General features: G+C 40.5%; 1 long non-coding RNA gene and 1 pseudogene across 1 annotated transcript; both read right to left on the bottom strand.

Annotated features, from left to right (window-relative positions):
- Positions 1-15,134: 15,134 nt before the first annotated feature.
- Positions 15,135-18,854, bottom strand: LOC148015055 (uncharacterized). The gene is made up of 3 exons (XR_015688427.1): positions 17,335-18,854; positions 16,696-16,941; positions 15,135-16,598 (listed from the first exon to the last, which is right to left on the bottom strand). It is a non-coding gene; the product is annotated as an uncharacterized LOC148015055 (long non-coding RNA).
- Positions 18,855-39,224: 20,370 nt separating this feature from the next.
- On the bottom strand, positions 39,225-41,401 carry LOC148015056 (uncharacterized; annotated as a pseudogene).
- Between the last annotated feature and the right edge of the window lie 30,688 nt (positions 41,402-72,089).

The following is a 72,089-nucleotide window of genomic DNA, read 5'->3' on the forward strand; positions in this document are numbered from 1 at the left end:
GGCGTGTATATGTGCGTCTAAGTTTACGTAAACGCGCATATAGACGCGAACTTAGACGTGCAAATAGACGCTAATTTAGACGAGTACGTAAACGCAGATATAAACGCACATTTAGGTTTTATCATAATTTTTTGTTTTTAAGATAAGTTTTGATAGTGAATTCTTATCATAAGTTTTAATATATTTATGATGAGTTCTGTGTATTTAAAATTGAGATCTTAGAATAATTAATACGCCAGCTTGAAGTTTTTATGTAAACATATGAATGACAAATATTTTGATATTGTCATGAATTAGGTTTAATCATGTCATCGTCATCACCTAGTGCGGTGCATGCTGATGAGTCAATGAGCATATCCTCAAGTGACGATGAAACATTACGTCTTCATAATTGAGATGCATGGCTACGACAAAAAATTAAATACATGTATGATCGTTGCCGAGGGTGTATTTTTCGAGCACGTCGAGTTGCAATGTCACACCTTAGCTTGTATGGAGAATGGGACCGAGAAAAATCACCGGTATTCATTGTTTTTTTTAACACTAAGATTGCTAGTCTATGTTACTCAATATATATCAACGTACATGAAACTCCCTTTTGTGGTTGAGCAGGATGCAGTGCCACATCCTCAAATGCTCCCTCCCGGGCGTCGAGAGGCTGTAAAACGTCGACGTGAGGAGATAGAGTCTTTAAGAAGAGTGGAGACTGACGATCATGATAGTAGCCCTCATGAAATGCCCCATCAAGTCGTAGAGGGTGAGATTTTGAACAACATGGTACACCATCTATTTTCGCAACCAGTTCAAGGAGAAGGTCACTCTAAGAAGCCAGATGATCCACTATACGTAGCGTCATCTACTCCGTTGTATGAAGGTTGTACGTACTCCGTTCTTCGTACATCCCTCGAGATACTTAACTTGCAAACAATTTATGGATGGAGTAATGTCAGTTTGGATGAGTTATTGAAGTAGGTATCAATTCAGTTTGGCTTATGAATCATAATATTAATTGTTCTATTTTGAAATCAGACAGAAATATATGTTGGTGGTTTTTTAACTCACTTTTAAAAATATATATAGGTTATTATCACAAATGCTTCCAAAAGGAAACAAATCGCCAACTAAGAGAGAGAAAGCAAGACATTACTTGACTTTAAAGTATTTAGCATGATGAATTGTTTACATAATATATTATAAATATTTCTCTCGATTGACTTTAAAGTATTTAGCATGATGAATTGTTTACATAATATATTATTTGTTTGTTAGGTTCTCTATATTTTTTCGTCTTTGTGGGGCAGTTTGATTGATGAGATCGCACTTTGTGGGGTAGTTCATGCAAGGTGGATGTTTTTTCTTGAGCGCTTCATGAAAACCTTGAAAGATTTTGTGACGCAAAAAGCATGGCATGAGGGAAGCATGGCTGAGGGTTGGTTAGTGCAATCATCCCTTGTTTATATCTCTGAATATCTTGCTGAAGTGGACCCCTCTCAACCACGACTATGGAAAGATGATGAAGACTTGAGGATGACCTCTATAATACCTCAAGGAAAAGGAATGAGTAAAGTGCTAACAAAAGAAGAACTTCATAAGCTAAATAGTTTTTGTGTGCTCAATAGTGATGTAATGAGCAAATGGGTGACACTATATAATGAAGCAAGGGCAAGAAGAAAAAGCGAAAGACAAGCATTTCGCACCAGATATGGACGTAATGTCTCATTTTCAGATCATCTAAATGCGCTCCCACTGATATATCCAACGAACCTTCTCGGTGTGCTTTGAAGAGGTTATTACATGTGAGATAACTAGGGAGATCACTGCTAGAGGTAGCAGGAATGAGCACTGAAGGAAGAACTGAAGGAGCTTTATCCGCTACCCGCTTCAAGCGTTTGTGCTATATGACCATGGGAGGCGGAGAATCCAAATCCTCTATATCAATTGGTTCTGACTCATCTGAAGGTAGAGGAGGAGGTACTAGATCAGAGGGAGGAGGTGGAGGCACACTCTTCTGTAAACCTGAGTAGGTTAATCATATTGATATAGATTGGTTACGTGAGGAAATGGAGAGAATGGAAAAAAAGGAGGAAATTAATATATCTCAAGAAGAGTGGGAATATGCACGAGGTTGCTTATCAAAGGTGAGACATACTATCAATTAATTTGTTTCTATAAGTTATATTTTATATAAATAATTGAAATGTTTGATCTTAATCTTTTACTACTAGTGCACATTATTCAATGCTATTTGGTGTGAGGGTAAACATCTTCGAACTCAACGTATAGATGAAAAGAGAAATACCCAAGATTGTGGTGTCCTTGCTCACTTCAAGGATGCCAATGGTACCATGGAAAGTTATTGTGGCTTGATCCAAGATATTCTGAAGCTTGACTTTAGACGATTCTTTATATATGTACTGGATGTGTAGTGGTTTAAAGAAGTGGTAACAAATGATGAGCATTGCACAATCAGACGTCATCCAGGTGGTTTTGTAATCATTGACTCTACAAAATTTCCCCAAAACAAGAATGACACATTAGTACTACCTCAACAATGCGAGTAGGTATATATGCAAAAGCTAAATTTTTTATATGTATACATGTGATACATATACACAATATAATAAGTATTTAAGTTTCTTGCTTTTTTTTTTCAAATACAGGTTGTGTATCATCCAACGGTAAACAATAACCGATGGTGGTATGTCATCCCTATATCTAATCGTTCAAAACCAATATATGGTAATATTACCGACATAGAGATAGCAGATGACAATCCAACAATTAATGATGATGTACATGATGACACCATAATGGATGATATGCATGATATAGTACAAGATGAACCTCGCGAGGATGTTCAAGGAAATGCAGAAGAGGACAATAATGTGATTGATGATATTGATGAAGTTATTGAGCAATATAGCAACACATCTGATAGTGGGAAAGACATATTTGTTTCGTTACCTCTTGGTAACATAGACCTAGAAGTAGATAATTTAGCAAGGGCTGATCTCATTGAAGATGAGATGGATCATTCACTGTAACATACTTAATTTGCTTAATGATTCAATGTGTATTCTTAATTCTATGGTTTTTATCACGCACACACGTGCATACTCAAGAATCAATAGTCAAGTTTAAAGCTAAATTGAATTTTCCATAATAAAAAGGAAGTATTTTTTATCATCTTCAGTAGAGAAATTACGAGATACATATTGCAATGCTTGCTACTAATTGTATAATAAGGTTTCTGTCGCTTGCCGCTAATTACTTATATCAGGCTTGTCAACTGGAGAAACTGCCATTCATTAGAGAGCAATGCAAAAATAATTATTAACTCTGGTTTTTTAATTCAATGATTCAATGTGTATTCTTAATTCTATGGTTTTTATCATGCGCACGCATGTATACTCAAGAATCAATTTCAAGTGGTTAAATAATTATTAACTCTGGTTTTTTTATTATATTAAGTCCAATTTCAGGTGATTAAATAATTGCCCATCTGAAGGCACATCTATATTGGTCTCTATTTACGCGGATATAAGATACAAAATTCGCATCTATTTACACGCTCTTTTACACACACATATAGATGCAATGATAGACGCGCCCAACTTTGCGCATCTAACATGTGCGTCTATGCCTCGTTTCTGTTGTAGTGTCTCTCCCACTTCTTGTCTTCTCTCTCCCTCTTCCTTCTTCTCCTTCTCCTCCCTTCTCTCCCTTCTCTCTTCTTCCTTCTCTTCCACTCCTTCCTTCTCTCTTCTTCTCTCTCCCACTTCTTCTCTTCTCTCTCCCTCTTCTCTCACGATGGCAGCCCTATACCAAACGGCCCAAGAGGCTCGCCTATGAAGACGCTGGCATGAAGAAGACTCACAGGGTGCAATCGGGGGGGAGGCGCTTGTACATTAGAAGGGGGGCGCAACATCCGTCGAAGGGGCCAGGGGGATGCCTGTAGCAAACGGGGGGGGCTTCTGCAGCAACCCAGGGGGGGGGGGGGGGGCAGCCCTACCGATGATGAGAAGGGTGGCCTTTTAAAGAGGGGGCACAGCTGTATGTGGCCAACTGGGCGGCATGCACCCCTCTTTCCCTACTTCACTCCCTCTCTCTCTCTCTCCCCGACGTACTATCGGGGGGGGGAGGGAGAGGGAAAAATTTTTGAAAAAAAAAAGAAAAGAAAAGGGGGGGGGGGTTCCTACGGGCAGGGGACATGATACTAAGTAATAAGCATCTTGCAACCACACTATTACATAGTAATCAAAATAGATATATAGACAAAATTGCATAGTATAAAATAGGCTAGTAATGGAGCCTTAAGTGGGTAGCACATTACTAGGCATGTATAGTCACAGGCTTTCTCATTGAAGCATGACAAATCAAAGGATGGACATATATAATCACTGTGGCTTTTTCATAGAACCACAAGAGATCTTTGATCGATTTGCTAGTTTGATATGTTGTGGCATGATCTATAATAATAAAGTCATATGGTGGGAAATATGAGGGACATAGTGCTATGAAATGTTTCAAGGAGATGCCAAAAGCAAGGCGTGAAGACTGACACTCCCATTTGTCTTATGGTTATAGGTACCCATGCTAGCCTCTAGTCTTGGAGGGTTAGATGCATTTCTATGTTATGACAAAAGGATATTAAATCAAACTAGCTTTGGATCATTATGTGTGCATGGTTAATCTCTTTCCAAGAAGATCAAACTTTCATGACGCAGTTAGATTTATTACAACAATCCATGATCCTCCATATAGTGATAATTTCAAATTATTTCTTTGTTCTTGTAAGAAACCAAGATATGCCTAAACATGCTCCTCAATTTCAAGACATAGTTTTGCATGCTCTTTTTCTCTTGCTCCTTAAGTTTCATCATTCAAACTATGAGGTGCTCACCATAACTAGCCTCTATGAAGCATTTGATGAAAAGGTCCTAGAGTACTATCAATAAGGATTTCTCAGTGACATCAGGCCTGGTGAATGAGAAATTCTCAGTGACATCAAGCGTGGTGAACCAAGTTTGCCCCTTTTCTCTAAGGTGCAATCCAAATGCTTGCACTTGCTTAATGCCATTTGTAAAGTTATTCACCTTGCAAACTTGTTCAATATATTCCATGAAGATGTAAGGTTTGTTTGTAGCCTCAATTGCTTGGCTCCTAATGGGATTTTCTCTTGATCTTTGTTTCCAAGTTTATTCTCCATTTTTATTAAGACAAAGTGGGTGACAATGTGCATATGTTAGGCACCTATAGGTGAAGCAATGATATATATCACTTGTTTTCCATTGAAAAAGTGGGTGACAATGTCCCAGTTGCTAGTTTACCATTGTCGGATTGTAATTGGGGACCAAGGCAAGGGCAAGTGGGGCGTATGTTTGTGGAATTCTATGTGCAAAGATAGGGGTGGTGGGAGCCCACCTTAACCATCTAAGGTGCCTATTTTAGAGGCCCTAGCATTCAGCTAGGGGGATATTTCCATGTGTATGATATAGTGACATAGTTATTAATATAGGGTGATCCATCATGGATTCCAGGGCAGCGTATTCACTTGAAGCACCACAAAATGTACTCTCATTATATCTTCCTTGCATACACACACACACACGCACACACACACACACACACACACACATATATACACACACACAGAGAGAGACACTACAACACAATGCCGCCATACACGCGTCCATTACACGCGAAAAGTTACGGGCGCGTGTATGGTCGTTTATACTTACAGCAATATCGGGCGCGTGTATACATGCATGTAACAGCGCGTGTATAATTGCATGTGTGGGCGCGTGTATTTGCGCGTTAAGTCTGTCATAATACACGCTCTGTTACACGCGACACAGAGCCTAACTACAAAAATCCATTTCTTTTCAAAACAGAAAACCATTAAGTTTTAAAAATGTCATTGTGCATTGCAGTGTTGTACAAGCCATTACAAAATCCCACTACATGCACTTACAACAACGTAATATATTGAAAAATATATCTTCATATGGTTATTGAAAGACAAAGTATACAATAGAAATGTCATGAATTTGGAACAATACAGTGATGGATTGGTTAGGGTTCGATCTCATCTTCAATAAGATCCATCCTTGCCAAACGATCAACATCAATATCCATTTGATCAATTTGTAAGGCTACGATTAAATTTATTCTACTATCGCTATTTTTCCCATTGATAATGGTACCGATGCCTTGATCATTCTCATCATCATCACCATCATCCTCAATGGAAGGGTCATCCTCATGATCATGAGAAATGGCACGCTCATCCTCATTATCATGATCATCTACATTGGCATGTTCGACATCATCTTCTTTGCGGCTTGCCACATCCTCCATATGCTCCATATCAGTGAATGTATTATACATTACTTTGGAACGTGGTGCAATAGGGATGACATACCACCATTTACTGTCATGCACCATTGGCAGATAGATAACCTACTCAAATACACATAATTCATTAATTAATTAGCATATCAAAAGTCAAGGGGTGCGCGAGCTTAGATATATATGTACATGAAACACATTTGTAAAAAAATGCATACCTGCTCACATTGTTGTGGCAATACGAGCCTATCTTTCTTTGTTTGCCAAAACTTTGTAGAGTCAATAGTTACATAGCCACTTGCATGGCGTTTTATCGTTGCGTTAGGCCCTTTTTCCACCACGTTCATTTGCCATTTGACATCCAAAACATACACAAAGAAGCGGCGAAAGTCAAGTCTGTATATGTCTTGGATTGTGCCACAATAATCATCAATTTTTCCATTGGCTCCCTCAAAGCTACTAATGACACCGCAATCTTGTGTATTCCTCTTTTCATCTATTCTTTGTGTTCGAAAATGCTTGCCTTCACACCATATAGCATTGAACATAGTGCACTGGACCAAAATATAAGCAATATCTATGTAAGCAATTAATGTGAATAAATATGAAAAGCCAATCACTTACAAAGAATGCAAATTTACATTTGTTCTATGTACCTTTAACATGCATCCTCGTGCATACTCCCATTCTTCCGCCGTGATATGCAGCCCCTCATCTCTCTCTGCTCTCTCCATTTCCTCATGCAACCAATCAACATGAATATCATTCGGAAGTGTTGCTAGATGCTTAGGGTACGCCTTACGAGAGCCATGTTGCCTCCGAAAGAGAGCTCTGTCTGCTTGCCTTTTTGTCTTTGCATCCTCGTATCTTGTAACCCATCTGCTCATCACATCACTATTAAGGATGCAAGTGAAATTAAGATCATCAATCAATGTTCTCTCAATTACTTTGCTCTGTCCTTTTCCTTGAGGCACAATAGACGTCATCCTCAAGTCCTCTTCATTGCTCCATAGTCGCGGCAAAGAGCTATCCACCTGATCAAGAAATTCTGATATATATACAAGAGACTCTTGTATCAACCAACCCTCAGCCATGCTTCCTTCGGGCCTTGCACTTTGCCTCACAAAGTCTTTTAAGGTCTTCATGAAGCGCTCTAGGAAGAACATCCAACGGGCATGCACAGTGCCACATAAAGCAATTTCTTCCACTAAATGCACAATGAGATGTAGTTGACTTGTGAGAATGGTTCGCGGAAAAGTCTCCTCTACCATACAAACCACCTCCACTGCCATAACATGCGCATCATCCAATGTGGCTGGATCAATTGCTTTGGAACTAACATATCTGAAAAATAAATGCACAGTACGTTATACCTCATGCACATTCATTTTGCAAGGTATAATGAAGGGTGATCTTACATGGGATTTACATACCTCACAAGCTCGCCCATCTTATAAATACATCTTTTCAAACTCCTGTCTGCACAATGGTTGATGCTAGTAGGTAGTATGAACTGCGCACATAAGAGCACATGTATATTTGGGTTAGGGCATTACAAAATTTAATTTCAACCTACAATAATTGGAAAACACTTACTTGGAGCATCTTGTGCCAATCGTGGGACTTCAACCCATGTAGTTGCTCAACCCCTCTTTTCTTAGTGGTTGTAAACGCTCCCTTCAACGATCTCATGCATCCAGTGGGAGTACGCAAAGTGGTGATGGCTTGCTTTACCTGCTTCTCCTCCTTCTTTGATATAATCCAGGGAGCAGGCGGAAGACGAACGTGCCCACCCTCCTCTCGTGGCCAAGCTTGACGCATACGTCCTGCGACCTGCAAGTCCTCCCGTACGCTAACATTGTCTCTTTTACCAATAACATGTTCCCAAATACTAGATCCCACATTCTTGAAGATGTGCATGGGATCAAGAAGATGGTTGATCTTGAGATGGGTCCAATATGGTAGCCGGAAAAAAATGGAGTACCTACACAAGGGATTGCAGACTGTCATCTTTATTCCAACTTTAGAGACTACACAAAACAAGATTGAAAACAATGGAGATGTACCTGTTCATGCCATCTGGAGGAAGAACATTTGAAGACTCCCAAATACGCTTCCAATCTTTTGCACGAAGTGTCTGTGGATGAATGTTCCTCTTACTAGGAGCATATTTAGGGTGATCTGATGGGAGAAATCGATGATGATTATCGAATATGGTCTTACACAAACCATCAGCATACTCATGTACCAATGAAGGGCCACATATAGGACATGCATGTTTACCCGATGTCCTCAAACCTGTTAAAATTAAAAAAAAGTTAGAATAATAAAGTCAATAGTTATAATTGATATAGCTAGTAGTATTAGAGTCGGGAGGTAGTTAGAATTCTTACCAGAACAATCGCTGTATCCTGGAAAGTCATGCATTGTCCACATCAACACTGCTTTTAAGTCGAAGTGTCGAGAGGAGGGAGGCCTACTAATGTCCACTACCGCAACACCTCTCCATAGTTCCTCCAACTCATCAATCAACGGTTCAAGATAAACATCCATATGCTTGACTTTATGTTTCCCTGGAATCAGAAGGGATAACATAAGATGTCCCTTCTTGATCGCCATTGATGGTGGAAGGTTGTAATTCACCAACACAACCGGCCACACGCTGTATGCGGTGCTCTTGAAACCAAACGGATTCACTCCATCCATACCTAGGCCAAGTCTCAAGTTTCTGGGCTCTGTTTTAAAGCTGGGCCATTCATCTTCAATATGCTTCCAAGCAGGAGTGTCTGCAGGAATTCTCCACATGCCATCATCCGATCGATGCGAGGAATGCCATGACATGAGCTCTGCTATGGATTTGCACTTGAACATGTGTTTGATGCGAGGAATTATAGGAAAGTGTCGCAAGACTTTACGAGGTACATCAAAACTCTTCACATCTGTTCTATACCTTGCTTCACCACAAGTGGGACACTGTCGAGCCTCCTTATGCGTCCCACGAAAGAGAATGCAATCATTGACGCATGCATGTATGCGATCATAATCCAATCCTCCAAGAGATGTCACATAGCGCCTCGCTTTGTCTCTTGAGGTGGGTAGTCTATTCCCCTTTGGAAGCATGTTTGATAATAGCCTGCATCCAATATCATCAATTAGCCCATAACCCTAAACCCTATACTGTAAACCAAAAACCACTAACTGAAATTTGCAAGTTACAATGCTTACTTCAATAATGCGTCAAGACTTGCATTGCTCCATCCATAAACTGTTTGTATATTGAGCAGTTCAAGTGAAGCACGTAAAATAGAGAATGTGCACCCTTCAAAAACCGGTGTCGATGAAGCGTTGTAGAGATGCTCTTGTTCCATATCATTGTCGTCCACACCTTTGCGATCATCCCTAAAAAGATTCCGCACCATGTCATCAAACACTTCCTCTTCCACAACTAAGTGGGGTGCAGGGCTATTGTCATCCCTTTCCCACTCATCTCCGACAACAGATCCCGAAGCTCCAGCATCATCTCGTCGACGCTTTGCATGCTCTCGCCGTGCGTATGGCACCATGTTAGGGTGTGGTACTGCATCCTGCTTCAATCACAGTATATATATTACAACGCGCTCCATTAATTTGCACACCATGAGTTATTTTAATACTTTCAATTCACATCTTCTCACCTCTAAACCTGTTTGAATCCATTCTCCATACATCGAGATGTGATTCAATGTAATTCGACGCGCTCGTACAATGCACCCTTGACATCGATTACACGTACACTTGATCCTTTGTGCCAGCCACACGTCGCGATCACGATGACGCATTGTCTCATCCTCACCAGAACTGCTTGAAGAGGATGATGACATGCTATGTCCAAAATAACCAATACAGAAGTAGGATCAGTTTTTAGTGAAATCATACACATCCTATGCACAAAACAATGGATACACAAGAACAATCAGTTTTTAAAAAAAGTATAAACAGGCTCTGTGTCGCGTGTACAGGCGCGTCTAAAATGTATTCTGCTGCGCTTTTACACGCGCTTTTACACGCGTGCTTTTCGCGTTTACCTACCGCGCGCGCCGCTTTCTTTCTTTCAAAAGCCCTCTTTCAAAACACTTCTTCTTCTTCTTTCTGCGTCGCTTTCTTTCTTTCAAAAGCCCTCTTTCTCCCTCTTGGACTTCCCAAAAGAAGCAAAGGGTGCAGACAACACAGAAAGGGAGAGAGAAGCAAGAATCAACGAACTCACTTTTCAAAGACTTTTCAAAGAGGTTGGTTGTCGTTTGTTTGTTTTGGCAAATCTGTCGCTTTCTTTCTTTCCACCCGTGCTATGTGTACTTGAAAGCGACAGAGGATAGAATTCACACACATTGTATATGTGCTTAACTATTTATTTCTTGACAAACGACATCCGTCAAGATAGAGGAAAGAGAGAAGAAGGAACCCTTGTGTATGTGTTTAGTCATTTCTCCCTTGATGGACAATGTCCGTCAAGATAGAGGAAAGAGTTTTTGTTTTTCATGAATTTCGTCACTAATTCGAAATGAACTTCTTCTTTTGGCTTATGATCTTCTACTAATTCGATGTTTGGTATTGTAAGAGATATGTTTATTTTCTAGAATGGTAGATATATGTTGTAGGTTATATATTGTAGGAGATATATTGAGGAGATATATTGTAGGAGATATGTTTATTTTTTATATGCATGTTTTGCTTGGTTCATTGAGGCGGAATTTCGACGCTTTGCAGATTCTTCATGGATCCAGGCTCTTCCTCCGATCCGTGGGCATACGCCACTTGGATGATGGAGATGATAAACCATTTTGGGCGCCATCCTAATCTAGTGGAGCTGACAGAGTATATGTATGCCCATCCTCCTCCTAGACTCCCAGGTCACACCACGCCCCCAAGTACACAAGCCTCTCCACTGCCGTCTACGCCTGCGAGTCCGACGAGACGTACCCCTGCGCATACACGCTCACCGAGGAGACACACCCCTGCACGGACACACTCACGCACACCCTCCTCTGTACCGTCACGTGAGGGCTCACGGCCACCATCACGTGCTCCCTCACAGCTACAGTCACGTACACAGTCACGTGCAGCCACCCCTAGTCATGGCTACTCCCGCAGTACAGATGAGAGCCGACGCCGCAGTAGGGAGAGCGGGAGTGGAGGATTATGCGGCGGGTGCTTTGGTGGGGGTGGTAGTAGGGCACGCGGTGAGAGAGGGCATGGAGGGAGGCATGTACGAGGAGACAGTGAGGAGTCGGAGGAGGCGAGAGAGGTGGAGGGAGAGATTTTCTACGATGTTACGGATAGGGGCGGGGTAGTCATGGATGCGAGAGGGAAAGAGGTGATGGAGTATATGCGGGGGGTAGTTTCAAACATGTATAGAAACTGTTTTGTAAAATTTAAAGATCAGGATAGCCGGTTAGTTAGGGAGGTCCTAGATAGTGTACATAGTCGGTACCCCAATCCCCCACGAGCGACATTCTCGGATGTATGGGGAAGGACGCGAATAAGGGAGATCTTAAGTAATAAAAGATCTCACCTTAAGAAACTCGCGTACGATGATGGGGTGAATGTAGCTGCGGGTGGCTATCCTTGTGAGAAACCTGCCACTGCCCACAAACGCGAGTGGAAGGAGGCAAAGAAGCGCGCAGAGGGAGGCGTGAAGAGCAGGCAGCATGTGGAGGCACGACGAATCCAGATGGAGACCATTGGATCGTCGCATTTCGGATCTGGCGGCGTCGAGTCGTGGGAGGCAGAGTTCGTAAGTAACTTGCCTCTTTATTTGATTGTTTGCCAAATTCATTGATTCTATGATTGTTTTGATCTTACAAACTATCTTGATTATGTTACAGCGACGGGTTATGGGGAGAGGGCCCACAGCCCACGAGACTGGGTATGCTCGCCGCAATAGCAGACGTGACACGTGGGCCATCTTCAGAAACGAGGGACGTATTACGGATGCGCAGTTTGACACGGCCATGAGACCATACGGTCGACAGGTACTTGAAAACTCTAAATGAATGATTTCGGTTTATTTAATTGCATATATATGTATACTTACATACGGTATATTTCTTGAACAGGCACAAGCTGCTGATGCTCCTGCCCCTGATGATCCAGCCGCCACTGCTGATGTTCGTGCCACTGCTCCTGGTGGAGGCGAGCACCACTCATCGGAACATACCGATGCGAGCTCCTCTGATCATGGAGAGAGCACAGGGTCCTCATCATCCTCTGATTAGCTTTCAGAATACTGTAGGATCTGGTTGTACAAAAAAATTTTGTAACTGAAGCCATGGGCTTTTTTGCACCCAGCTCCCTGTTTGACTTTGTATATATTTGTTTCTAATTAAAGCCATGGGCTATTTTGACATATGGACTCCCTTGTACACAAATGTATCATGTATTGACAATGTATTGAATCGTGAGTCTTGAGTCGTGTATTAAGTTTTAGATAGTAATATTGAATCGTGTATTCATAGAGAGTGAGTCTTGAAATCTAAATCGCTCTTTTTTTATGGTACAATGCACCAAAAAAAAAATCCAGAGAGTGCCTTTGGGTGGCTGGATGCTGGAACAGCATCCAGGCACCCAAAAGCACTCTCTGGATTTTTTTTTTCCCTCTACGATCGCGTGTATAAGCGCGTGTCATCTGTCAAAATCGCGTATATTTGCGCGGATAGTCTGGTTAGATTCGCGTGTAAATTTGCAGCAAAACTGCGCAGAACGCGTGTATGGGGTCGTGTATTCGCGCGACTGGCTGTCACTGTACACGCGCTTTTACACGCATGTCTCTGGCCGCGATGATACACGCGCTATTACACGGGCCCGACACTTTTTTTCCCAAGTCATTTTGTGCGGCCAGGAGCGCGGGTATGAGCCCGATCCCTTGTAGTGAGAGAGAGAGAGAGAGAGAGAGAGAGAGAGAGAGAGAGAGAGAGAGAGAGAGAGAGAGATGGTTAAAAATAAAAGATGTGTGAGTATGACGTTGAGGTTGTAAGATCCTATTGTGCATATTGAGAAATCTAGTTCCAGCTAAGTCTTACTTGGTATGGCGGATCCTATTGTGCACACAGAGCATATTATACACCAATAGCCAAGTTCACTACTAGTGAGTAGTGTTGATACTAGTGCTTGCCAGGAGGTTGCAAGCCCATCTCATGCAATCGATACAAAGTGGTAGCCAACACAAAATGTCATGACAAATTACTTGGCAAAGATTTGGAGATTAATATTTTGCAAGATGAAGTTGACACCATCATCAGGAGGGGATTAGAGCCTTCATTGGTCCCCTTACGTAGATTGGTCCTTAGTGAGGCGATAAGGATTGTGAGTGCACATGTTGAGAAGTTCAAAGATGTCTTTGATAGATGTGTCTAAAGAACCACTAGCACCCCTCTCACATCATGGAGGTAATAGGTCTTGAATTACAAGAGTGGGGACCAATTTGGGCAATCAAGAATGAGGAGTTCGAAAACAAGCTTTCTAGAATTGATTAAGAGGAACTCACCAATAAGAAATTCATTATCACTAGGATGGGAACCAAATGACTATGAGAGAGGGAGCCTCTCTTATAGTACTCTTCACCTAGCCTCATCTTTCCCAATGATTACGTAGGAAACTTCATCATGGCATAGAGATGCAAATGGCATGAACCCTACAACATTGAGTCTCATAGACATTTAAAGAGAGATGCAAATGGCATTAACCCTACACCACCTTTGATTCACACAAACATAGTAGAAGATCAAAGAGATGTGCTACAGAAAACAACATACCTTCTGGCTCGTAGTTCGATTAGGAGAGACAATGATGAGTAGAGTCGACACTTAACAATGAGCACTTGGGTAGGAGAAGATGTAGTTTTGGAATGCACTAAAACCTTTTGAAATAGAAGTAATCCATTGCCTTTCACCATTTTAAAACACAATTCTTATCTGTTTACTATTGATATTTGGAGGGCAATATAGTTGTTAATATCTTCATTGGTATAAGAACAAACGCCATCAATAATTTGTAGTGAAGATACATTCATCCGTAGAAATAAATCCTCCAAATATATGACCTAAAAGCCTCTTCAAATAATTGTAATAGGGTTGAAATATACAGTAGAATGTAGAGAGTATACGACACAATGTAGTTAGAGTAGAATAGTCTAATATAGAATAGATTGATTTTCAATGTCATTTTCTCTATAATGTTCTCTGCTTTCTGAATTGCAAAGACCCGACGTTGCAACAGTATGGGAAAAGTCTAGGAAGTCTATTATCCGTGGTAACAGACCAACATGATTTGTGCACAGTGCTGAGTGGATTGACGGAGAAGTAAATTATTAGACGGGTTGATTTACCGTAGACGTTTTGGCGGATGAATAACGAATGAATGTGCGGAGATAGGAGTCGGAGGACTGGCGTTTGGGGATGTCGAGGGTTATCCGGAGGGCGTCCTGGAGGTCAGTTCTCGGGAGACCGGGGTAGCCTTCGCGGCTAATGCTGCCGAGGCGACTAATGAACAGGACAGAGCGGCAGTGACAGGAGCGGAAGGGAGGAGCTTGTAGAGCTGGTAGGCGAAGGACAGGAAGGTGGCGGCGCACACGACGCCGCCGCTAGAGATGGTGCCCAAGATGGAGGTGTGGTAGGTGGGGTACTTCTCGTGCGGGATGTGGACAGTTTAAAATAAAACAATTAAATCCTTAAATAAAATAATAAAACTAAAATAAGCCAAACAGTCAGGAAAAGAGGGTCGCATCTTTTTAGTGCGACCCACCCTAAATACGCAATCTTCATCAATAATCTTGTTACTGTGTATCAATAATCTCTCTCTCTTCCTCCTGTCTGTATTCTACATTATGTTCTTGATTAATAGCAGAAAATTAACGCCCACATGGTATCAGTAGTGGCATATTAAAATCTGTTGTTCTCTCTGTGACAACCTGCATCATTGAAGCCTCTACTGTAGCCATTCCTTGTTGATTGATTCGAACTTTCTTCAGGAGTTATGGCCACTACAGCATCAACAAGTTCATCTCTGTCCAAATTCTACCACATTGAAAAACTGACTAGACCGAACTATCTGCCCTGGAGTCTACGCCTGAAGATGGTTTTTGAAAAAGTAGGGTATTGGGGTGTTGTTGACGGCATCGACCCTGACCCATCTTCTGTTCCACTTGCAGTGGGACAAGCTGCCCCTATAGTCGATGAATTAGCCATATGGCAGAAGAAAGATTTGGAGGCACGAACTAAGAATTTTCTCCATCTTGGTGATCGTCAGTTACAGTTGGTTCGCCAACTCACCACGGCCAAATCAATGTGGGAATTTCTGCAGCAACAGTACCAGCGTACCAATGTTGTTTCTCGCATCCTTCTGCACAAACAACTCAAAGAAGTTGTTATGAAAAACTATTCAACAACAGAAGCATTCCTGGAAGCTCGGCAGCAAGCCAATGATAATGTCTCCTTTGTAGGATTAATTCTCCCTCCCGAAATTCAAGTGACTACCCTTCTTGCTGCCTTGCCCGACACCTGGCAACGACACCTGGCAATCTTTCATAAGTACTCATTCTACCAACTCTACACTGACAATCAACAAACTCTTTGCATTGATTCATCAAGAAGACCAACTAAGGGGTAAGACATCGAATCCAGGACATGCTATGCTTGCAGGAGAACCTCGATTTCCTCCTCGGGGTAGGCGGTCCTCTTCCTTCCGCCCATCCCCAAACTCAAGGTATTCCCCTAATTCGGTTAATCAGTGGCATAAATCACCTATGAATGGTAATCAATCCCAGACCTATCAGCCTTCTTCGCGCTTTGGGAATGCAGGGCCTAATCCTCGGCCCTCGTCCTTTTGCACCTGCTGTAAACGATGTGGCCATGTCATACGGGACTGTCGTACTCATCGCCGTGCATTTGGGGGTTCTTTTCGATCTCGCAATCTAGCGAATATTGCAGCCACTGAAGCATCTCAACAAGAATTTGGTGAAGAGGAGGAACAAACTCTTCAGATGTTTACAGCTTCGGCTTTAACCACTGAAGACTCTACCGTATGGTACCTTGACACAGGTGCTACCCATAATATGACAGGGACACTTGATTGGTTGCTGAATTATGAGCCTTTACAATCACGGATGATTGTTCGCCTTGGTGATAATGGACTTTATCACGCTGAAGGAGTTGGGGAGGTTCATTTGAAACTTGCAACATGCCAAATAACCCCTATTCGCCAAGTTTATTACATCCCTGGTCTTGCAAAGAATTTGCTATCTGTTAGCGAGCTCACACAAAATGGCTCTTCAATTGAATTCTTCTCGCATCATTGCATAATTAAAATACTTACCAAGCAGGGTCAACCGATTCGGGTCATTTGTCAACAGCGAGGTCGTTTGTATCCACTTGGTGCTGGCACTCTCAAAGCCTCACCTTCAATGCATGCTTGCCTTGCGGCCGAGGACCCAGCAGCATCCACATTACGATGGCATTATAGACTTGGGCACCCGCATGTTCAGGCCATGCGGACTCTTCAGAGGTATAGCATGGTGGATGGGTTTAATCCCTCTTTGATGACCATTGACTTGTGTGAGGCCTGCATCAATGGGAAATTAACGCACATGAAGTTTCCAAGATCAAAGACCAAAACCACACAACTATTGTAGTTGGTGCACTCTGACTTGTGTGGTCCAATGCCGACGCAGTCCCTAACCAATCATCTCTATTTCCTCACATTTCTTGATGATTATTCAAAGTACGTTATCTACTTTCTTAAGCACAAGTCGGAGGTTTTTACTCATTTCAAACACTATTTAACAATGGTGGAACGAAAAACTTCACAGAAAATTAAAGCCATTCATACTGATAATGGAGGGGAGTACGTCTCTCATGAATTTTCCACTTATTGTCTTGATCTGGGTATCATTCATCAATTTACAACTTCATACACTCCTCAACAAAACGGTGTTGCTGAATGAAAGAACCATACCTTGCTTAACACTGCTCGTGCCATGCTCCAAGTCACTGGTGTTTCCTTGGCTTATTGGGAAGAAGCCATTACTACAACAAATTATGTGCAGAATCGGCTTCCTAGCCGTACCCTCCCAAATATCACCCCATATGAGTGGTGGTATAAGTTGAAACCTGCATTTTCTGAATTACGGATCTTGGATCGTCCTACTATGCCTTGGTACCTGACGAGAAAAGAAACAAATTGTCAACCAGAGTGGAGAAATGCTTATTTGTAGGGTATGGTGAGCGTTTTGGGGTGAAGGCATACAGACTTTATAATCCTCAAAATCGACTTTTCATTTTCAGGAGAGATGTGATTTTCCATGAAGAGTCCATCTTGAATCTCCCTGCAACGATGGCCTCTACATCACATACCCTAGAGACCATGCCTTTGGTTTCCGAACCTCTGCAGCAACGGATGCTGATACACCCTCTTTCGGACCTCTTCGCTATCGAACCATGTCAGATATTCTTGCGAAGGGTAACCTTACCCAAGCCAGTAATGAGTCGTCTTCTTCTATCGATTCCTTGTCTCCTGATGGGTCCATCCCTGTTCATGAGGCATTGGCATCTCTAGAGTCTAACTCCTGGTGGGCAGCTATGCATGCGAAAATGTCCTCTTTGCGAGCCAACAGTACTTGGGTTCTTCAAACCCTTCCTTCTGGTCGGCGACATGTGACCTGTAAGTGGGTTCTCAAAAAGAAATATAACTCTGATGGTATGGTGGTGCGCTTCAAGGTGCGTTTGGTGGCTGGAGGTTTTTCCCAGGAGTATGGTGTTGATTACATTGAGACCTTCTCTTCGACATTACGGCTAGCAACCTTTTGATCTCTACTTGCTTATGGTGCATCACTTGATATGGAGATTCATCAAATGGATGTTCAGACTGCCTTTCTTAACGGCTTCCTTGATGAGGAGATATATATGGAACAGCCTCCGTACTTTGAACAAAAGACTTCCACACCTCATGTCTGTCTTCTTAAGCGCTCCATTTATGGTCTGAAACAGTCACCTCGATTGTGGAATGCCCGATTTAATCCTTCATGAAGACTTCGGAGTTTATTCAGCTTGAGATTGATGTGTCAGTCTATCATCGTTCTACCGATGGCGAATTGGTCATTCTCGCCCTATATGTTGATGATATTCTTATCATGGCTACTTCTCTTCCTCCTCTTGTTGCGGTCAAGCAAGAGTTGTCTGCCGCATTTTGCATGACCGATGGGGGGGAATTGAGTTACATTCTTGGCATGTAAATTCAGCGTCATCGACCTTCAAAGACTCTTCATGTGTCACAGCAGAAGTATGCTGAGGATGTTTTGTCAAAATACAGTGTCAGGCCCTTTAGTGCATCAAGCACCCCCTTACCATTGTCACATAAACATCTTCAAAAGACAGGATCTTCAGCACAACAGTGGGTCAGAAGTGAAGAAGCAACACAATATCGGAGGATACTTGGTAATATACAATACTTGGTTTCATGTACAAGACTGGATTTGGCTTTCTCCTCCGGTTTACTTTCCCGGTATATGCATGACCCTACTGATCAACATATGGCAGTAATAAAGAGGTTAGTCAACTATGTTTCAAGTACTAAGAATGTGGGTACTACCTATGGTGGGAGATTAAATGGTGAACTCATTATTCAAGGCTATTGTGATGCCGATTGGGCATCAGATCATGAGACAAGGCTCTCGACTGGAGGGTACATCTTTCTCATTGCAGGTGGAGCTATTTCATGGAGAAGCAAGCGTCAAACAACGGTGTCACTATCCAGTTGTGAAGCTGAATACAAATCAGCGTTTTATGTATCAAAAGAAGTCATCTGGCTTGGAAATTTATTTAAGGAATTGGGAATTTCAGTTCAGAGACCTTATACAATCTAGTGTGACAGTACAGCAGCGAAAGACGCATCAAAGAAGCCAAAGCAATCGGAGAAATTGAAGCATTTGGATATTCCAAACCACTTCATTTGACAACAAGTGGAAAATTAGATTATAAGGTTGGAATATGTTCCAACTACAAAGAATGCAGCTGCTTGCACTGTTTTGGCTGGACTAGAACAGATCTGAACTCTGTTTTATATTATGGGGGGGTGTGGACAGTTTAAAATAAAACAATTAAATCCTTAAATAAAACAATAAAACTTAAATAAGCCGAACAGTCAGGAAAAGAGGGTCGCACCTTTTCAATGCGACCTACCTTGTAAATACGCAATCTTCATCAATAATCTTGTTACTGTGTATCAATAATCTCTCTCTCTTCCTCCTGTCTGTATTCTACATTATGTTCTTGATTAATAGCAGAAAATTAATGCACACACGGGATGGCCACAAAGCCGACAGCCGAGAAGGCGGCGAGGGCCAGAACCAGGGAGAGGGCCAGCAGGAAGGCCGCCAGCACAAGGGACACCCGCAGCAGATTCACGATACCCGCCACGTCCTTCTTCGGGGTGGGCAAGAGGGCGCCTATGCCCACGAAGACCGTGGCCAGGGCCAGCATGAAGGCCAGGCTGTTGGCCGCCCAGAAGACCTTGGTGCTGCGAGGTTTGAACTGATCGGGCTGACGGCCCGGCGGCCGCAGCCACCCCGCGTACGCGACGCTGGCCACCAGCACCGCCCCCACCAGGATGGCGTTCGTGCCCCCGTGTACACCTCCCTGTCCTTGTACAGCTTCTCCTCGCGCGCCTTGAACGCCGGGCCCCTCTCCAGCATCCGCCGCCTCATGTCTTGCGCGGCTTGCTCTCGAACGCCAGCTGCAGCGCCGTCTTCCCGTCCGTGTCCTCTAAGCTTGGGCTTAGGAGCGCCGCGTGCTTCATGCCCAGCAGCTTCTCCACTATGTCCCGCCGCCCATGCACCACCGCCCAGTGCAGACACGTGCGCTTGCGCTCCTCGTCATACTGGTTCACCGTCACGGCCGGCGACTTCTCCAGCATGAAATCGAACGCCAGGTGGCGCCTGGCATGCAGGCCTTCACAGCTTCCGCAAGAAAAGTTTTGTAGTCTTCTTCCTCGTCTAAAAGATCGCCACAGCTGGCCCAACAGTCGAGCAACCGGCTGATATTTCAGGAGCTCTTGCCATATCGGGCTGCATAGTGGAGGATACTCTTTTTGCACTTCTCGATGACCGAACTCCGAGCATCCTTCTGACTCGGTACTGATTTCCCTCTCACGGAATAGAAATTGGGGAAATGCTGCAACAGCCTTTCCAGCATATCACCCTCCTTGTTTATCTTGCAGAGGTGCGCCCCTGCACGGACCAACTCCTCGGCTGTGGGCAGGTTTCCCCTCTCACAGCCAGGTGCAGGGGGGTGTTGTCATTCTTGTCGGCAATGTCTACATCCGCCTTGTGATCGAGCAGGCACTTGACTGCCGCCGCGTGCCCGTGAACAGCAGCAAGGTGCAAGAGGGCCACCCCGCTGCTACCACTCTTCTCATTAATACTCCTGAGGCGATCTGACGAGTCTGTATAGCCCGTCAATTTTTTTTCGATTGCCAGCTTGTCGCCGCATCGGGCCAAACGGTGGAGGGGCGGCTCTCCTCCTCCTCTTCCTCCTCCGCCGATTCTAATCACCACTTCCTCCCTTCAATCAGCATTAGCAATGCCATAACCCAACTCCATGGCGAGCAATTCTTGCTGCGATTAAGTAAGAGCTGCTTTCAAAACCATGCAGGAACTGAGCACCTATTACGGGCGTTGGGCTTTGGATTCTGATTCTGATTCGCAAGCCTGCTATTTGAAGGCTCAAACACCTTTCCTGCTTTGTTCGAAATGAATGGTAAGAAATTTATCAGAGCACTCCAAACAGCTCAATGAAGAGTTGGAGCCGGGTCACATGGCCTTGTAGCAGGGGAGCAGAACTAATTTAACCCTACTATAGCTTTGTGGCGCTATGCAATAGTGGAGGTAATGGGGTTTCTTTGAACTTACCACCTAGCACAACCATGCATACCCTTGTGAAAAAGGTAATTTTAATGCAAGTGTAAGAGTACTAGTCAAGGACATTCTAAGGAATTATGCCAACATGATCAATGAGCCAAAAAGATGAGAGAGCTTGTGATTATTTTTTCACAATTTTAATGCAAGTGTAAGAGTACTAGTCAATGATATTCTAAGAAAATATGCCAACGTGATCAGTGAGCCAAAAAGATGAGAGAGCTTGTGATTATTGCAACGAGCTCTAGGTTTGGTGGGTAGCCACCCACATGCAACCTTATTATTTTCATGCTATAAAAAAACTTTGAATGAAGCTTAACCCAGATAGCCTTTCAGGAGTCCCTAGAAAGCAGGGGATACACACACTGTGTTTTACAGACACACTAACAAAGGTAATCAAACCAAAAAGTGTACCATGATAATGACCAATGGAGGGTATCAACTCTTGAATCCAATGCAACGGCGGTGCCAAGTGGTCTTACTCTTAGGTAGGGGGCTTTAGCCGCTCAATGATATTACTTTTGCATCTTCATTGCATTATTGCCTATGATGACAAGTGTGATCGGGGCATTCATCAAAGTTACACACTCTATAAGGAGCTTCAAATGTCCTTGGTGTGTTGTAGCTCTTAGGAAACCCTTTAAAATTGAAGCTTGATTTTTGGGAATCAATTCCTTCTTCTTCTTTCCAAGTGGGACTTGATCAAACACGAGCGTCGAGTGCTCTCTATCTTCATGATTATTGAGTACCCATCAAGTGGTTATAGTAGGGCCAAGCAAAACTTAACCAAAACAATTCCATCTTCTCTAAAAATAAATTGTTAGAGAAAATTGTATTTGAGCATGCCCAATGGTAATTGTCCCCTTCTCAAAAGGTTAAATCCCATTGAGAAGGATTTTGGAGTCTTTAGTACCAAGTCTACTGCCATTCTTAACAAGTAACAATAAGCTACCATGTGTTAGATATATCATAAAGAAGAGAGATGTTTAGGAATCAGTAATCATGTCTATCAAGAAAGAGGGGAGGAGTCTGTGAAACTCTTATGTTGTGAGTTTTGGGAGTTCATAGTCTTTGGAAATAAAGCTAAGAGATGAGTCAAACCTATAGGGTTCAAGGACCAAATCAAACTTATCTTGTTCGATGAAGCTGGTAGCATGATCAAGGAGTCCATGAAGGGATGGAATGTTTTCAAGGTTGTTTTCCTCAATAGGATTAATCTTTTTAAAAACTCTAGGTATTTGGGATAATCCCAACCTCTTTGGCACTTAATGAAACTTTTCCCAAGTGTAGGATAAAAGGGATCCATGCCTTCAAAGTCATGAGAAAAGAAGGTCACGTCTACAATGCCTTCAAAATCATGAAAAAGAAGGTTAAGTCTACAATGTGTTTTGCAAAGCTCTTGAAAAAGGTGAGGTGTAAAGTAATCTTTCTTCTATGATGATGTAGATTTTATTTTACGCATGCTTTAACATATTGGGTATGAAAAAGGAAAGACCACATTTCATGGTACTCTCCTATCCTTTAGTACACCCAAAAGCTATTACTCAAAGTAATCATAAGCTCCCTACTCCAAGTGGTGGCTACAACCCACTTAGGTATAAAATCTAAAGCAAATTGATCGAACACAAGTCCTTGGGGGTTCACTATATGTAAATTCTTTATATCATGTGCACTCATGGCCTTTTTTTTAAAAATCCTTATTTATGAATTTTTTTACTAAATAAGACATACACTTTTTCTATTCAATCTATGAGTAACCCCTTTATATGGCACCCTTCTATATGTAAAAGATGTGTAAAAATACTATTTTAAAAACCCATTCTTTTGAATACACGTGGGTGCTTACATATTTACGAGTGATCCCCACATGCATAAGTTGTGAATGATACAGTCTTCAAAGGTGAAATGTGTTAAACATGCAAGTGAGCATAAGTCTACCACTCTATTAAACAAGAATTGAGATCATTGCACAAGAAGACAATAACATCTCAAGAACAACTTTACTTTATGGTTCTATCAATAATAGGGGTCAACTTGTCAACAAAATAAAGATAGACAAAAGAGTGTACTGTCATAAGTTTCAATCATATGATATAAAAAAATTTTATGGTCTCTAATATTACAAAAAATAATTGGCCTTCACTTTGGTGGTATATCTTGGAATTTGGATCTCTAAGTAAGGCTATTAATATATCATATCGAGTGCATAATTTCAAGCCCCTAAAGGTGAGAGAAAAAAATTATTAAATAAGAGTTGTAGTCATTATCTATTGAGGTTGGAAATTATGAATTGAATTATCACGAAGAAAATCTTAGGATATGATGACAATTAACTAAAACATTTCAATTTTTTTCAACACACTAAAAACCACTAAAAAATCAATCAAAGCCACAAATCTAACTTGCTGAACATCATTGTCATGTGATCACATGTTTAGTAAAGGAAAACATCAAGAAAGACCATCTCCACAACGAATTTAATTGTATGCCTACTTTGCCCAGCCTCACAAGGTGATAAGACCAATATAGAGAAAGGACAGAGAGTCTTTGAAAGTATCCAACATGCCAAATAATCATGAAGTCCTCGAATCTTAGTGGGTGGACTCTGGGCGGTGCACCTTACAGAACTTATAAGATACCACGCAAATTCAATAGAAATGGTATTTTATTTAGCAAAATTTACAGGATTATATTTACAACAGGGGTTTTGAAATTACAATTTAAAAAGTATATGTAAGTTTAGTAAGGTAAAAGGGGTCATTGATGGCCTTATAGCATGTAAAAAAGGGTATTTCTTAATACCCTTTGAGCACGTGTTATATAGATGATTTCTTATAGGTGCACCCCTCGAGGTGGAGGGTGGAGATGAGGGTTAATCCTATAATTAGAGGAAAAGGGGGGCACTTTACTTGACATAGCCCATTCTTTTTTAACCTTATGAGAAATGGGTTAAGGAGGAGAAGTGCACAATAGATGGCACTTTTGTGTTGATTTCTAGGGCTGTTTAAATGTAATTCTCAAGAGAAAACACTTGTTTATGGATTGCTTTTGTCAAGGCAAGGATTGAAAGCAATCCAAAACTTCTATAGGGTGTCCATGGCATATATGAAACTGTGCCAGAAAATATCTTTTAGATTTGAATAGGGTCTATTATGAACTATTTTAAATAGTGTTCTATGTAAGCCACTACTGTCCATAGAGAGTTCTCATTGTTCTATGCTTGAAGATTGCTATTTATTATCCTAAAACAAGGCTTTTTGAGTCATATTATAGGGTATACTTGTCTACTATGAAGGAATAAGAAGGAAATATTCTCATGAAGCAGTTTTACTGTTGTATATATAGAAAAACAAGGTAACATTGTTGTTCATAGAGTTTTCTCTATGATCTAGCTCTAATCTTCTATGCTTGAATTATTGGAAGTTGAAGAGTGTATATAGAGAATGTATGATGGATGTTTTATATTGATACCATTGCCAAACTTTCAACTATGCTAAATTTTGGGATGAAATAAAAAAACAACATGATTCATGTGTGTTTGTTGAATATGTATAAGATGATTGAGGAGTTTGTGAAGCATGAATGTATATATTTAGATATGCAAGGGTTAAAGTAAGGGTTGACATGAAATATAAAATTGTGGAAAAGAAGGTTAAACATGTTGCACTATGATTGTCTCCTGACAATGAGAAGAAATTTAAATTAGCTTCTCGTCAACCAAATTTAACAGACCCAAAAAAGATTAGGTAACGTTAATTTATAGTAGAGTCTCTTAAGGACCTAAAGATTGGTTGTCAAGTTTCTTCCACATAGAGAATCATTGTTTTATGGATATGGTTCCAAGACATGTAAGGCATTTGCATTTTAGCTACATGAAATTGGTTGCATTGATCCAAGTGTTGTTGCACCTATGGTCATTTTTACTATTCTACACCTACCTTGGAATTTGTAGCCAATTCTAGTGCCAAAGGCTCATTTGCCCAAGCTAATTGACTTGTTAAATGAAAAGATTAAGATGGGAATTTTGGAGCTGTCTGCAGCTCCTTATTCAAATAGATGGTTTACAATGCCCAGGAAAAATAAAACATTGAAGTTTACTTGGGATATGTAGCAAGTTAACAAAGTGGCACCCATTAGAAATCTAGGGGCTCTTTAGGCAGGTCTATTTTGTGCGGATGGATCTGCAAAGGCTCCTACAAGTAGATCTATTTACTCTTTGGGTGACTTATATCCTAGTTATGATCACTTCCAATTGGCTAAACATAGTAGGGATATCACTACTATAAAAACACCATTAGGGTTAATGAAGATGCAGAATTTAGCATAGGGATCAATGAATTCTAATGCTCACATGATGACTATGATGAATAGAGTATTGTAGAATCACATACCATAGCTTACAATACCTTTTTGAATTATGTACTAATAAAAGGGTGTGTAGAAGAGGACATGGATGAAGAATTGGATGAAAAGGAATGTAAGAGATTTGTTACAAAGCATATAGTTGACTATCTAGAGATATTGACTGGATTGGAAGAGGTGAATCTCACTCTCCTAAGGTTAAAATTAGGTTTTTGGGGGGACTGATGCCAGGAGGCATATTCCACAGTGGATTCCGTGCCACGGTGGATTCTGTGAGGTTTTGCGGTGGATTCCGTAAACTTTTATTACCGGGGCTCATAGACAAAGTGGATTCTTTGTGCGAGAAGTCGATGGGGATGCCTATCCTTTTCAGGCATTTTGTTAATTTTATGTGTACATGATTATGCCAGGAGGCATATTCCATGGTGGATTTCGTGTCACGGTGGATTCTGTGAGGTTTTGCGGTGGATTCCGTAAACTTTTATTACCGGGGCTCATACACAAAGTGGATTCTTTGTGCGAGAAGTCGATGGGGACGCCTATCCTTTTCGAGTGTTTTGTTAATTTTATGTGTACATGGGTGATTCCACAACATACATATTTAAATTAATAAACGTTTATGAGTTTAGAGTGCGCACTCGTGATAAATTAAGGTTAGGATTGATTTCTAACCAATTTACTTATGTAGCTGAAGACTGCTAGGTATTCACTTTTGTCACTTTAATTGTATTATTTTTCTAACAATTGTGAATGCTTCAGTTGATGTGTAGAGCGAGCAGTGGTGGCAGTGGGAAGCATTGGAGGATAGCGTGTATTCAATTTATCGTCAATATTTTGATAGGTGTGTATCTTAGGCATGGCGCCTATATTTTATCGCACTTATTTATCAAAGCGCTTGATATTTATTTATTATTTTTGTATGCGCATGGGCGTACCATTTAAATATTTGTATTGGACATTGTATTTAGTAGCGCCTGACTTTTTGGGCACCCATTAGCTTTAATTTTTTATTGGCACAAAAGCAAACTCAAAAGCTAAAGCGTGCTATTTTCTAAATTGGGCTATTATTTGAGCTTGAAGATGAATAATATATGAAATACATGCTTTGTGGAGCGCTCACACAAGGCATGGGGGGAGATTGCACCCAATTGGTCTCTTGTTCATGTCGTGCAAGCTTTCTACATTCATTTGTGTGTAAAAAGTAGAGTTCTTTTGTTCTTGGGGACCTTCTGACGCTCACTATGCGCGCATACGGCATCCGATCTGTGCACCAGTGGTATCAGAGCAAAGCTGAGATCGAGAGCTTCCAATCTCTTACCATCTTGGGCGAAGGTGGAGCTTCTGGAATGATCGAGCTCTACAGTCAGTTTCGTCGCGAACGGTCGATACCAGCATGTTCCGGGTGGTCAAGAACCCCCATCTGCACCCTCTGATCGCGAAGGAGCAGCCTGTGTAGGCGGAGGACCACGTGGATATCTCCTTCATCAAGTCGTGAGTTAACAGATAAGACTCCATAGCTTTAAACCTTCAAAGCTTTAATAAGCTTAATAAGCTTAATAGTAAGCTTTAAAAAATCTTATTCAACGAATTCGTCACTGGGCGGCATCAAAACAGCCGCCAACGTCCTCAGATAGACGAAAATCACGCAGGCTACCTAAAGTATAAAGCTCCTAAATCCTCTAAGTTCTCCAAGTCTTCCTAATCCTGCAAGTCACAAAGGTCCATAAAAGACTTACTCAACAACTCTCATAGGGGCAGTTCACACGCAGAAGCACAGAATCCGTCTATTGCTCTCTGGTAGACTCTGTTCACACCTACAGACTTGCTGAACCAGTTTCAACAAGAACAAAAGTTCATACGCGCAGGCCATACGCATATTATACGTCGTTTCTATGAAGATGGTTGTGACAACGAATACCGCAATCGCAAAGGACAAAGACCATAAAAGCCAAACAAAATTTACAAGCCTTGTATACCCGCCTTTGAGCTATGCGCATCCCGCTAATAAGATTTCGAGAGTGTGAGGTCTTTTGGATTTTACAGGATGACTGAAAAAACATGGACGATTTTATGGCTGAAGGTGATTTACCCGAACCAAGGATGGAACAAAAGTTGGATTTGATTATGATGCAGCTCGAAGAAGAACGAAGAGCCCGACAAGCTTTGCAAGTTCAATCGGCCAATTTGCAACGAACTACCACCGACCAAGATGGACCGCAACCCGAAGATCTTATACGACGTACCATCAATGCGACGCTTGAAGCCCAATCCATCTGCAAAGAAACAAAGATAAGTAAAAGAAACTTCAAATTTCGTACTTTCAATGGAATACGAGATGGAAAGACTGTACTTACATTTATCAATCAATTTGATGATTACTTCCATGAAGAAACATATGCTGAGAAAGACAAAATTAAATGTGTCACTAACCATTTAGTTGATCAAGCATCTTTATGGTGGACTGTGGTCTGCAAGAGCATTGATTGTTCCATTACCTGGGAGACTTTTCAAAAGAAGTTTTTGCAGAATTTTCTTCCTCCTCAGTTCCATGAAAAAACCATCAAGCAATGGGATCTTCTACAGCAAAGAGATCGCGAACCTATTTTCCAATACACTGAACGTTTCTGGAATGCCCTACTGTAATTACGTATACTCGAAGATGTACCTGAAGCAACTCACAAACACAAGTTTATGTCCGGTCTACTTGGACATTACTATGCAGAGGTCAATATGTTCAAGCCAACAACCACCATGTAAAGCACCATATAGACATAACCAAATTGAACATAAAGAAATTCAAAATCAAATAGAAGAATTGCTTAACAGAGGATTAATTAGACCTAGTACTTCTCCATTTGGTGCATTTGTTTTATTAGTGAAGAAGAATAATAATACTTATCGCATGTGCATTGATTATCGTGCCCTAAATAAAATTACTGTTAAGAATAGATATCCAATTCCTAGGGTAGATGATCTTATGGATAAACTACAAGGATTTGCCATATTCAGTAAGATAGATCTTAAATCTGGTTATCATCAAGTAAGATTGGATAAATCTGATATATTCAAAACTACATTTAGAACACAATTTGGACACTATGAATTTCTAGTTATGTCTTTTGGTTTAACTAATGTACCAGCTACATTTAGTCGCATGATGAATCGCATATTTCTAAAACATCAGCATTGTGTCATAGTATTCTTTGATGATATATTAGTATTCAGTAAAAATGAGAATGAGCATTATGAACACTGTCTTTAGTTTTTAAGTTGTTAAAAGATAATCAATTATATGCTAATCCAAAAAAGAGTGAATTCTTCCAAACAGAAATTGAATATCTAGGACATATTGTTTCATTAGAAGGTATTAAAGTTGACCCTAAAAATATAGAAGCAATTTTAAATTGGCCCATACCCAAAAATGTGCATGAGTTACATTCTTTTCTAGCTAGTTTTTACAAAAAGTTTGTAGGGAATTTCTCATTACTTGCATTACCTTTGACTAAACTTTTAAAGAAGGATATTGTTTATAATTAGTCTGACAATCAACAAAAATCTTTTGATTTATTGAAACATGCTTTAACCCATGCTCCTGTATTACAACTATCTGACTTCAATAGATCATTCTTCTTAGTAGTTATTGACGCTAGTGGATCTGGAATAGGAGCCGTCCTTATGCAAGATAATCATCCCACAGCCTACTCTAGCTGTAAACTCAAACCATCTGAACTTAAATATTCTACATTTGATAAAGAATTGCTAGCTGTAGTACAAGCCTTACGTCAATGGAAACATTATTTAATGGGATTTGAATTTATGATCAAAACTAACCAACAAAGCATTAGACATCTCCTTAGTCAATCACAAATATCTGACCGACACATTAAATGGGAAGCTTTTATTCAGAGTTTTAATCCCCTTATACAATACCAAACAGGAAAAGAGAATGTCGTAGTAGCTGACGCTTTGAGTAGAAGACCGGCAATTCATAATATTTCTATGATATCATTTGATTCCCTTATCCCTATGAAAGATACTTATCATCAGGATCTTACTTTTCAAACTGATTGGAATAAACTAGTTGCAAATAATTGGATTCCTATTGATTCACTGTCTTACAATAATGGATTCATGTTTTATGAAAAAAGATTATGTGTGACAGTTCCATTTCGATCATTTGTTTTGCATGAGATTCATTGTCCTCCATATCAAGGTCATAGAGAAATTATATCTACTTTGTGTACATTGATGAGACTGAAGATTTTTATTGGCCACATATGGACACTGATGTATCTAACTTTGTATCTGAATGTTTAGTTTTTCAACGAGTTAAAAGACACCATGGTAAACAATATGGTTTACTAATGCCACTATATATTCCATCACGACTATGGGAACAGATTTCAATGGATTTTATCACTAGTTTACCTAACATTAAAGCTAACCATGATATGATTTGGACTGTTGTAGACAGGTTTAGCAAACAAGCATATTTTATTCCATGCAAGAAAACGTTAACTGCATCTCAAGCTGCTCAATTGTTTTTTAAAACTGTTTTCACTAATCATGGTTTACCAAAATTTATTATTTCTGATCGTGATTCTAAGCACCTAGATTTTATGGACCATTCAAGATCATACACAAAATCAATGACAATGCATTTAAACTTGAACTACCACAACATTGGAAAATCCACAACACTTTCCATATCAGTTTATTACGACCTTTTAGAGGCCAATTATCTGTACACCCTGTCTATGAAAACCCTCCTTTGTTAGATGATGAAACTGAAATCCTTGAGCCTGAAACTATTATAGATACTGACTTTATGACCACTAGAACTGGCCGTAGATATTCTAGATATTTGGTCTAATTTAAAAACCATCCTGTTGAAGAGGCCTAATGGATACACGCTAGAGACCTCAATGCTTTCCCCACTCTCTCAGCTCCACATTGAGCTAATAGCAATTGAGGACAATTGCTATCCCACCCTGGGGGTATCATGCCAAGAGGCATATTCCACAGTGGATTCCATGCCACGGTGGATTCTGTGAGGTTTTGTAGTGGATTCCATATTTTTTTATTACCGGGGCTCATACACAAAGTGGATTCTTTGTGCGAGAAGTCGATGGGGACGCCTATCCTTTTTGGGCGTTTTGTTAATTTTATGTATATATGGGTGATTCCATAGCGGGTGATTCCGCAAAATACACATTTAAATTAATAAACGTTTATGAGTTTAGAGTGCACACTCGTGATAAATTAAGATTAGGATTGATTTCTAACCAATTTATTTATGTAGCTGAAAACTGCTAGGTATTCAATTTTTTCGATTTAATTGTATTATTTTTCTAACAATTGTGAATGCTTCAGTTGATGTGTAGAGCGAGTAGCGGTGGCAGTGGGAAGCATTAGAGGATAGTGTGTATTCAATTTATCGTCAATATTTTGATGGGTGCGTATCTTAGGCATGGCGCCTATATTTTATCGCGCTTATTTATCAAAGCGCTTGATATTTATTTATTATTTTTGTATGCGCATATTGGGCGCACGATTTAAATATTTGTATTGGACATTGTATTTGGGTACTGCCTGACTTCTTGGGTGCCCATTAGCTTTAATTCTTTATTGGCACAAAAGCAAACTCAAAAGCTAAACGTGCTATTTTCTAATTTGGGCTATTATTTGAGCTTGAAGATAAATAATATATGAAATACATGCTTTGTGGAGTGCTCACACAAGGCATGGGGGGAGATAGCACCCAATTGGTCTCTTGTTCATGTCGTGCAAGCTTTCTAAATTCATTTGTGTGCAAAAAGTAGAGTTCTTTTGTTCTTGGGGACCTTCTGATGCTCACTATGCACGCATACGGCGACCGATCTGTGCACCAAGGACAAATTAGATTTTAATTGCAGGTCATATGTGTGGTCTATAGCACTCTCTACATCAGTATACAAAAGCATAGCTTTGAACTTATCATCAATATTGAACTTCAAAGTGGCAAGTTGGCTAAAAAATGGAGTTAAACTCACTAAGGTGAGTAGACATTGTAGTACCCTCTTTCATATGCAAATCCATGAGTTTCTTCACCAGTAGACTTTGCATGCAGCACTCTTCTTGGCATACAAATCTTCTAGTTACTTCCAAATGTTATAAGAAGAATCCAACCCTTCAATGTTAAACAACAAGGATTAAAAAATCGATAGCTCATGAATGGATGAGTGTCCAAGCTCATTCAGCTCATCCTGCTCTACATCAGATGGTTCTGTTTCCTTTACTTTAATCGGCTTTGCTTGCTTCTTTTGCAACAAGATATTATAGCACTGTTTTTGCCAAATTGCAAAGTTGTGTGCTCCTTCAAGCTTCTTGATATGCATAAGATGATTGTCACTGCTGCTAGGCATGATTCACAATCAAATAACTGTATGACACTAAATGATAGCTAATACCAAGCAATGAAAGCTCCAAAATCCACTCCTGCTTTAGCAAAAGTGAATTCTATTGACATGATGGATGAAACTTGCATGCCAATTTTAGAGGTATGGATATTTTTGGAACCTTTTGTGTTTTATCTCATCTAAATTCCTCACTTTCCATATATTGTAGATGCTCTTTATTAGTTATTGAGAAAATGATAAATTTTACAGTGGGATAGAATGCACACAAGGCTATGAGAAAGCTAAAGAGACTATTGCAGATGGCACCTACATTGAGAAAGGCAAATTATGCAAGTGGAAGACCCATTATTATCATTATTGATACAAGTCCTATAGGGATTAGTTGGACCATTGGGTAGAATGATGATAAGGGAAACATGCATGCTATAATGTTTGGGTGAAAGTGTTGAATGAAAGACAAAGAAGGTATCCATAGATCAAAAGAGAATTGTGGGGAGTGGTTATACGTTTGAAATGTGATAAGAAATATTTTATTAGAATAGTAGTTATTGTGGAAACTAATTGTTTACCTCTTCTTGAGATGATCAGTAGTTGTTCCACTCTTGGTATTGCTATGCTATCAAAATCAAATTATGAAGATGACAACTATATGATTACACACGCACACACACACACACACACACACACACACACACACACACACACACACACACACACACATAAACACACACACAAAGAGAGAGAGAGAGAGAGAGAGAGAGAGAGAGAGAGAGATGGTTAAAAATAAAAGATGTGTGAGTGTGACTTTGAGGTTGTAGGATCCTATTGTGCACACTGAGAAATCTAGTTCGAGCTAAGTCTTACTTGGTATGGCGGATCCTATTGTGCACACAGAGCATATTATACACCAATAGCCAAGTTCACTACTAGTGACTAGTGTTGATACTAGTGCTTGCTAGGAGGTTGCAAGGCCATGTCATGCAATCGATACAAAGTTGTAGACGACACATAATGTCATGACAAATTACTTGGAAAAGAATTGGAGATTAATATTTTGCAAGATGAAGTTGACACCATCATCAAGAGGGGATTAGAGCCTTCCTTGGTGCCTTTACGTAGATTGGTCCTTAGTGAGGTGATAAGGATTGTGATAAGAACCATTAGCACCCCTCTCACATCATGGAGGTAATAGGTCTTGAATTACAAGAGTGGGGACCAATTTGGGCAATCAAGAATGAGGAGTTCGAAAACAAGCTTCCTAGAATTGATTAAGAGGAACTCACCAATAAGAAATTCATTGTCTCTAGGATGGGAACCAAGTGACTATGAGAGAGGGAGCCTCTCTTATAGTACTCTTCACATAGCCTCATCTTTCCCAATGATTACATAGGAAACTTCATCATGGCACAGAGATGAAAATGGCATGAACCCTACAACATTGAGTCTCATAGACATTTAAAGAGAGATGCAGATGGCATTAACCCTACATACACCACCTTTGATTCACACAAACATAGTAGAAGGTCAAAGAGACGTGCTCCAAAAAAGATTAGGTAACGTTAATTTATAGTAGAGTCTCTTAAGGACCTAAAGATTGGTTGTCAAGTTTCTTCCACATAGATAATCATTGTTTTATGGATATGGTTCCAAGACATGTAAGGCATTTGCATTTTAGCTACATGAAATTGGTTGCATTGATCCAAGTGTTGTTGCACCTATGGTCATTTTTACTATTCTACACCTACCTTGGAATTTGTAGCCAATTCTAGTGCCAAAGGCTCATTTGCCCAAGCTAATTGACTTGTTAAATGAAAAGATTAAGATGGGAATTTTGGAGCTGTCTTCAGCTCCTTATTCAAATAGATGGTTTACAATGCCCAGGAAAAATAAAACATTGAAGTTTACTTGGGATATGTAGCAAGTTAACAAACTGGCCCCATTAGAAATCTAGGGGCTCTTTAGGCATGTCTATTTGTGCGGATGAATCTGCAAAGGCTCCTACAAGTAGATCTATTTACTCTTTGGGTGACTTATATCCTAGTTATGATCACTTCCAATTGGCTAAACATAGTAGGGATATCACTACTATAAAAACACCATTAGGGTTAATGAAGATGTGGAATTTAGCATAGGGATCAATGAATTCTAATGCTCATATGATGACTATGATGAATAGAGTATTGTAGAATCACATACCATAGCTTACAATACCTTTTTGAATTATGTACTAATAAAAGGGTGTGTAGAAGAGGACATGGATGAAGAATTGGATGAAAATGAATGTAAGAGATTTGTTACAAAGCATATAGTTGACTATCTAGAGATATTGACTGGATTGGAAGAGGTGAATCTCACTCTCCTAAGGTTAAAATTAGGTTTTTGGGGGGACAAATTAGATTTTAATTACAGGTCATATGTGTGGTCTATATGGAAGATGACCATCTCTAGCAAAAATGAATGCTATTGACATGATGGATGAAACTTGCATGCCAATTTTAGAGGTATGGATATTTTTGGAACCTTTTGTGTTTTATCTCATCTAAATTCCTCACTTCATATATATTGTAGATGCTCTTTATTAGTTATTGAGAAAATGATAAATTTTTCAGTGTGATAGAATGCACACAAGACTATGAGAAAGCTAAAGAGACTGTTGTAGATGGCACCTACATTGAGAAAGGCAAATTATGCAAGTGGAAGACCCATTATTATCATTATTGATACAAGTCCTATAGGGATTAGTTGGGCCATTGGGTAGAATGATGATAAGGGAAACATGCATGCTATAAGGTTTGGGTGAAAGTGTTGAATGAAAGATAAAGAAGGTATCCATAGATCAAAAGAGAATTGTGGGGAGTGGTTATACATTTCAAATGCGATCAGAAATATTTTATTAGAGTAGTAGTTATTGTGGAAACTAATTGTTTACCTCTTCTTGAGATGATCAGTAGTTGTTCCACTCTTGGCATTGCTATGCTATCAAAATGAAGTTATGAAGATGTCAAATATATGATTGCACATGATAAAGAGTCTGAATGTGTAGGGGCAACACTTGGCCATGTCTGATTTGTCTCCCTAGTAGAAAAGTTTAAAAGAGTTATAGAAAGGTGAAGGATTGCAATTGGGTGATATTTGAGTACCTTGACAATAAGGAGGAGGTGAATAGATGAAGAGTTCAAGAGCATCAAAGGAAATGCCTATTGTTATATTCTAAAGAAAGGATTTCTATGGAAGCATCCAAATCATAATAAAGGTATACAACTGTGAGTAATATGTCTTCATCTCAGACCCGGCCATGAAATCATCAAACACTCCCCACTTGGGTTAAAATCCAAAACCGCATTAACAAACAGTTGAATGCACAACCTCTTGCTTCAAGGCATCGCAATCCCATTGCATGCACAATCAGAATTTTAACTGGATATATCAAAACACTTGCTTAAGGGATTTACAACCTTTTTAAACCGCCAAAAGCATAACTTGGGTCAACAATCCATTTAGGGTTAGGTCACCAGTTGCAACTAAGCTAGCAGCATATCCATTTGCGATAGTCCACAGCAAGATCGATAAAACAATTTGCAGGCAATTATACTTATTCCTAATGCCCCGGATCACATGTGACTTGCGTCTATGAAAGTCTAGGGTTTTGTCTAACGATGCAAGTATATCTCATGAGCAGAAATTAACATTTCATGTGTTTTTTTTAACCATGATTGCGAAACGTGAATTCTAAATGACTATTCATGCACTGAACTGGTTAAAAAGCTATCATTTTATATAAAGTAATGAGATAACCTTATCATTTTATGTGTGTAAAAGATATCATTTCGTGCCTCAAAGCTTGTGCGAATTCCAAACTCTACCATTTCACGCATGCAAATTACTTCTAAGAGTTAAAAAAACCCTATGCATGACATCAATCCTTTCATCCCTTCCACGAGAAATAATTCCTAAATTAATTTTTAATGCTTAGAACCTGGGCTTGATTCATGTGTGTTGAGTTGGTCGTTCCGCTCGCCCCTCCAGTATTACTGGTGGCTTGGGCACCTACACTTCCTGTGACTTTCTTCTTGGGAGCCATTCGCCTCGCAGAGATTGGTCAGTCCGAACCTTGATGGGTTTCGGGTTGACAGGTTCAGAAGAAAAGACCACTGGATGGGGCCCTTCGCCGAGAGGGTGGTTTGGGTGTGGCTCCTTGTAGCTATCCACCAACTCCCACTCCCTCCTTTCTCTCTCCCTCTCTCTTCCTCTTCTTTTCTACTATCTCCCTACTCTTTCTCTCTCTCCTTCGCTTCTTCTTTTCTCTTATTCTCCTACTCTCTCTCTCTTTCTCCTTCTCTTCTTCTCCTCTTGCTACCTCTTCCTCTCCTTCTTCTTCCACTATCTCTCCCTCTTCCTTCTTCTCCTTCTCCTCCCTTCTCTCCCTCTTCTCTCTCCCACTTCTCTCTCTTCTTTTTCTCCCTTCCTCTTCTTCTCTCCCTCTTCTCTTCTTCCTTCCCTCTTCTCTCTCTTCCCTCTTCTCCTCCTCTCTCCCACTTCTCTCTCTTCTTTTTCTCCTTTTCTCTTCTTCTTCCCCTCGCTCTCCCTCTTCTCTTCTTCCTTCTCCTCCCTTCTCTCCTCTTCCCTCTTCTCCTCCTTCTCTCTCCCAGTTCTCTCTCTTCTTTTTCTCCCTTACTCTTCTTCTTCTCACTTCCTCTTCTTCTTCTCCTCTCTCTCCCTCTTCCTTCTCCTTCTCCTCCCTTCTCTCCCTCTTCTAATCTTCCATCTCTCCCACTCCTTCCTTCTCTCTCCTTCTCTCTCCCACTTCTTCTCTTCTCTCTCCCTCTTCCTTCTTCTCCTTCTCCTCGCTTCTCTCCCTCCTCTCTTCTTCCTTCTCTCCCACTCCTTCCTTCTCTCTCCTTCTCTCCCCCACTTCTTCTCTTCTCTCTCCAACTTCTCTCACAATGGCAGCCCTATACCAAATGGCTCAAGAGGACTGCCTATGAAGACGTTGGCATGAAGAAGACCAGCAGGGCGCAATCGGGGGGGGGGGGGGGGGGGGGTTGTACATTAGCAGGGGGCGCAACATCTGTAGGAGGGGCCAGGGGGATGCCTGCAGCAAACGGGGGGAGCTTCTGTAGCAAAGGGGGGGGGGGGGGGGGTGGAGCCCTCCCGATGACGAGGAGGAGGGTGGCCTTTTAAAGGGGGGGCGCAGCTGTACGCTGCCAGCTGGGCGGCATGCACTCCCCTTTCCCTACTTCACTCCCTCTCTCTCTCTCTCCCCGACGTACTATCGGGGGGGGGGGGGGGGAAGGGAGAGGGAAAAATTTTTGAAAAAAAAAGAAAACAAAAGGGGGGGGGGGGGGTTCCTATGGGCATGGGGACATTATACTAAGTAATAAGCATCTTGCAACCACGCTATTACATAGTAATCAAAATATATATATAGACATAATTGCATAGTATAAAATAGGCTAGTAATGGAGCCTTAAAAGGGTAGCACATTACTAGGCATGTAATATAGTCACAGGCTTTGTAATTGAAGCATGACAGATCAAAGGATGGACATATATAATCACTGTGGCTTTTTCACAAAACCAGAAGAGATCTTTGATTGATTGCTAGTTTGATATGTTGTGGCATGATCTATAATAATAAAGTCATATGGTGGGAAATATGAGGGACATAGTGCTATGAAATGTTTCAACAAGGAGATGCCAAAGCAAGGTGTGAAGATTGACACTCCCATTTGTCTTATGGTTATAGGTACCCATGCTAGCCTCTAGTCTTGGAGGGTTAGATGCATTTCTATGTTATGACAAAAGGATATTAAATCAAACTAGCTTTGGATCATTATGTGTGCATGGTTAATCTCTTTCCAAGAAGATCAAACTTTCATGACATAGTTAGATTTATTACAACAATCCATGATCCTCCATATAGTGATAATTTCAAATTATTTCTTTGTTCTTGTAAGAAACCAAGATATGCCTAAACATGCTTCTCAATTTCAGGACATAGTTTTGCATGCTCTCTTTCTCTTGCTCCTTAAGTTTCATCATTCAAACTATGAGGTGCTCACCATAACTAGCTTCTATGAAGCATTTGATAAAAAGGTCCTAGAGTACTATCAATAAGGATTTCTCAGTGACATCAAGCCTGGTGAATGAGAAATTCTCAGTGACATCAAGCGTGGTGAACCAAGTTTTCCCCTTTTCTCCGAGGTGCAATCCAAATGCTTGCACTTGCTTAATGTCATTGGTAAAGTTATTCACCTTGCAAACTTTTTCAATATATTCCATGAAGATGTAAGGTTTGTTTGTAGCCCCAATTGCTTGGCTCCTAATGGGATTTTCTCTTGATCTTTGTTTCCAAGTATATTCTCCATTGTTATTAAGACAAAGTGGGTGACAATGCGCATATGTTAGGCACTTGTAGGTGAAGCAATGATATATATCACTTGTTTTCCATTGAAAAAGTGGGTGACAATGTCCCGGTTGCTAGTTTAACATTGTCGGATTGTAATTGGGGACCAAGGCAAGGGCAAGTGGAGCGTATGTTTCTGGCATTCTATGTGCAAAGATAGGGGTGGTGGGAGCCCACCTTAACCATCTAAGGTGCCTATTTTAGAGGCCCTAGCATTTAGCTAGGGGGATATTTCCATGTGTATGATATAGTGACATAGTCATTAATATAGGGTGATCCATCATGGATTCCAGGGTAGCATATTCACTTGAAGCACCACAAAATGTACTCTCATTATATCTTCGTTGCACACACACACACACACACACACACACACACACACACACACACACACACACACATATACACACACACACAAAGAGAGAGAGAGAGAGAGAGAGAGAGAGAGAGAGAGAGAGAGAGAGAGAGAGAGAGAGAGATGGTTAAAAATAAAAGATGTGTGAGTGTGACTTTGAGGTTGTAGGATCCTATTGGGAACACTGAGAAATCTAGTTCTAGCTAAGTCTTACTTGGTATGGCGGATCCTATTGTGAACACAGAGCATATTACACACCAATAGCCAAGTTCACTACTAGTGACTAGTGTTCATACTAGTGCTTGCCAGGAGGTTGCAAGCCCATCTCATGCAATCGATACAAAGTTGTAGCCGACGCATAATGTCATGACAAATTACTTGGCAAAGAATTGGAGATTAATATTTTGCAAGATGAAGTTGACACCATCATCAAGAGGGGATTAGAGCCTTCATTGGTGCCTTTACGTAGATTGGTCCTTAGTGAGGCGATAAGGATTGTGAGTGCACATGTTGAGAAGTTCAAAGATGTCTTTGATAGATGTGTCTAAAGAACCACTAGCACCCCTCTCACATCATGGAGGTAATAGGTCTTGAATTACAAGAGTGGGGACCGATTTGGGCAATCAAGAATGAGGAGTTCGAAAATAAGCTTCCTAGAATTGATTAAGAGGAACTCACCAATAAGAAATTCATTATCTCTAGGATCGGAACCAAGTGACTATGAGAGAGGGAGCCTCTCTTATAGGACTCTTCACCTAGCCTCATCTTTCCCAATGATTATGTAGGAAACTTCATCATGGCACAGAGATGCAAATGGCATGAACCCTACAACATTGAGTCTCATAGACAACAAATCCTCCAAATCATATGACCTAAAAGCCTCTTCAAATAAGTGTAATAGGGTTGAAATATACAGTAGAATGTAGAGAGTATACGACACAGTGTAGTTAGAGTAGAATAGTCTAATATAGAATAGATTGATTTTCAATGCCATTTTCTCTATAATGTTCTCTGCTTTCTGAATTGCAAAGGCCGGACGTTGCAATAGTATGGGAAAAGTCTGGGAAGTCTATTATCCGTGGTAACAGACCAACAAGATTTGTGCACAATGCTGGGTGGATCGACGGAGAAGTAAATTATTAGACGGGTTGATTTACCGTAGACGTTTTGGCGGATGAAGAACGAATGAATGTGCGGAGATAGGAGTCGGAGGACTGGAGTTTGGGGATGTCGAGGGTTATCCGGAGGGCGTCCTGGAGGTCAGTTGCCGGGAGACTGGGGAAGCCTTCGCGGCTAATGCTGCCGAGGCGACCGACAAACAGGACGGAGCGGCAGTGACAGGAGGGAAAGGGAGGCGCTTGTAGAGCTGGTAGGCGAACGACAGGAAGGTGGCGGCGCACAGGACGCCGCCGCTGGAGATGCTGGCCGCGATAGATGGGGTACTTCTCGTGCGGGATGGCCGCAAAGCCGGCGGCCGAGAAGGCGGCGAGGGCCAGAACCAGGGAGAGGGCCAGCAGGAAGGCCGCCAGCACAAGGGACACCCGCAGCAGCTTCACGATACCCGCCACGTCCTTCTTCGGGGTGGGCAAGAGGGCGCCTATGCCCACGAAGACCGTGGCCAGGGGCAGCATGAAGGCCAGGCTGTTGGCTGCCCAGAAGACCTCCCTGTCCTTGTACAGCTTCTCCTCGTGCGCCTTGAACGCCGGGCCCCTCTCCAGCATCCGCCGCCTCATGTCTTGCGCGGCTTGCTCTCGAACGCCAGCTGCAGCACCGTCTTCCCGTCCGTGTCCTCTAAGCTTGGGCTTAGGAGCGCCGTGTGCTTCATGCCCAGCAGCTTCTCCACTATGTCCCGCCGCCCGTGCACCACCGCCCAGTGCAGACACGTGCGCTTGCGCTCCTCGTCATACTGGTTCACCGTCACGGCCGGCGCCCTCTCCAGCATGAAATCGAACGCCAGGTGGCGCTTGGCATGCAGGCCTTCAGAGCTTCCTCAAGGAAAGTCTTGTAGTCTTCTTCCTCGTCTAAAAGATCGCCGCAGCTGGCCCAACAGTCGAGCAACCGGCTGATATTGCAGGAGCTCTGGCCATATCGGGCTGCATAATGGAGGATACTCTTTTTGTACTTGTCGATGACCGAACTCTGCGCATCCTTCTGATTCGGTACTAATTTCCCTCTCACGGAATAGAAATTGGGGAAATGCTGCAACAGCCTTTCCAGCATATCACCCTCCTTGTTTATCTTGCACAGGTGCGGCCCTTCACGGACCAACTCCTCGGCTGTGGGCAGGTTTCCCCTCATCACAGCCAGCTGCAGGGGGGTGTTGTCATTCTTGTCGGCAATGTCTACATCTGTGTTGTGATCGAGCAGGCATTTGACTGCCTCCGCGTGCCCGTGAACAGCAGCAAGGTGCAAGGGGGCCACCCCGCTGCTACCACTCTTCTCATTAATACTTCTGAGGCGATCTGACGAGTCTGTATAGCCCGTCAATTCTCTTTCGATTGCCAGCTTGTCGCCGCATCGGGCCAAACGGTGGAGGGGCAGCTCTCCTCCTCCTCTTCCTTCTCTGCCGAATCTAATCACCAGTTCCTCCCTTCAATCACCATTAGCAATGCCATAACCCAACTCCATGGCGAGCAATTCTTGCTGCGATTAAGTAAGAGCTGCTTTCAAAACGATGCAGGAACTAAGCACCTATTACGGGCATTGGGCTTTGGATTCTGATTCTGATTCGCAAGCCTGCTATTTGAAGGCTCAAACACCTTTCCTGCTTTGTTCGAAATGAATGGTAAGAAATTTATCAAAGCACTCCAAACAGCTCAATGAAGAGTTGGAGCCGAGTCACATGGCCTTGTAGCAGGGGAGCACAACTAATTTAACCCTACTATAGCTTTGTGGCGCTATGCAATATTGGAGGTAATGGGGTTTCTTTGAACTTACCACCTAGCATAACCATGCATACCCTTGTAAAAAAGGTAATTTTAATGCAAGTGTAAGAGTACTAGTCAAGGACATTCTAAGGAATTATGCCAACATGATCAATGAGCCAAAAAGATGAGAGAGCTTGTGATTATTTTTTCACAATTTTAATGCAAGTGTAAGAGTACTAGTCAATGATATTCTAAGAAAAGATACCAACATGATGAGTGAGCCAAAAAGATGAGAGACCTTGTGATTATTGCAACGAGCTTTAAGTTTGGTGGGTAGCCACCCTCATGCAACCTTATTATTTTCATGCTATAAAAAAACTTTGATGAAGCTTAACCCAGATAGCCTTTCAAGGGTCCCTAGAAAGGAGGGGCTACACACAATGTGTTTTACAGACACACTAACAAAGGTAATCAAACCAAAAAGTGTACCATGATAATGACCAATGGAGGGTATCAACTCTTGAATCCAATGCAAGGGCGGTGCCAAGTGGTCTTACTCTTAGGTAGGGGGCTTTAGCCGCTCAATGATATTACTTTTGCATCTTCATTGCATTATTGCCTATTATGACAAGTGTGATCGGGGCATTCATCTAAGTTACACACTTTGTAAGGGGCTTCAAATGTCCTTTGTGTGTTGTAACTCTTAGGAAACCCTTTAAATTTGAAGCTTGATTTTTGGGAATCAATTCCTTCTTCTTCTTTCCAAGTGGGACTTCATGAAACACAAGCGTCGAGTGCTCTCTATCTTCATGATTATTGAGTACCCATCAAGTGGTTATAGTGGGGCCAAGCTAAAACTTAACCAAAACAACTCCATCTTTTCTAAAAATAAATTGTTAGAGAAAATTGTATTTGAGCATGCCCAATGGTAATTGTCCCCTTCTCAAAAGGTTGAAATCCATTGAGAAGGATTTTGGAGTCTTTAGTACCAAGGCTACTGCCATTCTTAATAAGTAACAATAAGCTACCATGTGTTAGATATATCATAAAGAAAAGAGATGTTTAGGGATCAGTAATCATGTCTATCAAGAAAGAGGGGAGGAGTCCGTGAAACCCTTATGTTGTGAGTTTTGGGAGTTCATAGTCTTTGGAAACAAAGCTAAGAGATGAGTCAAACCTATAGGGTTCAAGGACCAAATCAAACTTATCTTGTTCGATGAAGCTGGTAGCATGATCAAGGAGTCCATGAAGGGATGGAATGTTTTTAGGGTTGTTTTCCTCAATAGGATTAATCTTTTTTAAAACTCTAGGTATTTGGGATAATCCCAACCTCTCTGGCACTTAATGAAACTTTTCCCAAGTGTAGCATAAAAGGGATCCATGCCTACAAAGTCATGAGAAAAGAAGGTCAAGTCTACAATGCCTTCAAAATCATGAAAAAGAAGGTTAAGTCTACAATGTGTTTTGCAAAGCTCTTGAAAAAGGTGAGGAGTAAAGTAATCTTTCTTCTATGATGATGTAGATTTTATTTTACCCATGCTTTAACATATTGGGTATGAAAAAGAAAAGACCACATTTCATGGTACTCTCCTATCCTTTAATACACCCAAAAGCTATTACTCAAAGTAATCAGAACCTCCCTACTCCAAGTGGTGGCTACAACCCACTTAGGTATAAAATCTAAAGCAAATTGATCAAACACAAGTCCTTGGGGGTTCACTATATGTAAATTCTTTATATCACGTGCATTCATGGCCTATTTTTTTAAAAAAGCCTTATTTATGATTTTTTCCTAAATAAAACATACACTTTTTCTATTCAATCTTTGAATAACCCCTTTATATGGCACCCTTCTATATGTAAAAAGATGTGGAAAAATAGTATTTTAAAAATCCATTCTTTTGAATACATGTGGATGCTTACATATTTACGAGTGATCCCCACATGCATAAGTTGTGAGTGATATAGTCTTCAAAAGTGAAATGTGTTAAAAAAGCAAGTGAGTATAAGTCTACCACTCTATTAGACAAGAATTGAGATCATTGTACAAGATGACAACATCTCAAGAACAACTTTAGAACTTTATGGATCTATCAATAATAGGGGTCAACTTGTCAACAAAATAAAGATAGACAAAAGAGTGTACTGTCATAAGTTTCAATCATATGATATAAAAAATTTTTATGGTCTCTAATATTACAAAAAATAATTGGCCTTCACTTTGGTGGTATATCTTGGAATTTGGATCTCTAAGTAAGGCTATTAATATATCATATCGAGTGCATAATTTCAAGCCCCTAAAGGTGAGAGAAAAAAATTATTAAATAAGAGTTGTAGTCATTATCTATTGAGGTTGGAAATTATGAATTGAATTATCACGAAGAAAATCTTAGGATATGATGACAATTAACTAAAACATTTCAATTTTTTTCAACACACTAAAAACCACTAAAAAATCAATCAAAGCCACAAATCTAACTTGCTGAACATCATTGTCATGTGATCACATGTTTAGTAAAGGAAAACATCAAGAAAGACCATCTACACAACGAATTTAATTGTATGCCTACTTTGCCCAGCCTCACAAGGTGATAAGACCAATATAGAGAAAGGACAGAGAGTCTTTGAAAGTATCCAACATGCCAAATAATCATGAAGTCGTCGAACCTTAGTGGGTGGACCCTGGGCAGTGCACCTTATAGAACTTATAAGATACCACACAAATTCAATAGAAATGGTATTTTATTTAGCAAAATTTACAGGATTATATTTACAAAAGGGGTTTTCAAATTACAATTTAAAAAGTATATGTAAGTTTAGTAAAGTAAAAGGGGTCATTGATGGCCTTATAGCATGTAAGAAAGGGTATTTCTTAATACCCTTTGAACACGTGTTATATAGATGATTTCTTATAGGTGCATCCCTCGAGGTGGAGGGTGGAGATGAAGGTTAAGCCCATAATTAGAGGAAAAGGGGGGCACTTTACTTGACTTAGCCCATTCTTTTTTAACCTTATGAGAAATGGGTTAAGGAGGAGAAGTGCGCAATAGATGGCACTTTTGTGTTGATTTCTAGGGCTGTTTAAATGTAATTCTCAAGAGAAAACACTTGTTTAAGGATTGCTTTTGTCAAGGCAAGGACTGAAATCAATCCAGAACTTCTATAGGGCATTCATGGCATGTATGAAATTGTGCAAGAAAAAATGTTTTAGATTTGAATAGGGTCTATTATGAACTATTTTAAATAGTGTTCTATGTAAGCCACTACTGTCCATAGAGAGTTCTCATTGTTCTATGCTTGAAGATTGCTATTTATTATCCTAAAACAAGGCTTTTTGAGGCATATTATAGGGTATACTTGTCTACTATGAAGGAATAAGAAGGAAATATTCTCATGAAGTAGTTTTACTATTGTATATATAGAAAAATAGGGTAACATTGCTGTTCATAGAGTTTTCTCTATGATCTAGCTCTAATCTTCTATGCTTGAATTATTGGAAGTTGAAGAGTGTTTATCGAGAATGTATGATGGATGTTTTATGTTGATACCATTGCCAAACTTTCAACTATGCTAAATTTTTGGATGAAATAAAAAACAACATGATTCATGTGTGTTTGTTCAATATGTATAAGATGATTGAGGAGTTTGTGAAGCATGAATGTATATATTTAGATATGCAAGGGTTGAATTAAGGGTTGATATGAAATATAAAATTGAGGAAAAGAAGGTTAAACATGTTGCACTATGATTGTCTCCTGACAATGAGAAGAAATTTAAATTACCTTCTCATCAACCAAATTTAACGGACCCAAAAAAGATTAAGCAACGTTAATTTATAGTAGAGTCTCTTAAGGACCTAAATCTTGGTTGTCAAGTTTCTTCCACATAGAGAATCATTGTTTTATGGATATGGTTCCAAGACATGTAAGGCATTTGCATTTTAGCTACATGAAATTGGTTGCATTGATCCAAGTGTTGTTGCACCTATGGTCATTTTTACTATTCTACACCTACCTTGGAATTTGTAGCCAATTCTAGTGCCAAAGGCTCATTTTCCCAAGCTAATTGACTTGTTAAATGAAAAGATTAAGATGGTAATTTTGGAGCTGTCTTCAGCTCCTTATTCAAATAGATGGTTTACAATGCCCAGGAAAAATAAAACATTGAAGTTTACTTGGGATATGTAGCAAGTTCACAAACTGGCCCCATTAGAAATCTAGGGCCTCTTTAGGCAGGTCTATTTGTGCGGATGAATCTGCAAAGGCTCCTACAAGTAGACCTATTTACTCTTTGGGTGACTTATATCCTAGTTATGATCACTTCCAATTGGCTAAACATAGTAGGGATATCACTACTATAAAAACACCATTAGGGTTAATGAAGATGTGAAATTTAGCATAGGGATCAATGAATTCTAATGCTCACATGATGACTATGATGAATAGAGTATTGTAGAATCACATACCATAGCTTACAAAACCTTTTTGAATTATGTACTGAGAAAAGGGTGTGTAGAAGAGGACATGGATGAAGAATTGGATGAAAAGGAATGTAAGAGATTTGTTACAAAGCATATAGTCGACTATGTAGAGATATTGACTAGATTGGAAGAGGTGAATCTCACTCTCTTAAGGTTAAAATTAGGTTTTTGGGGGGACAAATTAGATTTTAATTGCAGGTCATATGTGTGATCTATATGGAAGATGACCATCTCTAGCAAAAACCAGAATGCTATTGACATGATGGATGAAACTTGCATGTCAATTTTAGAGGCATGGATATTTTTGGAACCTTTTGTGTTTTATCTCATCTAAATTCCTCACTTTACATATATTGTAGATGCTCTTTATTAGTTATTGAGAAAATGATAAAATTTTCAGTGGGATAGAATGCACACAAGGCTATGAGAAAGCTAAAGAGACTATTGCAGATGGCACCTACATTGAGAAAGGAAAATTATGCAAGTGGAAGACCCATTATTATCATTATTGATACAAGTCCTATAGGGATTAGTTGGGCCATTGGGTCGAATGATGATAAGGGAAACATGCATGCTATAATGTTTGGGTGAAAGTGTTGAATGGAAGATAAAGAAGGTATCCATAGATCAAAAGAGAATTGTGGGGAGTGGTTATACATTTGAAATGCAATAAGAAATATTTTATTAGAGTAGTAGTTATTGTGGAAACTAATTGTTTACCTCTTCTTGAGATGATCAGTAGTTGTTCCACTCTTGGCATTGCTATGCTATCAAAATCAAGTTATGAAGATGACAAATATATGATTGCACATGATGAAGAGTCTGAACGTGTAGGGGAAACACTTGGCCATGTCTGATTTGTCTCCCTAGTAGAAACTTTCAGAAGAGTTATAGAAAGGTGAATGATTGCAATTGGGCGATATTTGAGTACCTTGACAATAAGGGGAAGGTGAATAGATGAAGAGTTCAAGAGGATCACAGGAAAGGCCTATTGCTATATTCTAAAGAAAGGATTTCTATGGAAGCATCCAAATCATAATAAAGGTATACAACTGTGAGTAATATGTAATCAGGATACTTAATTGCTATAGATTAGAAAGAAATTTCATGAAAGCTTATGGGTTAGTTATCAAGGAGTCTGATATACATTTGAAAAGATAAAGAAGAGATATTGGTGGAAAGCCATTTATCTGGATGTCTTGTAGTTTGTGGAGACCTCAAGGAGTTCACTTATGAATATATGTATGTACCACATGAGTTTAAAATAAGGGGTTTTTAAAAAAAAACCCGTATTATACATTTTTTACATATAGAAGGGTGTCATATAAATGAGTGAATTATAGATTGAATAAAAAAGAGTTGTTTTTTATAGAGGAAAAATTCATAGATAAGGATATTTATAGATAGGTCTTGAATGCATGTGATATAGAGGATATATATATAGTGAACCCTGTCCCCCCCACCCCCCCCCCCCTCCAGGTGGAGAGTTGCACTACTTGCTAGATGTATTCTTCTATGACACTATGATGATTTCCATCCTAGTTACACACTCTCAATGTAATATAAGTGGGTTATGGACTGAGTAGCCATGCATATGGATTTATGCTAGATGATGTATATTTTCCTTGTAGGGGAGGACCTCACGAATCAAGATGAGGGCCCAACTTTGAGGACAAAAGATACTAGTATTATATGCACTTTCTTGTTGGAGGATATGATATGTCAATATGGTTGTAGGAAAGATCACAACTGATAGAGGAGATGCTGAAAATGAGGTTAGAGATTTCTTCCCTAGGATGGGGATTGAGCTTGCACTTGCATCAGTATACAATCCTAAAGGAAATGGGAAGAGTGAAAGAGAATACCCACTGGTTGTGAAGACTTTTCAAAAGCATGTACAGGGAAGGTAAGCATAATATTTTAGTTTTCCCTAACCCTCATTGCATTTGAAATGGGAGCTTAGGGGGGGATTAGTTACGACAATTTTTTTTAAAAAGCTTACCTTTTAACTTACGTGACACGTTTGACTGCCACCACCATCCATCCCGGTCTTGTTGCCATACACACTCCATCACCACATCACATGTCATTGCCCTAGCTCCCATACATGTGACAACCTCCCCACCATGCATTTATACACCTCATGGCAATGATAGTAATGAGAGAGAGGGGGTAGCCCCTCTCTAAGGCTTATATGTAAACCCTTAGTACTTAAAGTATTTCCATTTTTTTGGCCAAGTTAATACTATGAGAGAGAGAGAGAGAGAGAGAGAGAGAGAGATGGAAGAGTTATAGAAAGAGAGGTGAGGCTAACAAGAGAGGTGTCAAAGTAGTGAGAAAGAAGGGGCTGAAGGAAGATAACACAAGGATAAAGAAGAAGAAGGCCCATCTTGGTCTCCTCTCCATCATTGCATGCTCCATCCTCAAGGGATCTCAGCTACTCAGAGTCCTATCTTCTTTACATCTCTATCAGAAACTCCACTCAATCCAACACTACTTAAGGGATCTTCACAAGAATGTGATGGCACCAAAGAGAAGGAGTACGAGGGCCATAAGCATGGGAGTGGAAAATGGAGTTGCAAGCAATGCATGACAATGTCCACAATCCCAGGTTCCTTTGCCTTGGCTAAGTAGATTTTATGAAACATTAATTGAGATTATAACTTTAAAACAAGTTAAAGATACTTGATGTTTTAAAAATAGAAATGAAATGATAGATAACTCTTAGATCTAAGATCATTTTATTTAAAGAAACTTTGTTGGGAAAAGATCATCAAATTCAAGGAGAAAACACTTATCTTAGCTAGGTAAGTTAGCATAACCTTAAGCTTAGAAATAAATAAACCTTTTCCTAAGATTGAGTAAGATAAACTTCTAACTTTCTTCACACTCATTTAAAAATAAATTTGATAACTTTGTAAAAAGAGTCTAGATACTTAGTTGTGACATCCTGTTAACTTAAAGTTCATCAGGTGAAAGATCTATTTTAGATAGGTTATACTCAACAACAAGCATGATCACATGGTCATCATTGAAAGAATTGAATGAAGGATACAGTTAACCTTACCTTTGAAACAACATGGATTTTAGATAGGAATTCTCTAAGAGGGAGATCCATGGTTAAACATTAGAGAAATCACTTAATGAGATTTCCAAATGACCCTTCTGTTAAGGAAAGATCTTCAAGGGTCTTAGATAAATTAAACAACAAAAGTTCTCGTGGTCAAAGCAAGGATTGCTTCTTGTTCTAAACTAGGGTTGCCACAAGGAAAACCCATGATAAGTTCAGTGTTTACTCTTAATGAGTTGTTAGACATTGAGAAAACTAGTTTTACTAACTTCCAAGATAAAACATAGATGGACCTTAAAGAGGACTTAGTTCTCAAAGAGAAAAGCTATGAAACTCAAAGCTTGGGAATCCTAAGACAAACCTAAGGGAGAGAATGAAACCAAAGCCTATTATAGGAATTACCTACTAGGAGAGATTGCAAATTTCAAATGTGCATTCTAAGAGATCTGATCAAAACACCATGAATGGAATGTTTGTATTGGTAAGATTTTTGGATTCTAATTGAATTTCTACTACAAACAAGTTAACATGGATCGCTCCAAGACTCCCCCAAGGCAAGTAGCAGAAACCCTATACTAAGGGGATTTATTTGACCGTATTGAGAGCTAGGACAAGCCCCATTGGCGAGAGGTCTCTCCATAGAGAGGACATTGGGTAGAAGAGGGGGACCCTAGCCATCAATTCCTTATGTGCCTAGGATCTACTTAATCCCTATGAGCCCAGGATGGTCCTTATGGAAAGGCCTTTGATTAGATAGGGAAAAAAACTTGATGGATTGTACCTTTGGATTTCTCCTTATGGATGGGAAAAGATATGGTAATAAAATAAATCTTTAAGGTAAATAAAGGACAATTTGATGGAGCTTTCTTTCCTTTTTTCAGTGTTGTGATTTAATTTATGTGAACAAATCTAGTACTTAAATGTTAATCAAGGAAGATTTATGTGTTCACATAAATATGGTAGGTGATTAGAAAACTAAAGAACACCCATTTAAAAAGGAAAGTGGGAGGGTGGAACCCCAGATGAGTTTCTTCTAAGGCTAGATGGTCTCAATTAGCCAAGAGATTTTTTCAAAGTTATGTTATTTGGGAAATCGCACATTTACCCAATTAGGAAAGCAAGTAGAATCCTAGCTTTGTGTCCTTTTAGGGGACCAAAGTGAGACTATTCCTTATGGGGCAAAGGGATTGACATTCTACACTCTTTCTTATTTCTTACTCTCTTTGAACCAACTACAACATGGGTCTACTTCTATTCGAGCGTTTTTGTGCAAAGCATGATGCTTGAAGACTAACACTAGAAGACTCTTCAGTGACCTTAGCTCTTTTAGGAACTAAATATAGATTGATCCTTGTAAAAATGGATATAGCAAGGTGGACTCAAGCAAGCTATGTGACAATCTCCATGGTATTCCAAGGAGTCTTAAACAATGTTGCTTAGAAGGGATGCTTGATGGACCACAAAAAATCATGTCACCAAAAGCTTCTCAGTTGGGCATGTCACACATGGTATCAAAGCATTATAAAAAGTAGGTATGCTTAAAAACTATATGAAAAAATTTGTTAACCTAAGCTAGAATTTTAAAGGTTTTCTCATTGATAATATAGAATGAAAATTTGATAGAATAATCAAGCTTTTGAATGTGTTTTAGTATTTTGAGCTATGTATATGTCAAAGATACATTCTTTTGACTCTGAAGAGAAGTTATGTGCTTCTTGGATGGGCTATATAATCCTTCATTATTGTATCAAGAGAGATTATAAGTTTGGGATGGAAAATTATCCTACATTGATGTCGATTGTCTTCCCTACATCCATACCAACTTAAAGAGGATATAGTGGATGGAAAACCTAAAGGTTGTGAAGGCTTTTCTATTCTACAGGTCTAGAAGAAATCCAACCTTGTTCACAAGTAGTTGGAAGATTCGTCTGAATCACTACATTTAGATAAGGTGACAAAGGTGATCCGAACCGATAGAGTGGTCTTCTAGAGCCACTCTAGTTGTTGCGGCTATCTCATAGAATGTATCCCTAACCTTCTCTTACAATATAGACTCATGGATGTGGATGGCATATTGCCATCCTATTACGATATCAATGTATTTGATTATCATCCCTAGGTCCTTGTAAGAGGAATGTAATGCCTTAGGCTATGTAAATCTAAACATAAAAAGGGTCTACTTCTCTAGAATCACTACATTTAGATGAGGTGACAAAGGTGATCCCAATTGATAGAGTGGTCTTTTAGAGCCACTCTTGTCATTGTGGCTATTGCATAGAATGTCTCCCCTACCTCTTAAAATATAGATTCATGGATGTCTATGGCAAACAACCATCCTATTACAATATCAATGTATCTAATTATCATCCTTGGAACCTTGTAAGAACAATGAATACATTAGGCTATGGAAATCTAATCATAGAAAGGATCTACCTTCCTAAAATGCATACAAAAAAGATTTCACATACTTGATGTAATAGAGTTGGCTAGTATTATCACAACCAACATTAATGAAATAATCTCTATTTACTTTTTCAAATTTGTATACTCGTAGTACTAAGTTTATGTTCTTAAGCACAAATTTTTGGGGATCTTGTATCATGAATATTCGGTCTAAGAGAAAATTTTAGCATGATGTATGTGAATTGGATCATGTAATTTTTTGTTGATTCCCAAGGTACTATGCTTGCTCTTAGCCTTGCAAAAGCACAAAAGAAGACGTTCCTTCTCAAGTAGATCAAACCACTCGAATATGATGGTAAAAGAAAGAATGGGGAATGTGAGGTAGAAATATGGATTAATGGAAGAATACTTCACTACCACAAGAATTATTCCTTCTAATCAGACTATGATTACCAAAATAAAGCTAACAAGAGAAGTTGTTGTATGGTGGGATTTAGTGGTGTAAAGGCCAAGGAGATTTTGAGTCAATCGTCACCTAAAATAATTTGAAGGAAGATGTACGTAGGAGATATTTTTTGCTAGCTTACTGGACCATGTAGATGAAGGAATTCTTCATTCAATAACTTAGAAGCTTATTACTCGAAGTTTATGTCACTTATAGAGTATGCACCACCCATGGATATCTCCCAACACGTGTCAAAATTTTGTCATGGATTGAATTCTCAATTGGATACCTACCTTAAGGTGATGCATCCATCTAACTTTCAAGATGTATTAATATCCGAGCAAGGCCAATTACGCAAGAAAGTAAGTGAAAGCCTAGAAGTGGTAGATTTTGGAGACACGATTCTCCAAACAAAGGACCACATGGCTTCATCAAAAGAGCCCAAGGCCAACACCAAATTGACCAAAAGAAGAAGGTGAAGATAAATGCAACTAGAAATGTTATACCAATCGATGGTAGTAATGAAGTTCAGAGATACTACCATTGCAATAAAATTGACCACTTCAAGAGGCACTAGACCTTTTGCCAAGGGCAAATTTGTGGCAAAAATTGATCTGCCATGGCCAAAGGAAAGGGAAAAGTTATTAGTATGACACTTAAGGAATTGAAGGAAGATGAAGAACATATATTGGAGGCAGAGATGGAAAGAGCGACTATCCCTACTACCCTCAACAAAAGGGGGCTGAATTGCCAATTCTTAGTGATTTACATACATATGACTTACCAAATTAAAGCTTTTAAAATTTTGATTGATTGTGGAGACACTCATTCATTCATTTCACCAAAGTGTATAAGAAAGTTAGGGATAGACATTACACCTATGTCCAAGCTTCTACTGGAATTAGCCAATGGAAAGCAAGTTATTTTTGCACAACAATCTAGTAAGGTGGAATTTAACCTAGGAGGAAATTTGATAAATATGAGGTTCAAGGTTATGAACTTGGGAGTCTATGAGTCCCTATTAGGAATGGATTGGCTAATTCCCAATGATGCCCCTGTTCATTATGGAAAGGGGCAGGACACAATATTAGTGAGTTTGGGAATCTCCCAATTCCCATTTTTTGAATACTAAAAAGGTGGCACCCGAATAACATGCCCATAAGTTTCTCAAAACCATATGATGTGATCTATCATTGGAAAGCACTTGAAAAATGGAATCTATTGAGCTTTAGAGTGCTCGATTTGGAGTTATAGTGTTCAAGTTATGATAAATCCAAATATTTGACCATGTGTCCCAAACTTATAGGAATTTCCCATATTCCCCATATGGTGTTGCAGGTTATATTTTGAAAACTAAAGGGGGAGCAAGTGACTACCTAAGGCGAGGTCGGAAAGCCTAGGATACAAGTAGAAAAAGCTTCCTACATTCTAAAGGAAATAAGTAAAGGACTACTTGTCTATTTGATTAAGCTTAATGAGATTGATTAGGGTAATGAAGCTAAAGAAGAACCATCTTGGCTAAAAGAGACAAAGATGTATTTCTAGAGGAATTAATAGAACTTCCACCCAAGGGGAGGTTGACTATGAGACGAAGCTTGTGCAAGGAGCTGATCTAGTTATTAAGAAGCCATACCAAATGTCCATTCTCGAAGCTATTGAATTGGAGCAACTCAAGTAACTTCTAGATCAAGGATATATTAGACCAAGCAATGTACCTTGGGAAGCCCCAATCATGTTTTAGAAGAAGAAATATGGGACCCTCAACCTTTGCATTGACTATCGTGGCCTTAAGCAAGTGATAGTCAAGGACACGTATCCAATTACAAGGATTGAGGAACTCCTTGATTGACTTTAGGGAGAAAAAGACTTCTCTAAGATTGATCTATGACTAGGTTACTATCAAATAAGGATCAAGAAGTATTATTGTAATGTCATTTGGATTATCTAATATCCCTACAACCTTCAATAGATTAATGCAAGATATATTTCAAACCTATCTTGATAATTTTGTCCTCATCTTCTTTGACGACATCCTAATATACTCCAAGAGAGCTGAAGACCATGAAGCAAAACTCTCCATTGTCCATGAAACAATGAGTACACATAAATTATATGCCAAGATGATGAAAAAATGTCCATTCTTGAAAAGGTAGATTGAGTATCTTGGATTCATAGCATCCAAGAAAGAAATTGCGGTGGGTCCTACCAAGGTTAAAGAATTTCAAGAATGACCACCTCTAATAACAATTATAGAGATGTAAGGCTTTTTTTAGTTAAGTAGATGGTACATGGCTCTTATCAAGGATTATGCCTTGATTATTGCACTTCTCAATTATTTTGGTCAAGAAGCAAGTCACTATTGTGTGGACTTCCATCGAGCAGTCAAGCTTTGAAAACTCAAGCATAGGTTAGTGACAACAAATTACTTGAAGAATTCAAGTGACTCCATTTCAAGAATTGTATAGGAAATATTGTCTTATATTACTCAACTTTTCTCATCCTACCCTAAAGGTAGAAGCTTCTAAAAAGATGTTAGAAGAAATGGATGAGCAAGTTAAGGCCACCATATAAGATATGAAAATTGCCAAGCATTGGCAAAACCATATGTTGATCTAGGAAGGCAAGAGTGGATCTTCAAGGAGGGGAACATGGTCTTTATCCATGTTCATCATAAGAAGAGTTCATTGACCTTGGGGCAATTCAAGAAGCTTGGCCTAAGATACTGTGGCCATAGAAAATTATGAAGTGTCTTGGATCCAATGCATACAAGTTATAACTCCTTGAACACTTGAAAGTTCACAATGTATTTCATGTTAGCATATTGAAAGGTTATATAGCCAATCTTGATCATGTTCTTGATGATGATCAAAAGTTTGTAATGCCAAATGAAGGATTCCTTAAGCTTCAACTTGATGGGGTACTTGATATAAAAGAAAGAGCTCCCTGAAGTAGGACCCATCGAGAATACCTTATCTAGTGGAAGGATTATCTTTAAGACGATGCCCCCTTGGATTGATGAAGAAGTAATATGTAGGCAATATCCCTAATTTTTCTTGAGATGAGGACATTTTGATTCCTCTAAGGGGAAGAGGATGTAATATTTTGGCTTTTTCCACCCCTCAATGCATGTGAAATGGGATCTTAGTAGGGAGGGATTAATTGCAAAGAAAAAACTTACATTTTAACTTACATATTGTGTCTGATTGTTATCACCATCCAACCCATCCAACCACCATGTACTCATCCTGCTACCATATCACATGGCATCCCCCTAGCTACTATGAAAGTAGACAAGAGAGAAGAGAGGTAAAGAAACCAAGAGGACACATACAGGAGGAAAGGAGACTTGAGCACACATTGAGAGATAGGGTTGAAATATTCTTCCTCTTCTTTATTCTTCTTCCACACAAAATAACAAAGTCTATAACATGATAAAAGACTAATATAAAAGTATAACCACAACATATGTACACACAATCACTAAGTGTAAACTTGCTAAGGAAAGAAGAGGTGGTACAATGAATGTGCCATAATGGAGGATGGACTGTGTGGATATAGTCAAGCTATAGAATCACTAGCACATCCTCATGTCAATCACCTAACATATCAGTGACTAATATCTTGCCACATCACCAAGGTATGTAGTGGATGTTAGCTCATGTAGAGCTTGATATCTCAACACTCTCCTTCAAGCTCAACATGAGATCATGAGCTCATGAGCTTGGCATGAGCTCATGAACTCCAAGCATAGTCCTAAAGTGTTGAAGCTTCTCAAATCCAAAGGCCTTGGTAAAAATGTTAGCAGCTTGATCCTTTATGTTGACATAAACCAAGTTCATGAGCTTAGCATGAGCTCATGAACTCCAAGCATAGTCCTAAAGTGTTGAAGCTTCTCAGATCCAAAGGCCTTGGTAAAAATGTCAGCAGCTTGATCCTTTATGTTGACATAAACCAAGTCAATATCACCTACCAAAACTTGCTCCTCCCGAATGAAATGGTAATGGACCTCTATGTTTTTGGCCCACATATGATACACCAAGTTCCTAACCAATTGCATGCTAGTAAGGTTATTACAGTAGATGATAACCTTCTTGTCCACCTGCATCCCCAAATCACCAAGTAGCTTGCATAACCAAGCTATCTCATGTTGCAATTGCAACACCTCTGTATTCTACCTTTTTACTAGACAAAGCAACTGTTGTCTATTTCTTCTTGCTCCAAGTAATAGCAACACTGCCAAAGGAAAATATAAAACTACTGGTAGACCTCCCTTTTGAAATACTACCAACCCAATCTTTATTTCTATAACCATGCAAGTCCAATGGTATGCTTGCACCATACAATAATGTACAATCTAATGTAGACTTGGCATAGCGTAATGTGCATTGTATTGCATCCAAATGTGGCTTCTATAAAAGCTGTTAAAATATGTGGGACGTAGAGCATGGCAGATGCGAAAGCTATGAAGGTTGAAAGAGGAAGAAGAAACTCATGAAGACATTGACCCTGACAAAGACAATTTGTCACACAAGTGAATTAGGTTCCAAGATTGAGACTTGGACTCATAAACACAATCTTGTGTGCAGACAGTGACATAGACACTTTACTGGAAAGAAAAGAGTACTATCATTGCATTAGAAAAGAGTGCAAGTACAATGCTTTTATAGGAATTTAATGGTAGCACTTCTCCTATTGTGCATATGGGATTCTGGTCATGAGCCCTCACTACTCCTTACAAAGGGACTGAAGTAGGTGTGATTGCAAATATCTCAACACCCCTCCTTAATCACAACCAGAAGTACAAAGTGTGTAGAGCCTTAGTGAGAGAAACTCCTGAAAAGTGTGGGCACACCATAAACATGGAAAAACACCAGAGGCTGTTGCAGAAAAGGCTAAGTGTGGGTACCACAAACATGATGGTCATCCAGACACTGTAGCAGGGGGCCTTAGAAAGTGTACAGAGGCTGTAGTACAAGGCTACATGAGGAGTTTATAAGTTTGTGTCCAAAGCATTAGGGCTAAGAAATAAAAGGCTAAAAAAGTCTATCCAAATAGAAGGACTGATGAGGTTTGTCCTTCTCCTGGTGGTCTTCTTCTTCTCATTCTTCTTCTTCCTTTTCTCTGTTTTCTTCTTCCTCTTTTACTACAACTAGATAGGCCTTTTGGGACCTTTTTCTGGCATGGCAGAACTTCTCGGTGTGTCCGGTCCTTTTGTAGAAGTCACAGAAGAGCTGATCCCTCTTGCCAAGTTTGTACCTGTTGCCAACATATAATGCATGTTCATCTCTGAAGGTGCTTAGTTCTTCCTTAGTTTTTAGCTTCTTTTCCTCCTCTAATAGTGATGCCTGGATATCAACAAGTTTGGGGTTTGGCATATTGATTAGGTTTATTGATACATTATTATATTTAGGAGGCAAACTTTTAAGTAGAACGCCAATGCAAACATCTTCCATTGTAATGTTGATTCCTGCAAGTTGGGTTAGAAGTCCTTCCATGTAATTTAGATGTGTGGCAAGTGATGTGCTGGACTTCATTTCAAGCCTAAAAAACTTTACCAAGAGACCATACTTTGATGATTTAGACTGTGCACCAAACAAAGTGTCAAGTCTCTTCCATGTATCATGTGAAGTATCACCGTTATCCACATGGTGGATATAGCTGTCATCTAGCTCTAGTTTGATAATGTCCTGAGCCTTATCATCATTCTTTTGCCAAGTGATTGCAAGGTCTGCATCATGAGGCTTCTTTTCTTTTCTAGTGGTAATAGCCCAGAGGCCCTTCTTCATCAGGATGAGTTTGATGCAGGTCTGCCAGGTGTGAAACCCGACTCCTTTGAAGTGAGCAATTGGAGAGTCTTTTCCCATTTTGGATTTTCAAGGACGGCAAAAAATCAACTTCAAAATTCTCAAATTTTATCAATGGAAGAGCAGATTACAATGTGTCAAGAGACACAATTAATGACGGTGTGAAAACACACTATGTAAAGACTATGTCTGAGTCTTATTTCAGGGTCGTCAATTCTTCTTCAATCTTTCCAGGTCCTTCCCCTTCCTGATTTGATGCTGGAACAATAGATCAAAGTGGCAATGGGTTGCTCCAGGTGGCACGAGAGAGAAAATGATGAGATTTTTGAGCTTAGGTGAAAATGGCTATGGAGTCACAGTTAGGGTTTCTGGGGGCAGCTTGGTTTTTCTGACATTGCAAGAGCTATACTTGATCATTTTGAAAAAAAAATTTATGGAAATGAAGTTTGAATGATGGACTTTCAATGCCCTATGGTGGTTGTCAACATCACGACTTGTAGCAACAACGATAGTAGTATGAATGACAACAGGTGCATTCTGGCAACAACCACGAATTTCGGCCAATGTCAAGGTGTTATGTGATAGGAAGATTCTCCCTGAGAAAAGGCACAACTATCTAGAAGGAAGCTTCCAAATATATGACCTCCACGATAAGATATGAAAACTCCAAGTATAGTAGGTTCTATCTGGCTATGGTTGCCATGAGGTGATTGTGAGATTCAAGTGAGGAATGGGGGTCATGCACTCAACTTGAGTTGGATTGAGATGAAGAGAAGCTTAAAAGAGTGAAAGAAGAGCTGGGACATGCTCAGCTGAGCTCTGATACCATGTTAAAATATGCAGGATCTAGAGCATGGCAGATGTGGAAGCTATGGAGGTTAAAAGAGAAAAAAGAAACTCATGAAGACATTGACCCTAACAAAGACAATTTGTCATACAAGTGAATTAGGTTCCAAGATTGAGACTTGGACTCATGAACACAATCTTGTGTGTGGATAGTGACATAGACACTTTACAATAAAGAAAATAGTATTATCATTGCATTAGAAAAGAGTGCAAGTGCAATGCTTTTATAGGAGTTGAATGGTAGCACTTCTCCTATTGTGCATATGGGATTCTTGTCATGAGCCCTCACTACTCCTTACAAAGGGACTGAAGTAGGTGTGATTGCAAATATCTCAATAGGAGCTACATAAATAGACTCTCCAAATTAACTATATAGTTTAGGTCTAGCCTAGTGATCGTCAAATAGATAAGGCTACCCACAATCTTTTGATACATAGTGACATTCTCAATCACGTCACCCTCATGTGTACTAAACTTATCATTTATATTCAAAGTTATAGAAATAGGCTTGCAATTATCTCTACCATACTTTTTCAACATATCCAACACATATTGTCCCTTTGACAACCATATACCCTATGGAGTCATGATCATCTCTATTCTAAGAAAATAGCATAGCTCTCCCAAATCCTTCATCTCAAATTCAATCTTGAGGAGACCCTTCACATTGTCAATCTCTTTCTCACTATTATCCACAAGGATCAAATCATCCATATATATAGTAATGACCATAATCCTATGTACATAGAGTGAGTGATCAGACTGGGCTTTGCAAAATCCAATGTTGACAAGGTATTCAACAATCCTATCATGCCATGTCCTAGGTGATTTCTTTAGTCCATACAAGGCGTTATGAAGCTTGCATATATAATCTAGATGATTCCCATCCACATAACTAGATGGTGGCTGCTCTACATAAACTTTCTCTTGCAACTCCCCTTATATGAAGGCAATTTTTAACATCCATTTGATGCATGATCCAACCCTTTGATGTAGCCACTATTATGATAAATCTTATAGTGGCCATTTCAGCCATTGAAGAAAAAGTCTCCTCGTAATTAATACCATGAGTCTGCACATACCCTTTGGCAACTAGTCATGCTTTATAGTGCTCAATAAACCCATCTTATGCTTGATCTTGTAAATCCATCTTATGCTTGATCTTGTAAAGCCATTTGCAACCAATAGCTTTCTTATCTTTAGATAAAGACACTAATTCCTATGTTTCATTATCCTTAAGTGCAATAATTTTTGAATCCATAGTAGTCTGGGGCTAGGCTTCACACACATGACCTTTAGTTTGGTTCTTTCTAGTATAAATATACTTTAGTTTTCCTGTGAAGTCTGGTTTCTATTAGTATCAGTGTAGTAGTAGTTATTTAGGTATAATGTCATGTTGTGTTGATCAAATTTCAAAAGTGCTTTGTTTTTCACTATCTTTGTGTTTCTTTCTGTGCATTTTGAGTAAGGCTTCTTCTATGTTTCTTATTCATGATATATCAGAGTTCTCTATCTTATTGTAGTTTCTCTCTATGTGTGTTCCTATTAGTGATGTGATAGGGCCCAAAAAACTTGGTGGTCATGTCTTGTTTTGTTCACATTATATAGGCCGAGCATGGAAGAAATCAATTTAATTATGTCATGCTATTGTAGTTTCATAGGCCGAGCATGGAAGAAATCAATTTAATTATATAGGCCGAGCATGGAAGAAATCAATTTAATTATGTCATGCTATTGTAGTTTCATAGGCCGAGCATGGAAGAAATCAATTTAATTATGTCATGCTATTGTAGTTTCATGTAGCACCCTATTGCATGCCTGGGTGTAGCAGTACTGGCAATACTGGTAGTTGTAGCCCATCAAGAGGTGTGCTTGGCATGTCTACATGAAGGGTTTATCTTGATAGAAAATTTTATTCTTATGTTCTCTATAGTAAGACGGCCTTGTGCTTAAGCTGGTTGTAGATTGGAAAAGTTACATTGTGTTTGAGGATCAATGAGGGGAGAATGAAATCATAGTAGGAAATCTAAAGCACAAACACAAAATGACATTTCATCAAGAGGATCTTTTGGTTAAGGTGCATATATAAATCCTTTTATGAGTACACTTTCAAATATTCTATGCTTGTAAGAGCTTGTTGTAGGTAGTCGTATTCTTAATTAGATTGTTAACACAAGGAGGCAATTACAATTTAACTTGTTATTGCCTCAACCTCCTAAGAAACTAGCTCCTCATACCATGGTTCAACCAAATCCTCATTACACTAATTGAAAGAATCCCAAACTCCTCATCCAAGATCCACTTAGAGCCATCTTTGTAATATGTTTGTATACAGCATTAACAACTACTTCAGCCCAATAGTAATAAGGCAAGTTTTTTTTCTCACATCAATGCATGAGCCATCTCTATAATATGTCTGTTTTTCAACTCAACAACTCCATTTTGTTGAGGAGTATATCTATATGTATGCTACCTTTGTATACCATTTTTCTATAAAAATTTAGAAAACTCATTGGAGAAATATTTTTCCCCTCCATCTAACCTTAATGAGGCAAGTTTTTTTTCTCACATCAATGCATGACTCATCTCTATAATATGTTTGTTTTTCAACTCAGCAACTCCATTTTGTTGCAGAGTATATATATATGTATACTACCTTCAAATTTTAGAAAACTGATTGGATAAATATTTGTTCCCTCCATCTAACCTTAGGCATTTAATATGCAACCATGTCTCTTCTCAATTGAGGCCTTAAATCTTTTAAAGTAAATACCTCACTTTCTCATTCACAAAGTATACCCATACTTTGCAAGTATGATGATCAATGAAGGAAAGATAATGCTTATACCACTCAAAGTTGCGGTCTTTGTAGGAACCCACAGATTAGAATGTATCTTTTTGCATATACGATTTTCATGTGGAAATGCATGCTTTTTTGCTTTTCAAATTAACATGCTTCACATACTTTATACATCTCATTAACTCTAAACTTGGCCAAACCATCAACAATCTTGTGACATTCCCGATTTCTAAGCACGCGTTCTTCACATGAACCTCCTCTTAATAGGAGTTCATGAGAATAATAAATTGAAAATTATGGAATTTTTTTTAAAACTTATTTCCCTTTTTCCCCCAGCCGACTATTGGGCTGGAGTAGAGGGGAATAGCAAGAGTGAATAAGCTCCTTGTTGGAGCTTACAGGGGGGAGAATGCCATGCAAAATGGCGCGTGGAGGGAGGGAGGTACCTCTCCCTCTGGCTATAAAAGCCAGGGCTATGGTAAGCACAAAGGGGGGGCAGAGCGTAACGCTGCCCACGCCAAGGAAGGAAGAGATTGAGAAGGGCCATAACGCTACAGGCCGAGAGAGGGAGGCTGCGTAAGGCTGTTGGAGGTCGTCGTGAGAGAGGAGGGGAGCTGAGGCCATCATGGAGAGAGAGGAGGAATCTTAGAGAGCTGTGACGCTGCCATTGAGAGGGAGAGTAGAGCCGCCAAATTGCTGCTTAAATTCCGCTGCCTATGCTCGAGGGACTGATCGTGAAGCCACTGCCAGGAGTTGAACGTCGCCGCAGCCCAATTTGATCGCCTTCCTTTTTCTCCACGTGTGGGAAGGTGGACCACAGAAGCTTCTCAGAAGCTTCTTGAGAAGCTTCTAAAGTCCCCTTAGGAAGCCCCCCTTCCTGTGGGTTTCCTTAAGCCTTCTCTTGTGGGTTTTATATACCCCCCTGCGGGATTTAAGAACCCCTTCCCATGGGGTTCCCCCAAGTCTATTTTACCCTTCTCGTGGATTCCCCACACAAGTCCATGTTAACCCCCACGGGTTCCTTTTAAACCCCCTTTTCCATTGCAACACCCACAAGCCCCCCTAGCCCGGGATTTGAAGAGAAGAAGGGGAAGCCTACAAGCCCCTTCCCACCAATCACCCACAAGGCCGGCCCTAGGATTTTAGGGAAGGAGAAGAAGAACTCTCAAGCCTCCATTTCCGCAAGGCCGTTCACAAGAACCCTTTTCCGAACCCCCTCTTTTTTCGAAATAAGGAAGGCCCAAGCCTAAAACCCTAAGGCCTTCCATAAACCAAATTTCGCAAGTCGGTACTTCTGTCAAGGATCCGTACTTCCACGGGGATCTCCGCGTATGGATATCTCATCGAGCCCACAAGTCCAGGTTTTCTTCCTATTTTTTATTTATGTAGAAGTATTGCAATTATGCATGGTTATTTCATGGAACTAGGATGAACTTACGCTTGTCAAATCCACCTAGCTAAATGCAATATAAATAAATTGGCTATTTGAAATTTACTTGAAGTAACTCACGATACGAAGTTGGTCATTTGTACTTTCAAGGGAATGAACGAAAAAGAACATAAGGTGTCTATGCATTTTTAGCAAGCTACCTTTGTGCATTGCAAAGTGACGAGTCTAGAACAACTAATGACTATCATTACAAAGTCGAAATTATTATTGTACACTTTGATTATGCATGGAAAGAAAACATCACATGTCACATTATTAGGCATCTTTCCTTCGAAATGATTCATTAAAAGAAGGTTGCTAATAATCTGTAGGAATTTGCAAGACATGGAAATGGTTCTTAAAACTGCGTAAAGTAAATTAATATCTAGTCAATTGGCTTAAATCTCAATCAACTACGTAAATAGTTACAAATGGTTGTACAATGCTTATTCAACATACGAAAATCTCATTTAGAAAAGAAGTTAGAAAAAGGTTGCATGTTCATGTAAAACCCTATCGCTTAGTAGCATGAATCTTAAATGCATCAATAGAAGTTATGTCGTAACTTGGCATATGCTTTGGTTTTAACCAAAAAAGTAGGATTTGTAAATATACTCATATGTAGGAAATGAATCATGTGATTACGAGAATGGTATCGTAAATATCCTCAAGAGTAGACAAGTAAATTGGTATTACCCTAAACACCTAAACCCCGAGGGACACGCTTAGAAATGGTTAAATCTAAGCAACATATCCCAAGTGCTAACTAGGATTTAGAACGTTGAGGACGTAACCTAGTTGTTCTTATTGCCAAGTTGAAACTCTTATACCCTAAAGACCTGCCCACATTCATGAAATGTAGCGAAAATAGGACACACTTGCGAGAAACGATCTAGGGTTTTTACCCTAAGGATCGCTCGCTAAAAGAATGAAACCCGATTTGGATTTGGACCTTTAGGACCGACAATGTCGGCCTAGTGTTTGCTATCTAATCATGATTCTGTGATTAGAAGACACCATTCGATGAGTAAAATAGTCCCATGGATTAGATGCGACACTTCTGCAACAAGTTGCAGAGTCGCATGATCTTGTGGTTTGATCACAAGGGAACGGCCAATTCCTCGGAATAAGATTGGCAGATTCTCACGCAAGTTTATCTTGCAAGAGGAGAAATAATCGTCGTGATATAGTACCTTTCTTGGGTAAAGTAACCACGATACGAGGATTAGATATTTGCTTGGAAGAAAAAGACCAATTAGTAAATTGGAATAACATATTTACTGCTAATAGAACTTAAGGTATTGGTTAAGTTGGGTTAGTAGGGTACGGCCCTAACCCAAGGATATAGGGTTAATAAACAAACCCTTGGGGATCTTTCCAAGTCGCAATTGATCCTGGATCGAGTGCTGGATGCATTCGGAGAGAAAGATTCACTCCTTAGCAATTGGCCAAATAAACGACCACTGGAATTGATTGTGCTTGTAACAGTTTTGAAAGCACTGTTTTCATTGTTTGCTCAAGGAACTAAAGGATGAAAATATATCTAATGCTTCAGGTTGAAGGCCTGAAGGGAGAGGCAGCTTCAGTTACCCTCGACTGCCTGCCTGACCCTAACCAAGGGGGTTGTTGATCGCGTTGGGAACGTGGACCCAACCCGCCGCGAGAGGTCTCTCCGTTGAGTTCTACTTGGAGCAGGAGGACGCTTGGGTGCCAGGGGGGCTCTGGCCGTAAATCCCTCGCCTTTCGGGTCCTGCACAAGAGGCTAACGTGACTCGGGATTGGATCTCGAGGCCCGCATACTAGTTTACGGGTGGAAGCTTGGAATAGTGATCCCTGTGGATTATTGGATAGCCTTCGGGCGGATTATGGACAAGCCTGCGGATAGAACTCCTTGTATTTCAAAGAAAATTTGATGAAATATTAAAAAAGAACTTGCTTGATATTGTTTTTCTATGTCACGTGATAAGATTACGTAAAGGAACCAGTGCTTAACAGGATTAATTAAAGAAGCTGATTGTTATATGTCAAATTAATGCGTTAGATAATTACATAACTAAGACAAACCGAGAAAAGTGCGGAGGATAGACCATGGGTCCGTCCTATGCTTGGGTGGTTCCGGTTAGCCGGGAACTTTTCTCAAAAATCTCGAAGAAAAGCGGGATGATCATCATCATCAAAATGAATAATGAGAGCGATGACCTAGAGTTACGTCGTACCCGATTTACGTTGTTTTAGGGGAATGGAATGGGACTATGCCTTATGGCAGAGAGGTTGAGCCTTGCATCCCTCTCATTTCCCATTCTCCTTGAACCAAGTGCAGCGTGAATCCGCTTCGGACCTGGCGTTTCTGCGTAAAGTAGTTCGCTCAGGTCTGATGCTAGTAGCTGTTAGCTATTGACCAATCAGGAAAACCCTAATTCCGGTCGATCCTAAGTGGGAACGGCCAGGATACTTCCGCTACATGGCAGACGCGGGAAGACCTAGATCGCAAAACCCGTAACACTCCATGGGAGCACCGGGCGGAGTTTTCTAGACATTCTTTCCGATGGACTGCTAAGACGTGTCCTGGATGATACTAGTGGACACGTTACAGTTGGTATCAGAGCGAACCAACAAAGGATTTGTTTTTAAGAAATTTTAATAAGAAGAAGTAAAGCAAATGTTATTGTCCCAAACATTCCCTTGTCTTGCAGAATTATGAAGCATGGAATAGGTTCTTAGTGTTCCGAGTCATGTTTATGACCACGATACATTCCACGGATTATCGACAAAGGGTTGAGATGATGAACATCCTAGACCACATTTACAATCCATCGCCTGTGTATGTGGAACAGAGACGGATGGGTGTTTCAGGGATCTATTATATAGCTGTCCATCATCCTGCGTACACTACAAGATATAGACCTTATAGCGACGTTTAAAGCGACGAAAATACAAACAACAAAATTTGCCCTCGTCGTCGCAAAAAGCGTCGTTATTGATGATGCCATAGAATCCTCGCTATATGTGTCGCTAGCGACGCATATAGCAACGATTGCAGAGTATTTGCGACGCTCATAGCGACGCCAATAGCGATGCGTGCAGTAAATTTGCGACGCAAATAGCGACGGTAACAGAGAAAAAAAAAATTTGTGGACAGTAAATTTGCGACGCAAATAGCGACGGTAACAGAGAAAAAAAAAATTGTGGCAGGGCAGCAAGCTGCCCTGCCACATATAGCACTGTGTGCTGTATGAGAGCCATACAAAATAGTTTCTGCACTGCTGCATACAAAGCGTTTGCAAACAAAAAGAATGTATACTGAAATCATAAAACTGATACATGAAATAAATACATGATATCGCATAAAATGCGATTGGTACAATCATGAAACGATATCACTAATACATAGAAAATGTCTACATAGATCGGGCGACTAAAAACTAAAGGTGTGTGAGCTCTAAGGATCCAAGGGCGAGCTACAAATCCTCATCCCCTGAAAGCTCTTCCCGCTGCAAAGGAGCATCAAACGGATTCTGCAGAAAAAGAAACAACATATCAATCCACCATACAATAATGTATTCAAATATCTCGTGGTAACTACGAACAAGAAATATGAGTGATTTACAGGGCCGCCGCGTCTATACAATCGGTCGATGAATGCCCTGAGACCGTGCCTCTTTGCATATCGAGTCTCAAGGCCTTGCGGATCGCGATTTGTAATGGAGTGCTGCAAAGAAAACAAAATGCTAACTGTTAGAAACATGATTGTCAGTATAAAGAATATCTCAAAAAAACAAATAAGCAAAACAAAAGAGAAACTTACAAAGTCCTCCAAATATGTCCTGTGGCCGCCACTCCCAAGATGATGTACCGATCCGGCCTCGATTCGTGCCCTTGCTGCCTCCCGCTGCTGACTCCAATGTCCTGGCGAATTTGTAGCCTCCTCCCTCAGTCGGCGCCAGTCGTCTGCATCTAACCACTCGGGCTTTGGAGCCCCACTCTTGATTGCCTTGCGTGCGTCAGATCGTCTATGTGACATGTATGCACGCATGCAATCCATCATCGAGCCCGTAGAGAATCTATCCACTGCGGCTGGCACCGGGAACTCCTCGTGCAAGGATGCTACTATGTAGTCCTTGCTCCCCTCCGGTATGTTCCTCCAATGATCCAGGACGTTGTGCCGAAAAACTTGTTGGCACAACTCCCTCATGCGAGCCATCACCCTCCTCCCCTCATCACTCATGATGATGGCTCCTGACCTGCCATCCACTAGGTATCCATAACCCCTAGGAGTATGCCTAAGATGGGCCCTCTCCCATCTCCGTCCACGCTCCTGGGCATATCCAGGAGACCCCTATACATCCGGTGTACCGACGGGGGTACCCTCTCCCGGAGTGCCACTCAAAGGGGTGCCACCAAAGGGGATGCCACCAAAAGGAGTGCCACCAAAAGGCGTGCCATCTGCCGACGGCTGCGCAAAAGCCGGAGTAACTGGAGTGGACGTCCCCACAGGTGTGACAAATCCTGGAGGTGACGCAGCTCCAGCTGAACGACGAGACGGAGACACCGCGTCCGTGTCTCCACAGCAGCACCCCCCTGATCTTCCTGCAGTTGTAGTCCCTCCCTCTGGCCCAACTCGCGAGCGTCGAGATCGTCTGCTCGAAGCTGAAGCATCTGATTGCGCTGAAGCTGATCTAGCAGAGCACCCTGACGAAGAACGAGATAGCTCCTGATCTGCCATCTCTCTGAATCTCGCGAGCTAATCTGGAGACATGCGTGCCATCATGTCCTGAAACTCCTCATCGCTCATCCCTCGACTCATCCTGAAAATGTCGATACCTGCATAGATAAAAAATGATGTTAGAATAATCAATTTAAACTATACAAAGTACATTAATATAAATCATTTTTTAAAAATCCCTCTTAAAATGCATATCTTATCTACCTTTATGGAAGATCTAAACAACGAATTGAGTAATACAATTCTCCAAGAATGAAGTATTCTATGGTCCCATGTTAATCTCCTGACACAACTCTGCATACACTGGAAGGTCGATAGACATGTCACCACAAAAGAACGAGTCTGCCTCGTTCTCAAAAAATTCTACGACTTCTGTATTTCCATCATTGTTAGCCGATGCGGACTCCAAGCTTGCGGTGGCCTCCACCCCTTGTAATTTTGATTCCTCTATTTGCATATTTTCTTCATCTATGCCTGAAACATCGCTTTGATCATATACTCTCGCACCTCGAGGAGTTGAAGGTATAACATACCACCATCGAGGTTGTCGGGGGTTTGGATAGAAGATTACCTGTTCACAAACACTTACAAAGCGACTTCAAACCATTGTGACATAAACCATGTCGTATTACAATTAGCAAGCAAATGACTATTTGTACCTGTTCACAATGGGCCGGCAACACAAAGGTGTCGCGCAAATCCATCCATTTTTTTTCGAAATCTATTTCGAGAAATCCAGATGGACCTTGTCGAACTGTTGCTCCAGCTCCTCCAAGTACCACTTTGAACCACTGCACATCGAATAGTATCATGGAGAAGCTACGGTAATCCACCGTAATAATACTTTGCAAGTTCCCAAAATACTCCGTCTCATCCATAACCGTGTTCGGATCCGTTGCTCGTCGCCGGCTCTCTTGCTCAAACCTTGCCATCACACCACAGTCCATTGTGGAGCGCATTTGGTCAATATGCTCCACCTGAAAATGCCATCCGCGCGACCATACTGCACTATATATTTTGTACTGCACATTGAAACACTCAAATTAGATGTAGCAAGCAAATTTAGATACGACGCATTCTAAACCCCTCATTACCTTTGGACTACATCCCCTCGAGAACTCCCACTCCTCCATTGAGACCTCTGTCCCTTCGCTGGATGCTGCGGTCAAGGCTCCATACAACCATCGTGTTGACATAAACCGCGGCATCTCCTCCATGCCTTCGGGATATCGAATCGGTCGGTGACGCGTACTGCGTTTAGCTCGTGCTTCCTCTCGATCTTGCCTTGCAATCTGGTACTTGGCGAGCCACGTCTCCATGGAGGCATGGTGCAACATACAAAAGCGATTCACCTTCTCTTCCATTGAGGCATCCATTCTTTTTTCTACCCCATTTCCAACCACCAAATCTCTAGTCAGCCTATCATCGTCCTTTAGCGTCCATAGCATTTCATTGTCTGGTTCCACCGTTGGTAGCCATTGTGAGATATGCACTAACGCCTCTGACACCAACCAACCTTCCGCCATGCTACCTTCCGGACGAGCTCGTTGTCGCACAAAGCCTTTCAGGGTTTTCATGAAGCGCTCCAAGAAGAACATCCATCGCGTATGGACAGGTCCAGCGGTCCAGCAATCTCCACTTCGTCCACAAGATGCACAAGAAGGTGAACTTGTATCGTGAGCATGCTAGTGGGCAGGTATTTCTCAAAGAGACAGACCGTCTCAACTGCTCCCCGCCTTGCGGATTCAATAGAGGACGTCTTAATCTCTTTCTGTGAGATTCATTGCACCAAAGTCAACAACTTGTAAATGGCCCCGCAAATTTCTGAATTAGGCATCCCACGATCGCGATCGGTAGGACAAACTGCCACAAATGAGAAAGCATTAAGAATAATGGTCACTTTTCAAATTTTCAAATGTCCACGCTAATTAAAATCCATTCTGTTCACAAACCTGACATATCTTATGCCAATCATGGGATTTTAGCCCAGACATTTGGTCATCTTTAGAAAATGCGGACATGAGAGAACGCATCATACCCGTCGGAGTGCGGATAGACTTGATTACTTGCTTCACAATGCGCTCTTCTTTGGTAGACAAAACCTAGGGAGCGCGAGGAAGCTGCACTCCCCCTTCAGCACTCGACTGCGGCCAAAGCGCCTCCATCTTACCTACCTCCTTTAAATCCATTCGTGACCCTATAGTGTCTCTCTTTCCTGTGATGTGGTCCCATAGCAAGCTGCCCACATTTTTGAAAATATGCATGGGATCCAACAAGTGGTTGACTGCAAGTGGGTCCAATATGGCAACTCGTAGAAAACTGAGAACCGTCGCATTCCATTTGGATGTGATTCCGGGTTTACCATTTTCAGCTTGTACCAGCTTGCAGCGTTCATACGTGCTGGAGGTCGTCCAAGAAAACCTTCCCTGAGTTCATGATCCTCCGACAAGAAAGCGGCGTGTCCTTGATATACCATCTTCTTCATGGTTCGTAACCTTTGGGAGTCTAACTGTGGCCCACACAATGGACATGCATGATAACCTGAGGTAACGAGACCTGCAAGGCGATCCACGACCTAGTGAATACTTGATTGAATGAAATAAAATATAGATATTACCAGCGAGAACAAAGGTCTGCTCACCTGAGCACTCTCCCAATCCCGGAAAGTCATGCATCGTCCACATGAGAATGGCTCGAATGTTGACTGACCGCCGACCATCGCGCCTGCTCATATCTTGCACCGTGACCCCCTCCTCCCACAAAATCTTAAGCTCATCGACTAATGGACGAAGATACACGTCCATATTTTTTACTTTGTAGCGGCTCGGGACGAGCAAGCTAAGGATGAGATGTCCTTTCTTCGTAGAAAGCCATGGAGGAATGTTGTAGTTGACAAGCACTATAGGCCACACACTGTAAGAAGTCGAGCGCAGACCGAATGGGTTCACACCATCCATGGCGAGACCGAGCCGAAGATTCCTTGGCTCTCGCGCAAAGCCTGGGAAGGTAGAGTCAATGTGGCTCCATGCGCGCGAATCTGCTGATATTCGTTGAACTCCATCCGTGGACCTATTCTGCACATGCCACGTTGTCAAGCTTGCCATGGCAGACGTGCGAAACATGTGGTTTATGCGGGGGATGAGCGGAAAGTGTCTGAGAACTTTTTGAGGGATGGTCTGCCCTTGCAAGTCCTGTCGATACCTGTGAGCACCACACTTTGGACATGTCTCCATAGTCTCGTATTCATCTCGAAACAATATGCAGTCATTGATACATGCATGGATGTTATTGTAGTCCATGCCAAGCTTCCGTAAAACATGTCGTGCATCATCACGAAACTCAGGCATGGTGTTTGCAGGTGGCAATATATGATATTTCAATAACCTGAAAAAAATCATAAAACACCTTGAAAAAACACAAATGTTTGCAATAATACTGTTTTAAAAAAAACAATGAAGTCTGTGTGCAAGGTACCTGAATAACTCAGTCACACTCGTATCGCTCCAATCGTATTTTGCTTGCACACTTAAGAGTGCAAGCAATGTCTTCAACCGAGATACTCGGCACCTATCATATAATGGTATGGATGCTTCCTCTCTAAGCGGGTCAGATGTCTCAACATCCATGGGAATGAATGCATCGATCATTGCCTCCATCTCAGGCTCCAAGATTGTAGGCAAGTCGGGAAGGTTGTCTGTCTCCTCTGGCATTGACGGTATAGATGGGCCTTGCGAGTGGTTGATTGGCTCCTACAATCCATCCATCGCACGTCCACGAACTCTTCTAATTGGCCGCAAAGGGTGCACTCCCCCTTGGGTCAAGACATCACCCCCCTGGATACAAAATTTGCCAACAAGACCCAATCTTATTGTGTATGGTTTTCAATTAGCTTGAGAGTACAATGCATGAAAAATGCTAACTTCAAATTACCGTTTGCTGAAAATCCGCAATCACCTGATCAATGATCTCAGATTGAAACTCGCCAAATCGTCGTACATGTTCTATAGACAATCGGCGTTTTCGTCTAATTGCCAACTTGCATTGAGAGCAAGGACATGGGACACGCTGATTAAGATACGTCTCGCGGTCTTGAACAATAAGACCTTCTTCGTTTGCCATCTTATCTACATTACAGTAAACGAGGCTTAAATGGATAGCTTTATGGAGATGTACGTCAAGTTGCAAGTTGACCATAAACCTTGCATTGTATATAGTAGTCGAGAGATTTTCCGATGTTATATCTCGGCCTTGTATCATGCTCAACGATTTGTTTGTCCCGGTAGATAATTATTTGTTATATCTCGGCTTTGAGTATAAGTAATCCATTTTAAAATTAATGCGCGCCATCTATGAAATTTTATAACTATAGTAATAAAATTTATTTCAATCAATTCTACTCATAGTCATAAGACC

This window comes from Lygodium microphyllum, chromosome 24, assembly GCF_053477565.2.
Source record: "Lygodium microphyllum isolate KBCC chromosome 24, Lygodium_microphyllum_v1.1.10, whole genome shotgun sequence".
Taxonomy (NCBI): Eukaryota; Viridiplantae; Streptophyta; class Polypodiopsida; order Schizaeales; family Lygodiaceae; genus Lygodium; species Lygodium microphyllum.